The sequence below is a fragment of the Parasteatoda tepidariorum genome, chromosome 6 (genome assembly GCF_982258835.1).
Source record: "Parasteatoda tepidariorum strain Cologne lab strain chromosome 6, Ptep-v5.0, whole genome shotgun sequence".
Lineage (NCBI taxonomy): Eukaryota > Metazoa > Arthropoda > Arachnida > Araneae > Theridiidae > Parasteatoda > Parasteatoda tepidariorum.
Window position 1 is genome coordinate 74,216,262 of NC_141760.1, and position 72,089 is coordinate 74,288,350.

The following is a 72,089-nucleotide window of genomic DNA, read 5'->3' on the forward strand; positions in this document are numbered from 1 at the left end:
ACTTAAAAAAAAAATCCTGAAAAACTTTTCATATCGGATTTTATTGTTCTATTTTAAGTACAACTTTTACAGTTTGTAGGGGATAGTTAACTGTTGGTACTCTTAATTATCAGAGACGTAGCTAAGGGAGTCCAGACCCACCCAAAAAACTTTTCAAGATAGCCCAAATCGAACAGTTTTTATTAAAAAAAGAGTGACTTCTATTTATAAAAACCGCTCTTTTATTTATAAAAGCGGTCTTTATATATTTATAAAAGATCAGCTTTTATTTATAAAAGCTGGCCTTTTTTGGCTTTTTAAATACACACTTTTGATTCTTTTGAATTGGCTAATGATAAGACAGATCATGGGGAATTTATCTTCCATTGCCTGCTCCTATTAATATTATTCAACATTTATTACTTAATGTAAAATGTTGCCTGGAAAAGACAACTCTTTATTTTACAGCACCAGCTCATTATTATTTAACGATATTAAAAATAAAAATAAAACTTTTATCCGAGTAACATCTTGTTTTCATCGCCTAAGATTTATGTATAACATATATTGTCTACAATTGTTAATGTGAAGCATCAACTACTTTTTCCATCCTGAATTGTCAATTATGATTTCTGCCGTAATCAACAAAATTTCTTCTATTTGAATTAGTCAACCACACCAATTATAAAAATATCTTCATATAATGCTTAGAAAAATTCAATACCCTTTTTGCAGTGATCGAACATTTTATAATGTTTTAATACATATAATTAAATATTTTTAGCAATCCCGTTTTACTTCCATTTGCGTTCAAGTATGTAAGTTTAGAAGTTATTGAACATGCCTATGACCATATTTTTCTAAACTTCGAAATATTTATGAGAGTAGCGGCCTTTAAATTTTAACATAGCGACAAAGCTTTTGTAAACGGCGATCTCAGTTCAAATTAGCTTCAATTTTCGTGTTTTGAACGAAGATAAACTTTTTTAGAAATATATTCCTTTTATTACTATAAAACTCCTAAATCAATCATTGGGACAAACTAGCCTTCGTGGAGGACATTTTGATGAAACTAATGCGTTACATGGAGAAAAAATATGGTTAGCTCGACAGCAAGGGGACTCTAACCCATGATCCGTCCACCACTAAGGATATTGGAGTTGAATATTGATTGCCGTAAACGCGCTATCGGTCATGAAAATATAATACTTACAGTATATTTTATAATTTTTGGAATTGGAACCTCATTTGCATCACAGTCTTGAGCGTCTTCGTAACTAACTTCCTTTTTCAAACAATTGCGAGAAAATAGATTTCTTTAAATAACTTATGATTTAATGATTGGAGCTTCACGTTCTAGGACTCAATCTTAATGGTCCGAGAAGGTGACCTCAAATATGCTGATTAATTAGTAAAGATACGAAATACGAGTTGAGAATACGAAATCAGACACTAAAACGAATTGCCTCTGAATAAACATACCCTTCATTAGAAGGAGTCAAATTTTTTATCTCCAGAATAAAAGGTAGCCGCAATCTGTAAAATATGGTACCAATAACGGTCAGGAGATCTGTCCAAAGCTGAAAGCCCGATTATGAATTTTACTTTTTTGGGTATTTCCCCATATCCGGAGAACTTTTTAAGCGAATTGAAACATTTTTGCTCACAATAAAAAAATTCGTTTATCCGAAGATAATTCTAGGCAAAAAATAACTTTTAGTAAATATTTATTATTTTGTATTATTTCATTTAATAGTAGTTGGAAAAAAATTTGAATTATAAGGTACACAATTTTTTTAATCATTTTAAAAAATGTAATTTTCATGGCAAAATGCGAAATTAGTAGAATAGTTCCTCTCACTTGAATTTCAAAAAAGTCGTATTTTTAAAATTCGATTTAGTTCTAATACGTGAAATTCCGATCATTAGATCAAAAATTATTTAAGATAGTCTACTTTTTTAGTGCCCACTGTACAGAATAAACTATGCAATGAAATGTGTATTTTTTCCCATTTTATTCCCCTTTTTTTATTTACGCAAGAGTTTGTTTCGTTTTGCAATTCTTGAGAAATAATAGCATACCTGCTGTAAGAGTCATCAAGATTAAAGACTAATAACAAAGCGCAGCTTAACCAGATAGATCGCAAACGCAGATGACAGTTTTAGAACTTCTTCAGAGTTTTCGTAAAAAAAATTGGATTACCAGTTAGTTACGGGATGAGAAAATAAAGAATCGTAATATTCATCGTTTGAAGAATTTCCGACTATTGTAATTAGTTCCAATATCATCGTCTGAGCTGATGGAATTTTTATAGTCTTGTTTTTAGTTAGAAATTATGAAAGCATCTTAATTGTTTTTTAAATAAATGTCATTTTCTAAGTAATACGTGTCTTCAATTAAACGCTAAATACAATACCAATTTGAACTCTATCAAATAATGATATAATTCTTCTTATCTAATGTCTTACTTCTAATTTTGAAAATCTATTATCCTCCCTTTAAACTTAAAGTTGAGAAGGGGTTCATTAGAGGCATTGCATACTAAGATATTATGAATTAATTAACATTTTCAAATTAAACAAAAAGTTGTTTATCAAATTTTATTTAAATATTTTTTCAGTTAATATAACAACATTTTATATTAGTGTACAAAATAAAATTAAAAAAACTACTGCTTGGGCTTTAAAAGGTCACAATTATTTGTGTGGTAATAAATTTAGTTTAAAATGACATCGATTAAGTGTAAAAAGCTGTGAGAGCTATAAGTAAGTGTGTTATTTATACCAAAAGACTTGAAAAACTTTTCACGACCAGAACATATTTTAGCTTGAATTTGTCAAACAGAAAGGTGAAAAATAGAAACTGTAAGTCAAAAATCTTTTTGTTCTTTATATTTTCAGTTATTGTAAACTTCTTAATTACTGTTGTGTTATTATTTTTTCTCATTCTTTTTTAATTTTGTAATTTGATGAGTATTTTCTAAGTTCAAAATTACAACCAAAAGCAGAAGTACTACCATATCTTGCGATTACAAACAAAAATGACTAAGTCAAATGTTATCAAGTAAAAATCAGGACTTAATCCTAGTAGACGTTACGCAATACATTTGGCGAAATTTAGAAGGGTGATAAAGTTTGCAATCTGCTGTTAATTAATAATAAATCATACTTCTACATCTGTCCCGCAGTGGACTGATCGTTAAGACACGGTTCCCAGCAGATCACCGAAGTCAAGCATCACTGGCTGCGGTCAGTGTGCGGGTGGGTGACCACTTGGATCAGTCTGCGTAGGGACCGAGGGTGTGCGGTATTGGTCCTCGTTAAACTGTGCTACGGTAAAGTGCTCAACTTCTCCTCGCAGGTCGTCGGGCTACTGAAGCGGGGGTGCCATCCCCTCCACAGAGGATCAAAATTGTGATGGCATGTCTTCGGATCATCCTCTTGGATGTTTCCCAGACCGTCGCCAATAGCCCATTGTGCAGCTCTAGTGCGACGTAAATTAACAACAACTTCTACATCTACAAAATTAGACCCAGAAAGCATGTAACCCTTTCGGCAACTTTGTGTCGGAATTTTCTTTTTATTGTTATAAAAATGTTTGTACTAAAAGCTTTTTTCAATCGAGCAAAAATATTGCAGTTTCAAACCTTTCATCCTAAACGGATTAAAAATTATTTTTTAAAGCTTTTTTTAAAAAGTATTGTCACTTAAGTTCATAATGACGTTTTAGCTGATGACACACTAGCGATACGATCAAATTGCATTGTCCATTAAAATTTCATGATAAGGTGGATTTTAGCTGAGAATACAAGACCTTGCGAAAAGAAACCTTATAATTACCTAGATTTAAGATTATTATCACCTTGAGACTAGTTTTATTAAAGGATTTTTTTCACTCTTGAAAACCCCAAGTCAATCTTGATTTAAGGTTTTTATATACAAGCTTGTTTTCCAAGGTTTTGGATTAGGGTAATGTGCGTAGATAAGAGCAGATCGTCACAGATCTCGTTTTAAGGTTAGAAGGTTAACACGTAAGTCGCATAACAAACCTTTTTAGGTTTACATTAAAAGGTTTTTGCTGAGGGAAAGTAAACCATATTTTGCTATCTGATAGAGGTTTGATATAGATTAATTATCTAATTAATGGAGGGTTGACTGCCTGCGTATCCCTCCGCTTGTGTTATATTTACAAGGTGATGTGTGAACAGGTTTAATATTCTAGGAAGTTTATTATTGTGATTTGTGTTTTAATTTGCACCCAATTTTACCATTCATGAGTCTGTAATTTATAAATTCTAACTGGTCATGAGCCTAAAACAATTAATATCACAACAGAAATAAAGTGTAAGGTTTGCCATGTTTTCAGTGTTATTCTTTATTTGGCTATATTTGTGTAAAATATCGCCATTTGGTAGTTCTTGGATATCATCATAGCATGCTTATTAAGTCTTCCAAATTCATTTGTTTGTTCCGTTGAAATTTAAATTGAAAGAACGTGTTACATTGTAAACACTACAAGTACAATAATATTGGATGGCGTGCTTTCTCAAGCTTAATCGTAAATATCAATCGGAAGTAGTAACCTGAAAGTCATACGACGAATTTTATCCCACAACTCCATCTGTTCTTTGCTTTACACAGTCAACCATACATAAGTATGTATGCATTAATTTATAAGTTTTTAAATAAAAAATTTGAAATTGCTGGATTCATGGAACATTGGTTTGGGAACTCCTATATTTCTCCTTTTCTTTTAATTTACAAAAAGTGAAATTTAACCTAATTTTCTTCAGTTTGGCCTGCACGTCATTTTGGCGTTGGCGACATTTTTTAAAATCGCGCCGAGTGTATAACGTTGGTTGTGAAGTATCTATTTTCGTATGCGAGGATTTTACCAAAAATAGAATTTGTTATTTTTTGCTGTAATAAGTCTAGAAAATTTGATCAATTTCGACCCGTGCTAAAAGACTTTAGGATTAGCTATGTAAATTGATTTTGACTTTTCCCAAAAAGATAGCATCCGTTTGTAGGAATTAGGCACTTTATTTCACTTTTTACGATTATCGACTTGACCACTTCTGGCAATATACCCACACTATATTGATTTTCGTGCAAGAAAAGGAAAAAAACAGTCCGTTATAGAATTAAGCTAAAGAAGAAGAAAAAAGTGATATTATTTTAAGGGATTCCTGAGATATTGAAATCAAACCCTTTTGAACGAAAAATTTATATCCCTAATGTTTTGCTTCATTTCTACTAGCTCCTTTTTGAAAAAAAATATGAGAAAGATTTTAATCTTAATAATTAGTATCACAGGAAATGGATAAAATTAAACTATAATCCTTCTTGACTAGAATTCGGATCAAAAATTTCCTGTCTTGCAGAATGCCGGTATAATGTCTGAGATTGTAAATGCATTTCAATCTGGTTCTTTTTATTTAATATACGGAACTAAGACAATGCTTTTGGATAATTTTAATAACATTTTTTTAAATGGATCTTTGGAATTTTGAAAAGTTTTTCACTTCTTTTGTCATTTAAAAAAGTCGCTAATTTCAACTTGTTTTGAACTTTTTGTTATAATTTCTTTTCTATAGACAGTATTAATTTTTAAAAAAAAGATGAACAGCTAAATGATACCGTATTTCTTATTATTCTCACTTTGTAACCAAAGGAATTTTGATTTTTTATCGTGGTTACAGGAAGGCAAGCTATATGGTTCTGTTTGGTAACCAAAAGATTTTACTTTGAATATATGAAGGTAATACACTATTTCGGTACCAATTCGGAAACCAAAAGATTTTAGACTTTATATGAAGGGAGTATTAGTAGTATTATGGTCTGATGCTATGTTGTAACCAAAAGTTTTAAGCTGCGATTAGATTATACTACCAGTATCTTTATGTTCTGATACTATTTGGTTACCAAAATATTTTAAACCCAAATCATTTGAAGACTGTACCTGTATCTTCATGGTATGGTATGGTGCTATTATGTAACTAAAAACTTTTATATTTTGTTTTGGGCGAATGCAAACAGAATTCTAAGACTATAGATAGCAATTAGCAGTAAACCAAGACAAAAGTTTTTGTTCCTTAGAGAATGGAACATACATCACAGTTTATATGAGGTCGCCATCTTCCACACGTAATGGGTTTGATCAAGTGTTTAAAAACTTCTAAGTTAAGATACTTACCAATGAATTATCAGACAGTATTCGTAGATCCACATTAACACGTATTTTGTACTCCCGGAAAATTATCATCCCACCATGAAGCTGTTTTTCGTTTTGCTGTCCGCCAAGATGGGCCTAATAAGATTCTAAACGCTCGATTAGACAAGTTCAGGATTAAATAAATTTTTGCAAACCTGAAATAATGTTTTCTCAGAGCAACATTGTTTTTCACACATGTAAACACAGTAATTCTTAAATCATTCATTCAATATACTACAAGTTTAACTGCATATTATATGAATATAGTTTCCTTTTTGCGCGATTTTTAAATTATTATTGTTTTTAAATAATCTTTAAAGTTCTTTAAGACACGCTTTATACATTTTATCATTACTAAAACTATATGCGCATTTTAAGAAATGCAATATGCGTCTAATATGCACGCTATTGATACTTATACTGTTGAACACGATAATCCTTTAAACTTTCATTGATAATTTCTCCCCTTAATATAAATAATCTTATTGCAGAATACTTGATGGAGTTTGATTTGAAATGGGCTCATGGAAAGTACCAGGGATCTTCAACATTTCTCTCGTCTAAGGACATAGTCATTCCCTGCGATACTTTTCTAAAAATATGTGACAGCACAGGTTCGAATTTTCGAGATCAAGAGCTACCATGCCCGATTCCCGTGGGTGGTCTTGCTGCTCTACCAGAGCTTGGGGTTTTGGCGGTTTGTGATAAAGAAACAAAACCAAATATACACGTCTTCAGTTTTCCTAAATATGAAAAAATAAGTATACTGAAACAAGTAAGCGATCTGGAGTATAAGTTGCTGAAATTTACAGGAATAGACTACTTAATATCATTCGGATTTGGAGTCCTTCACAGCAAAGCTGATATATGGAAATGGTCTTCTGGAGAACTGTTAAAGTCAATATCTATTCTGCCCCCCATCCCGAAATCTGTTCCTTTATTTCTAACGGTCAATCCGTTGTCATGGTATTTATTAACCCTCCAAATAGGGGAAAAGTTGTATCATTTCGAAATAAACTTTACGAACAGCTCTCTCAATGTTAGAGTCGATGAGATATGTTTCGATCGAAACGATATCGGAGGTTTTATTTTGAAAAGAGTGAGTGCGAGTAGTTCGCAGCAAAGTGAAGTCAATAATGATGGTGAGTTTCAGTTAGCTTGCCATTCTTCGATTTCGGATGATTGCATTTGCTTAGGTTCACCTCATGGTGTCTTTAAATCGTCTACACGTCCAGGAGAAAATAATTATTTAGTAAAAGCATATCAGAATGACCAACCCGTAACAAGTATGTGCTTAACCCCATCAGGTCTATTTTTGGGATTTGTAAAAAATATTAAATTAATTGATATTTCCAGTGAAGATTGGATTGTTTTAAACGACATCGAAATAGACTATACTGTGACACAAATAATTTCCTCTCCAGATTTTTCAATGGTAATTGCTGAAACTAAGCGAGGATTGTTTTCTTGGGACCAAACGTGTAAGAAAATGCTTAATTTGTTTAAAGTATTCGAATTAAGTAATATAATCGACGTATGTGTGATCGGTCCTACATCTGAACATTTCGCGGTTGCTATCGGAACAGGTTTACTTCATTTCTTTCAATTTGAAGATGGAAGCATGATAAGCAGTATTTCTATCGAAGAAGAAATAACTTCTTTTGCCGTAAGCCCTTTATGTTCATTGGTTGCAGCTGGTACTAACTCCGGTTACATATACTTAGTTAGCATAGTAGATATACGCATCCCAGTCATCATTCATTGCGTTTTAGGTCACGAAACAACGATTGACGGAGTAAAATTTGATGACTTTGGACGTTATCTATTTACTGTCAACCAAGATAAAGGGATTAACATTTGGAACGCCTCTCCAGAATCTAATTTCGGTTATCTTGGACACATTAAAATTGCTCAGCGAGTGAAGGGTGTAGTGACCTTGACTGACTTTGAAAGTGATCATACAGATATTTTGATTTTGGCAGAAGATTTTACAAGCTCAGAAGAGCGATCAGGTAATGTGTTAATTCGGCTTTCTTTACCGTTCGATTTTAAAGCTAGCGTTGAAAATTATTACATCGACAGCTTTGGCACGCTGAACATCGAATGCTTATTTTACCAGAAATGGCATTTTGACTACCCATGCTCTGATCTTGATGTCCAAAAAAATATGGGAGCTATTCTCTATTCTCCAATCACCAAACAAATTCAGAAGTTTTCTTTGTGGTCCGATTCAGTTTCAAGGCAAACCGATCTCATTGAGATGAATGATCTTTCATGTTTGACCATTTCATTCAATCAGCGATATTTAGCCGCAATAACCAAAAGTGGCACTCTGCAACTTTTTAGCAATAAATCTATGACATTGATCGCATCCGTTTCAGCAAATGTAACTGCGCCATCTAATGATTATGTTTTAGAATTTTCCCGCTATGGTAATAGTTTGCTAGTCGCGAGTGATGCTGGTTACTTGTCGAGGGTTGAATGGGATAGAAAACATAGTAGTTTAGAAATTATTCCGAAAAGTTTAGTTCATTGTCAAATGTATTCCGAAAATGAAAATTTCGAGTTGCTAAAAGTGAATGAAGAGAAAGAAGGTGGCAATGCCATCAAGAGAGAAAATGCAATTAGAAAGGAAAATAAATATTTAACCTTTGATATGTGGGTTGATATTATGTATTTCAGGCTTAAAAATCTTTTGAAAGCAGATATCATAGAAGACAGCAAAAAATTACTTGACGCTCATTTCGTTTTTGACGACATGTTTTTAAATAACTTATCAGATCGCAATTTCATAAGATTTTTGAAATGTTTAGAAAGAGAAGGAGAATATATAGAAATCTCTGACATAGAGCCTCATTCAATGCCTATCAAGGTGATATCATCAACAAATTTAGGATACATAGTTTATAATTACACAACAATTCAGTTTCTACCAGGTAGATTCCTTGAAGAAAACGTTCGCTCTCTCAAATTAAATAAGGCAAATATAGCCAATGTAGCTATGCAAAAACCGGCCTCTTTCAAAATAAGCATGGACCTCAGCAAAGCAAAAGATATTACATTGCTTTTAGAAAATATAAGAAAACAAGTGTGTTATTACAAACTGGATTTTAATAAAACTTTCAATGATCTTTATGAGGAAGCAAACGTGTTTTCTGATAAACTGTCTGAATTGTCTTTCAAAATTAAGACAGAAATTCAAAGTTTACCCTCGAAAGCTGAAAAGGATTTGTGGAATGCCATTGCTATTGCTCGAGAAAAAGATGAATTCACTCCAGAAAATTCTAATGATTTATTAAACTCGGATGTAGTTAGTGACGTAGAAAACGCTTCAAAAACGAAACAATCAATAGAATCTTTAGCTGATGCAGCTCGTTGCTTGCGAGTAGTATTCGATTCGAAAGTGGAACGTTTGTTTTTGAGAAAACTGTTTTGCGACTATATCATACATGCGAATGAGCTAAAAATATTTTGCTCCCTACTCTTGGTGGAAGCTCAATATGTTATGAATTCATGGACTAAACGCATGGAACAACAACTTGATCTATCAAAAATTCTTAATAAAGATATATGTGTTGTAATTAAAAAAGCTACTAAAATAGGAAAAAGCTACCACCAATTGTATAAGAAAATCCAAGAAATTGAACGATCTGCTGCATTACGTTTTGAAACGAAGTGTTCTAAACTTGATTCTAAAGCCGAAATTTCTAAATTTTATAAATACCAACCACGTAAATTGTATGACGCAGCATATTGGTTACCTTCCATTACTTCTGAATACCTTTCTTCAGACGTATTTCAAGTTATGATTCCTCCTCCTGAGAATATTGATATGGCGAAAAAATGGCAAAAAATGTGTTCCCGGAAGTCTCGCCTACTAAAACTCAACGCCATTTTAAGATGCATTCAGCAACAATGCATTAATATTACACGCATCAAAATACACTGTGAAGAAATACAAGAGAAAGAAGATTGTAATCTATTTGAAGAAACAGAGAAAATTTCAAATGTTGATGAAATTTTGTCAAAATTGACAGAAACCGTCCGTCTACTACTATCCAATAATCTTGACGCAGACATGCAAGAATATTTTCGAATTGCGGGGATGAAATTATCAGATATTCCGCTTTCAAACCATTTCATTTGGGAAGGTATAAAAAATAGTACAGAAAGGAACAAAAATTTACAGATAGAACTAGAGAATACAGGAGCTTTAATTGACGACTTTCAAAAATTAGCGTCAGACCAGGACGCAGAACGAACGAAGATGAAGCAGAATTATCAATTAATTCTTAAAGAACTGCAAAGCGAGCTCGATGACCAGAAAAAATTATTAACTAACATCAGCGATATTATCGACCATCTTAATCAAACACAAAAATGGAATGTTTTTAAAAAGTTTGCCTAGAATGTTTGATTTGATATCGTGATGCGAATTCCTGAAATTTTCATTTTTATCATCTTTTTTAATCATTCCATTAGTAAAAATTTCACAGATGATATGTGTTCAAAACATTTTCTCGTACTACTTGATGTGACTGATCGAATTGTACTGCTTAAATGTTTTCATTGTTTGCTTCGCACTTAATATGTCATCTCAATGTTTATTGAGATTCTCCATTATATATTCATCTTCAAACTCATTTAATAAAACATTTCGTCCCAGAACTTTCTGTGTATATATTTACTTTTTCTACTTAAATTTAGTTAGTACTATCTATATTTAATAGGGTCTGTTTTTTTTAAAAAAATATATACAAATTATATATTATTTGGTTTTTACAATTTTAAATTTAAAAAAAAAGCAATAGATATATTTTTACTACAAAAGAAACAACGTGATGTGTAAAATTGAGAAAGCAGGTTTGTATGAAGACTTTTTAGTCATTCTAAAAATGCCTTGTCTCCATTTCTATGAGTGTTGTCGTTGTAGTTCATTTGCGTCGCACTAGAGCTGCACAATGGGCTATTGGCGACGGTCTGGGAAACATCCCTGAGGATAATCCGAATACATGCCATCACAATTTTTATCCTCTGCAGAGAGGATGGCATCCTCGCTTCGGTAGCCCGACGACCTGCCCGCGAAGTCGAGCTTTTTACGGTAGAACAGTTTAACGAGGACCAATACCGCGTACCCTCAATCCCTAATCCAAGACTAATCCTAGTGGTCACCCACCCGCACACTGACCGCAGCCAGTGATGCTTGACTTCGGTGATCTGCTGGGAACCGTGTCTTAATGATCAGTTCACTGTAGAACTTTCTATGAGTGATTTTGTATCTATATACATAAGTTTCTATTACTTCATGTAATTCTATTTTATAAATTATTTGAACTTGAATAAACAAACAACTTTCATCATACATTGGGAGATAGAAAGCAACGGTCTAGCCATGAGATAGAACGCTTTATCGTCATCAATATTGTTTTACCAAACAGTTGTTTCCCGTCTCTAGGCTACTCAAATTTTCCGGAAATTTCTGAGAACATCTGAAAAGAATCGTTTATGAGACACATATCGAATTACCAGAGGACACTCACACGAATTCACTAGGACACTCACACGAATTCACTAGGACGCTCACACGAATTCATTCAGATGCTAGACGTTAGAGCTGCTAGAAATGCCAAGAATCTTACAACGTCTACATAATTCACTCCATCGCCAATGTGTAGCGCTATAATTACACAGTGCCAAAATCTAGAATTTGGAAAATTTTAAAATAGCAGAAGGAAAAAATATGCTTTTAACTTCATCAACAAACACTACTTTAAATACTTGAGAACGCTTGCTATTTTAATCTATTTTGAATGAACTGTAATTCATTTTGGTACAGAAAGATTGAATAGATATTTCTCTTGTCCAGATTTTAATGTATGAAAATTAATTTGGCTTACGATTATTAACGTAACGTAACTTGGGAAAAAATCTATTTAAAAAAATTCTGTTGATGCGGAAACCAAGAGCAGTATTATTTTTTTAGTTGTTATTTAGAAGATCTAAGGATGTATGACGGATATGCTGTTCCAATAACAAAACTTCAATTTTAGTTTTTATTACGGAAAAAAGTAGTGTGGCGCCTTTTTTGAAGGCGCGTCGGAAGTATTTCTGTCTCATTTTGATGTCGAGTCATTTGTCACCTCGATCTCCACCCACGACAAGTTGCGTCAGACTTGGAAACTAAAACTCTCGCTGTTCTTTTTTGTAAAATAGGGATTAGAAGAGATTGACACCATCCCATGGAAATCATAGGCGACAATTCATCGTCCGTTTTGGCGATATAACTCTTAAGGAATATTTTTATCTGCAAGAGAGAGATAAATTGGTTTTTCACTAATGTACTTTATGTAATACATAAAGTATGTAACGCATAATATTCATATGCACAACTATCAGGAAGGCTGTAGTATTTATAAACGCCACATGTTTTTTTATTAAATTATTACAAGCTTTGATATTTTTCTATAATATATGATGATAATTCAATATTTAATACAACATAATTTAATGGAATCATAATATTCCACTTAATTTAAATTTACATTATAGATATTACGAAATTATACTTCGCACAGCAATGTGGGGTTTATTATTAACCCCACTTCAGTTTTCTATCGAATTTTCTTATCAATTTTCTATTCTCAAAATAATAATGATATTTTATTTTTCAATTCAATTCAATTTTAGACTGTCAGAAAAAAATTTCTTTTTAGAGTTGACCTTTTTAATGTATGTTAGCAAGTTTGATTACACAGTAAATAATAAAGTAAAACTAATAGGTAACAAAATGAAAACACTTTTTTTTCACACAAATTGCGAAGTGAACTGAAGCGGAATTGCGATGTTTTGCACCACGAGTGAAAACAAAATTCTAATTTAAAATATTTATTGAAATAATAAAATAAAATAAAAAATACGGTAAAAAAAATCCCAGCAACAGCCCGTTGTGGGCCAGGAGGAGCATGGATGTTAAGGCTCAATAATTTTGTGACCAACAGCATGATTGTGGCAATGTGGTCAACATTGCGCAGAGACGACCTTTACTTCCGATACAAGCTGGTACTCATCGATCTGCAGCTGTGTGGGTGCCAGGCATCCACTGAGGATCGAATCCCAGTTCTTAGCAATGACAGTTCAGTATCTTAAACATTGAGTCATCGCGTCTTAAAAAATACGATTAGGTTACTATCATACATCAGGAACGACAACTATTGAATAAAAAATTGAATTGGAGTTCATAATGTACCCATGCGAAAATTAATCAAATTATTTAAGATTAAATCATAGATGTTGTTTTATTTAACTCATTTTTTATTTTATTTATTTATTTATTCTGCTTTTGAAATCCTTGAACGTCTTACTTGAGTTTGAACTTCCGTTTCAAGTTAAAACATGTTGGGTGTTTCCAAGTAACTTGGTATCTGGTCAAACACACTAGGGTTCTTTAAACTAATCGTATGTATATATCGAATGTTAAAGAATATTTTCCACAAAATAAATGCATTAGATAATTTACTATAATTGTCTTTAGCTAAACGAACTTTTGGGTCAGCTTCTTTCATATAAAACAGTGTTTCCCAAAGTGTGGTACACGTACCCCCAGGGTACGGGAACAGTTTAGCGGGGATACGCGTTCTTATGCGAAATATCTTGCAACAAACGAAAATTTCAAAAAATTTTATTTAAAAACAAAGCTGGCCAAGAAAATTTACGATTACGTATTTTTCTATTGGCTAATTTTTGCAGAGTCAACAGTTAATAATTAGTGGTGTCAACAGCCAGTTGTGATTTTCAACTTTCGTGCAATTTTTTTATCACAGCAAAAGCAATAATATCCTTCTCACTGATGCAAATAAACTTATTAACAAAACTTGTACCAAAAAGAAAAGTAAACATATTTTTAAAAAAATACATTCATTCTTTTTATTAGTGGTACACAGCGTTACGAAAAATTTAGAAAGGGTACACAAAAGTCATAAGTTTTGGAAACACTGATATAAAAGAACTCTTTATAAAATAGTTATTCAGTTTGCAAATGTCTTTAAAAAATTACAGTTTATGTTATTATTAGCTTATGCTATTATTAACTGTATGCTTTGGTTATGCTATTATTATTTTATTCTGTAATTCGGTTATTTGCAAGAATAAATAGATTTAAAGTTATTTTTTTAACGAAAAGGTGAGGTGAAAAAAAGATTTACGCACTTAATGTACAAGTACAATAATCACGAAAGCAGAGCAATAGGTTGGTAGGTATACTTTATTTACGTCGCACTAGAGCAGCACAATGGGCTACCCGTGATGGTCTGGGAAACAACCCGGTGGATGATCCGAAGACATGCCATCACGATTTTGACCTCTGATGGCTCCCCCGCTTTTGGTAGCCCATCAACCTAAGCGTGATGTCGAGCACTTTACGGTAGAACAGTTTAACGAAGACCGATACCGGGAACCGTATCCACTGGGAACCGTGTCCCCAGTGGAACGCTGAAGTCCAGACAGTCCACTTGCTGACGGTACACTAGTGGACTGAAACAGAACAATAAAAAAGCACACGTGATGGGCTTTTTAAATGCACCTAGGAATATTTGCTTTAAAAAAAAAGCCCATTTAAATGATTGAATGTTCATGGTTTAATTTTAAGATTAATTAATCCCCATTAAAAATCTTATCAAAAATTCGAAAATCAAGCATATATGTGTCAACCTTCAAGTTCAAGTTAAATATAGTTACTGAAGTCGATTTGCACACATCTAAACAACGATCATTGATTCTTTCTTAAATTATGTTAAAATGATGATTCAAATACATAAGTTTCTTTTCACAATTATAGTTTTGATGATTATTGTACCGAAACAAAGCTATAAAATATATCCATTTTTTTCCCTCAAAAAAGAGAGAGAGATAAAGACATCATGCAACGTATTATAAATATGAACTTGCACGGTGCAGATCTTACTTCAATCTCTTAAATATTTCGATTTTCCGAATAATACGATTCTCGACTTTTGGCGCCGTTTCCTCCAACACTATGACAACCTTATTGTTTTTCTTCTGCATCTTCCAAAAGCTTGTGATCTTTTAAAGCAAAACCAGGAGTGGAAAATACTCTTCCACGGTGACACATAATCTAAACTAAACCCGTCTTTGAGCCACGCATTTCGAAAAAGATTGATCTCTCTTCCCATGTCAAAATGCACGTGTCATCTGTTTCTAATAGTCCGCTTCAATAAAACGCGTCATTAGAGATGATTTAACTCGGAATTTTCGCTTCCTTCAGAATTTGAACTTGAATAACACGGAAGCAAAATAGAATATCCTGCTAAGTGGCTCTTAAATTGCATAACTAATTTTCTTCCACAATGACGCTGCTTACGTAATTTCATGAAGGTCTATTAAATGGTTATATCAACAGTTTTTATTAGTTAGTTGACAACTTGGCAGTGAAAGTGTTGTCAACTAACATAGTTCATGACGCATAGTTAATGATATTTAACTATTACTAAAACATATATAAACTACGACTAATGACTTACTTGAAATTTATTTAAAAACTTATTTAAAAGATTTACTTAGAAAAGCAATTAACATGTGGTGTTGTTTGAGAAGTGCTTGGGTGATTAGTTTAGTGGTTGCTTTGGTGCCCAGTTATGTGATGAGCAATACGAGACGGAGATCAAATCGGCGAGCAGTTTCTAGGAGTATTAAAGAAGGGTCTCTTAAACTCGTTGGTGGGGCAGCAACCAATGAAGGCAATGTGGAGATCTTCCATATTGGACAGTGGGGATCAATCTGTGACGATGAGTGGGATTTGAGAGAAGCAAACATTGTTTGCAAGACATTGGGATTCCCAAAAGCTCTAACTGCTACACTGAACTCAGAATATGGAAGATCAAGGCGTAAGTAACTGAATTTTTGTGTTTATTGAAAAATTTAAAAAAAAAAAAAAAAAAACTAGATCTCGAATTGTAATAATTCGGTTGGAATTAAACCATGAAATTACTTAGCTTTTGCTAAGTTCGCTTTGCAAATGCTCTAACTATTACAATGAATTAGGAATATTGGAAGATCCAGGCGTAAGTAACTGAATTTTTGGGTTTATTGAGAATTGCAAAAAGACAATTAAACAAATCTCGAATTGAAATAATTCAATTGGAATTAAACCATTAAATCGTTAAGTATATTTCGTAAAAGCTCTGACTATTACAGTGAATTCAGAATATGGAAGATTTAGGAGTAAGTAACTGAATTTTTGTGTTTATTTAGACAATTAAATAGATATTAAATTGTAACAATTCAATTGGAATTGAACCTTTTTAACCAAAGTTTGCTTTGCAAAAGTTCTAACTGCTACAGTGAATTCAGAATATGGAAAATTCATGTTTTATTTAGTATATCTTTGTGTTTATTGAGAATTGTTAGAATATAATTACGTAGATGTTAAATTCTAACAATGCAACAAGAATTAAGTTATTTAAAATGAGGTTTGCTTTGCAAAAGCTCTAAATTCTAAACTAAAGTTGAAAACTATAAATCATAAGAACAAATTGCTATATTTTTATGTTTAATGAGCATTGTTAAAATTTAATAAGATATAAACTCTTTTGTTTATTTCTGAAACTTGCATTGAGTTTTATCAATTTGTTTAACTGAAAAGTGCGAAATATCTGTAAAAAAATTATATTCTATTTTGAAATATTTTAAGATAGATTGATATAGTTTTGTAAAAGATAAGCTAAATCTATTTTTAGGTTTTCTTTAACTAGATAAATTATTTTAAAGTATCTCTACCATATATATCGAAACTTAAAAAAAAAACATTTAAATGTACTTTTTTCATTTTATCCCGGCATATTTGTTAAATAGATGATTACAGAAATTCAAAATATTACCGGAAATTAATTAAATTTTTGAAATCTATATGCCTTTATTGATGCTTATAATTTGTTATAGATTGAGAAAAAAGTATTACATATATTTCTAAAAGTGAATTTAGAAATGACTATGTTTTTTCCAAAACTTTCTGATCAAAATACTTATGAAATTTCCTTGAAAATTCTAGCAACTATTTATCAAATTATGCTAGTAAAAAGTTTAATAAAAAAAATTTATCTCGCCAGGTGTTTAAAAAATTTATAAAACTTACAACATCGCAAGTTTTTGTAAAATGAATTGTTGAAGAAGTACACACCAATCTTATATTTGATCTTCTTAGAATTTTGCTCTTTGAAAAATTCTGGAAGAACTTTCCACTAGCGCAATTTTGAGAAACTAATAATTTTTTCAGGTTCTAGACTCGGATATATTTTCAGGTACATTCTAAAAAAACACGTTATGGTAAGTTGCCTGTAAAAAACTTAGTTTCATGTCATAAGGTGGTTATTAAAGAAAAATTGAATTTTATAAAGTGTATCTTGCTGTAATATATTTGGTACAGCTGATATTTCTTAGTTTATCAAGAAGACGCCATACCACAAGAGAAACTTTTCATTGCAAATTCTCTTTTACTTCCATAACTAATTTAAAACTTAAAGTAGGGGAGAGTGGGGTCAATTGTAACATTTTTTACTTAACTATTTTTGACTAACAAAAAATCCAATATATTATTAGTATTTATTAACAGACGTGTAAAGTAGACTATCCTCTACTAGAAGAAAAATAAATACCTGATTTTAAATATTATTATATTAGTTATTAACAATTTTTGACAGTCGTGCACTTGTTACAATTGTCTCCACTTATGGGGTCAATTGTAACAGTTCATAAATTCAACTAAAACATAGTTAATTATACATAATATCATAGTGATATATTTTTTTGTTGATCAAAATAGTAGTGATATTTTAGGAGTAAAAATAAGAATGAACAGAGACCTAAAGGGTTAAACTTTTAACTTTAAGGGGTTAAAAATTTTAATTTATGCTGTGAAAGGTGACAAATAAAATAATGCACATGCAACATAATATAAATGATATAGGAAACTATTGGACGTTCTTAAAGAGTTAAGTAATAATGGTTTGTAAACATAAGATTATTTATTTTCAACTGTTACAGTCGTCCCTTTACTTATTGTTACAATCGTCCCCAAGACACCATTTCAGCTTCATTTGTTAAAAACAATGCTAATTAATTAGCAAAACTAATCTTTTTTTTCCTGTTACAATTGACCCCACTCTCCCCTATAGAAAAAGAGAATTTAGACAAACCTAGAGTGAACCATAAAGTTTCAAATACTGAAAAATAATTTTCATTGTATCAAAATGCAAACAAATTGTTGGAAGAAAACTTCTTCATTGTATAATCATAATTTATCTTCTCGTAATTTATTTTCACTTTGATATTTTGGAAAATTTATTTTTAATATTTGAAACTTCATCACTTACCCTAGGTTTGCCTGCACTCACTTTTTCTATACTTTTAAATTTAAATTAGTTACGGAGATGAAAGAGCATTTGCGATGAAAAGTTTCTCCCGTAATATGGCGTCTTCTTAAAATGTTACTTAACTACTTTACATTGGTTCTATAATTTTGAATTTTAACTCGCATGAATGAATTAAAAAGATTTATGTATTTTTTAAAAACAATACTTAAACAAGATTAGTGAAAATGATTTTTTAAATAAATTTTGTAGTCTCGTGCTTTTAGCATGCGATTAGATTCAAAACTTGTATTAAGTTCGGGAAAAAACTGGACAGTAATAAGGAGGTGACTAACTCGGGCAAGCTCGAACCTCCAATTTTGAATACGTTCCTCTTGAAAACGAAATTTTTCGATGTAGGTTAGCTGATAGCTTTGAATTCATAAAAAAAAAATATTTTCTGTGAATAAAAGTTCTTGAAATAGTCTCTTTTTTCAGAATACATTGATATTTAAAATGCAGTCAATACCCGTAACTGGGAAAAGTTACCATGTTTTGATACTTCATAACATCAAAACTCTGTAGATATATATCTAAAATATAGTATTGCTCTCTCATTGTTTAATTTATATTTAAATGAGGATACTCTAGGTGTGGTAAGAAAATAACACAAAAATGTTTCATTTTTAGTGAGATACTAGAATAAAATTCTGAAAAAGTCCTTTTATTTTACAGTTAGTGAATTGTAAAAATGTATCTTTCAAAAGCAGTACGAAACAAAATAGTGGGGGCTCTAAAGTTTCTTTTCGATATAGCTGACTTTTTTTCAATGGTTTAGCAAAAGCTGGACTAGCAGTATCTGCAATTTAATTAAAATGAAAAAGAAAACTTAGTTTGTATCTATACAAATAGATTTGATTTTTTTTTTTGTGCCAAACAAAATTGCGTAAAAATAACTTTTTTTTTTTAAATCAAAATTTCAAAAAGAGTTGAAAATTGTTTATAACAGCAACAAAAAAACAGTATTATATATTTTTTTTTACAAAAAACCCTTTGTACTTTTGCATAGAATGCTCTTTTAAGCACACAGCTCAAAATTTTTAGTCAATCGGTGATATTTTGATCGAATTGTAAGACCGGCTGACTCAAAAATTGCAGTTTCGAGAAAAACGCTTTTAAAATTTCCTGCACTAAAATATCAAAAAAGCTGTCAGACCCGTAATTTCAATTTTTAAAAAAAAATATTACTCATATTTTACTCACACGTCATCATTAATCATAATTTACGCGTGCTCCAACAATTACTCAGATCTGACAAACAATTAACAATAGATTGAACACACGTCTCTGGTGATGATTTTTAGATTCACATTATATTATTTACATATCACATGATTCAGAATTTCAGATTCGGATCACGGGTTAGAATCCCTTTCGCCATCAGGCTAACCGCTCGAGGCTTTCTAGTCTCGTTTTCTTCATATAACGCAAATGCAAATTAAGTACAACAAGAAATCCTACACGAATCTCCACTTTTTCCAAGCAGCTAAACATGGAATCGGACTTTGATTCCTTAAAAAAATGTTGTACATCTGAACATTTTAAATTTCCTACTATAGCTCTCTTTTTAATACGAGTCAAAAAAAAAATTTAGTAAGAAACTATCTCTAAATCAGAAATTCTGGGGAATAAATTTAATTTTTCATTTTTTGCGATGGCTCAATAACTAACGGCACTGAGCTGTCATTGTACTAGAGTTCGATCCCCAGTGACAGCTAAAACTCCACCTAATTTTAGATTGATGGACATCAACGTGTCTGGCAAGTAAAGGCAGTTTAGTGCGCAACGTTTAAATTTCCACAATCATGCCGTTGCTAACGGAATTATTGAGCCGTAATCTCCATGACCCCCTGGCAAATATTTTACAACTCAGAAAATATTATTATAACACGCTTAAAACATTTTACGATGGCATCCTTACATTTTAATTTATCTTTTACACAAAAAAAGCTCTGGATAACAGATGCAAGAATGTGTTCTTACAAATATTTTTATAAACTTAAAGCAATTATTAAAAAAAAAGAACTAATGTGAATCAACGAGATAAAATGCGGAAGGTCCCAGATATGGAACATCAAAAAATGTGTTTCTCATTCGGAATTAGGTCATGGTGACCTTGCTCCTTATTCTTCATCTTTCAGCGTTATTGTCTATATGGATAATAAAAAAAATAACAGTATGTTCATCAAGCAATATGGGACTGGAAACACCCAGATTATTCATTTGTGTTTTAAGTCATTTATTGAAGGTCAAGTTCACAGCTGAATATGCTGAATAAAGAAATCATTAAACCCAATTTTTTTTTTATCAGGCTTCACCAATTTTAATGAGTTGTGATACATAAAGGGGTTTCTGGGGTGATACAGTTTAATTCAATTTTTTTGGAAGCTGCATTATTAGTTTTGAACATTTCAAATTGATGGGCATTTCATCGAAGCAAATTTTTTACGTTGATCAAGTCATTTATGTGATATTTTCATACATTTATATATTTTCAAGAAATGATTTAAAACTCGGGAATTTTTAGGAATTAGTGGTGGGAAATTTTGACATTTTTAGAAACTGTGCTTCGAACTTTAAAATTTTAAGGACCTATTTGCGTATACCGACTGAATCTGAAAATTAACTTAAAATTAACTTCAAATTAATCAAGATTAACTTCAAATTAATCAAGATTAACTTCAAATTAATCAAGATTAACTTCAAATTAATCAAGATTAAATTCAAATCAATCCAAATTAACTTCAAATTAATCCAAATTAACTTCAAATTAATTTAATCTCTAGAATCCAAACAAGTATTATTTAAAAATTCAACCACTTTAAAATCGAAGAAGAAATCTGCATGTACATATGATTTAGAAGGTATCCAAAATTTATGATTTCAAGGGGAGAGAGGGGGTAATGTTTTCCTTTGGGTATTCTTTTTTTCACTACTAGGGTCTATATGAGTTATTTTAATAGCATTTAAATATTTGAAAACCAAATAATAATATGCATTAAAATTTCATTTATGAAATACTTAAAAAGTTCCAGAAGAAGACAAGAGGAAGCTCCCCCTCAGGAGGTGGGGATATGGTCCTTCCGTCATATTTTCCGAAGCGTGAAGATAGAGTTAGAAGATTTCATGTACTAAAACTGGAGATACATTTTGAATCTAACAAAAATACAAGAAAATGCCTCCGCCTTATACAATGAGCAAAAAATAAATAGATAAATAAAATAGAAAAATTAAAACGAATCACCTTTTCACGAATTAGGATTCAATTTTAATAGTTCGAAGGGGGGAATCTCAAATATGATAATTATTTAGTGCAGTTAAAATCATTAAATTGCGGTTGAATAGTTTCTGAGAAATTGAATTATAAATATACAACTTCTTTAAAATTCAATTTCTCAGAAACTATTCAACTGATATCGTTCAAATTTTGTATTTTACCCTATAAAATTACATTATTTAAAATGTTGCCAAAAATTGCATACCTTGAAATTCCATTTTTTAGAATATTACTAAACAAATAATAAATAATTATTGAAAATCTTTTTAAGTAATTAATGTCGAATGATCTGGGTAAAGACAAATATTTTTCATAAATTTTATTTTCTTATAACATTATGCAGAAATTTGAGCAGTTTTGTTTCACTTTTTACTTTAGAATAAGATTGAAAAATTAATATCTTGCAATTTTTTTTTTTGACAAACGTTTTATGCAGTTATATCTTCAACATAAATTCAAGTTACTATTGAAAGGTTTGCATTGTATAATATTTAAATCAGTTGCACTTTAAAAAGTTTTATGAATGAAATTTTCCAAATTCACAATTACTTGCAACATTTCAAAGGAAGAGGTAATTGATGGGAACAAGTTCACAGTGCACCAAATATCGTAAGTACACATTTTAATAAAGATTAGTACATATCTTTCGTAAGTACTGTGTTCTAACTTTAACTAAAAAGTATTGTGTCTAACTCGGGGAGAAATTCTATCTGATATTTTTATTAACTTAGGGCTAATTTGGAGAAAGGGCAACTGTGAACGCTTATTCTGGTGCTTGAACTATGAAAATGGACAAATAAAAAGTGCATGTCTGTTCACAAATACTCATCTCAGAAATTAAGTTTTTTCCCCCAACGTAATTCCCATTTACTTCAAAATAGTGGGAAATATGTGAACACTATCTGGGTAATTATGAATGCAAAATTACTCTATGATTAAAGGTTGGAGGAAAGCTTCTAATACATCTTAAAATATGCAGAATTTCAAAGTAATATTCCAGAATTTATTAGCTTTTGTCGTTTAATAGCAAATTGACATGACCAACTAAAGGCCTCAAATGCATTCACAATTATCCGCATCGACCCTATAATAATTGCATTCGGAAATTCTCTGTCCACAACATCGCTCATGGGCTGCAATAGCGGCACAACTCAAAAAATCATGTTTTGAGATAAGTGGGTTTAAAGTTTTCATTGCTAAGGAAAATACATAAGAAATGCTTTAGTTTGCTTAAACGATGATTACCTTCAAGTTGAATTATGAGTTGTGCTAACATTGCTGCTGAAAGAATATGTATTTTCATATTTACATCTGTTCTTAGTTCAAAACGCGTGTCTTTTTGAGTTGTGCCACTATCGCAGCCCATGAGCGACATGGTAATTGAGTTCATACATTGCAACAGCAGTGTTTCTTTAATCTTACAAATTTATCGATTTCGACTATTTTCAGGGAAAATTTGGATGGACAATATATACTGCCAAGGAAATGAAAAGAAACTGGAAAATTGCAGATTTGATGGTTGGGGTACTCATGACTGTTCCTTAGCAGAAGCTGCTGGTGTTGTATGCGACACCAATGGCAAAAACAGCAGTGAAATTCAGAGTTTTACAGCACAAACTGAAGCCACAATAAAGCCAAAATTAAAGGTCAAGTAAACTGCATGGTGTTTTTTTTATTCTTTAAATGCTGTTTGATTACATTTAAAATCTCCCACTCATTTCTAGCTGGAAAATCTTTTATTGACTGCAAAAAAGTTAATACTTAGATGCATAGTTTTTCAATTAGAAAATATCTTCGGTTTTTTGCAAATTGCAGCACGTAAATGCTTTGAGTTTTAGATCACATTGGATAAATGGGCAATGGACTGCTTCAGTATATTTTCAAACACAGCCTCTAAAAATATTTGGATTCTTTGATAAATTTAACAGCTCCTTCAAAACTGTTACCTAAAAAGTTGTGAATCCTTCCTCAAAACAACATTTCTGATTCTCTTCGAATGTATATAAATTTTAATAATGTACATGAACAAATAACAAAAATTTTAAAAAAATTATCGTGTTTTTAAATTTAATAAATCCGTCTTTTTCTTAATGAAGCAAAAAAAGTATTAAATTATCAACATTTATTTCCTGGTTTACAATAGATTTCAATCTTTTGAATATACAAATAAATATACGTAGCTCTGATCTTTCCAAGTAGCAATTCATATTTAAGTTTAACAACACTATTAATCAAGTCAAAAATACAAAAGGATCCAATTTATCAGAAAAGGTAAAATTTAAGGGTCCGCACTTGTTGTGAAAGCAATTGGGGTCAATCAGCCAAGTCATGTAATAATTTTTTTTTCTTCTTAAGTCATCGTTGTTTTGCGGGATGCAATTACTTTTAATTATTACGATTATAAGTAAGAAAGTTTGTCATATTGATGCCATTGGTTTGACTTGTACTGTAATATTTTGGCCATTTTTTAAAGAAAATTAAATATATATCTATGCTAGTGTGGTGGGAGGAGTTATCGGAAATGTCAACATTCATCTATGAAAAGGTACTCCCCCCACATTGGTGACCCGGACGTGATGTGAACACACCTACCTTGACAGAAACTCCCACTTCGATGGATGGTCCGCATTGAACAGTTGACTTGCTACTTGTGATTGCAACATTATCTACCTCCTAGCAATGTTTCGACTCAGTCTCGATCACACACAAGCTCGGCCTGTATATACTCGACTGTTAATGGCGACACACGACAGTGACCACGACCGTGAACTTAATACAACCCTCACGATCAGCAATCAAATATTCAGTGATCTTAATACAGCTCTCCCGGCTTCTCAGAAAACAGCAATGAATCAACTAGTAGCATCCGTTCATCGAATTCTATCACAGAAAAAAGTTTGGTGGGGGAGTACTGTAGTGTGTCTACCACTACAAAAATACAACTCTAATTCACGAATATATAAGACATGTTAACTCGATTCTATGTTGGCGTACCTTATGATAGATAAATATTGACATGGTCAATAACTATTCTCCCCACACTAGAAATATCTTTACACCGAATATGAATGGGTAAAAATAGTTTTGTTCATAGTTTTAAAAAATAAAACCTGTATAAAGTTTTGTTCATAGTTTTAAAAAATAAAACCTGTATAAGAAGTTATAATTTTTTGTAGCCTCTGGCGTGAAATTACCCGTCACTTTATTCGCAAGAGTAATTTTATTGTAATTCTTTTTCTTTTCTCACCAGAAACTTATTCAGTAATTGTAGCAAAAAAAAGTTGTGTTTTTTCTTTTGAAGATTTAATATCAAAGATAAATCTTTACATAAAGATCTGTTATTATAAATTATAACTCAGAGCTTGCCAGGTGCACGAAACAAAAATATACCACGGTTGAAATAAAATACATGAACAAATAACATATCTAAGTTAAGTAATAGACGAGAAGAGAAATAATTATATTTCAATAAATTCGGTGCACGATACGGCGCTGTGTTTAATGTTAATTAGTAACTTCACGTTAATTAACGTTCTAACTTATGAGGAGAAACTTAGCTGAACTTTAACACGCCATTTTGCTTATAAAGTATCAGCTGGCGCTGATATCCTACGCCACATGTGTGGGTATCCGTGATCTTCTTCTTAAAGTGCTAGTACCCAATTAAATGAATTCGGTTTCAAGACGATCGAACTTATGATTAGAAATTTTTATGAAAGAGAAGTACAAATTTGTACTTGTATCTAATTACGCGCCTGATATCGCCACCTAAACAAGTTAGACATTGATTCTGTGTATTTTTTACGCTAACTCAAATGAGTCTATGCACAAGTCGATAGAACAAATAGTTTAAAATTTGATAGATTTTTTTAAGCATGAAAAATATTGTGCTTTTGACACGTAGTTATGTATCCACTTTACATCACTATCCTGGTACAATCTGAACATTCAAGGTATATTTTCGAATGTAATTTTTTACGCTAAAATGAATGAGACCAAGATCGTACTAATAGTTTAGAAGTTATAAGAGTTTTCTTCATAATAAGTGCAATTCGAAAATTGTACTTTTCATACAAAGGAAATCAATTTCATCTTTTGACTTTAAGATTCGCGCTTGATCTCATTCAATTAAATGTGAAATAATATATAGGACACAATACCTCGATTGTCTGTATATCAATGTAAGATGTGCAAATAAGTATAAATTTGTACTATTGTACATAAAACACTTATAACTTCCAAATTCTTAACTATTAGTCCAATAATCTCCAGATTGGTCTCATTACCAAAATAATAATTATTTATTGTAGGACAAAACAATATCATCACCCTGACTTAGAAATTGTTAACCCAGACCTTTAACAACAGTTGCATTTTTAGAAGAATCCACAGTCAGGGCCTGATCTAGAAATGAGGGGATCCTAGACACAAAACTGTCAGGGGGCCCCCTAGTCGTTACTTGAAGCAAAATTTACCACTTGTTTAATTATGAAGCGTTTTTAAATAATTTATGACACAACTAAAGTACGATATATTAGTAAATTTGATCTTATATTTATTTCAATCTACGTTAACTCTTAATTCTAATTGACAATTCTTAAGGAAAACCACAAAAAGAAATTATTTAACATTTAGGGGGGGGGCAGTAATGAAGAACTCCTAGGCCAGGGCCTCTCAAGCCTTGTGATAAATCAGGCTCTGACCACAGTCTCCAACAAAACAAGGATGCCCAGTAAGTAAAGTATTCCTATTTATTAAACATTAGCTGACTGACCAAGCTGCTAGCTTTGTGTAAACAAATGAGGACTGTTGAACTATACCTTTTTGATAAATCAATTGTATTTTCTCTTTTCAGAACCATAATGAAAAAGACTTGGAAGTTCGTATACTCGGTGGTCGATCTACTAATGAAGGGAGAGTGGAAGTTCGATTTGGCAAAAGCAAATGGGGTCTTGTTTGCGGGGACGGTTGGAGTCTGCTAGAAGCTAATGTGATTTGCAAGCAATTGAATTTAGGATTCGGGCAAAATGCAGTGCAGAGTGCATTCTTTGGTGGACATCACGAAAATATTGTTATCAGTGGAATCAAATGCACTGGAAGAGAGTCAAATATATCGGAGTGTTCGTATGAAAATTTTGGTCAAGTTGAATGTCCAAGGAATAATGACAATATTGCTGGAGTTATATGTGCTACTGGTAATTAATTTGTTATTATTAAGCGAACAATTGCAAGTTTATTTCGTTAAGTCTATCTAACGTTCTTAATCTTAAAAATTGGAACATTTAAAGAATTTGTTTCAGCAAAAGAAATTAAATACTTATATAGTTATATTATTAAGTGACTTGAAATTTTTTTATTTTTTATTAAATAACACAATCTATACAAGTAAGCAAGTATAGTATTAGTACAACCTTCTAAGTAAGAATTATAAATGGTCTCTGTAAACAATGCTCGTTACTAACATTCTAACGTTCTTTATCTTCTTTATTACTTTATTCAAAGAATTTGTTGCAATAACGAAAATTAAATACTCAGTTATATTATTTAGTGACAAGAAGAAAAAAAATACAAAAATCTTTATTATACAACAGAATCTATACAAGTATAGTATGAGAACAAACTTCAAAGTAAAAAAAAATTGTCTCTGTAAACAATGATCATTACTAACATTCAAACGTTCCTAATTTCAAAACTTGTCAATTTAAAGAATTTGTTTCAACAAAAGTTGTTTACAATTTGTTTACATTATTTAGTGACATAAAAAAATACAAAAATCTTTATCAAACAACAGAATCTATGAAAGTAAACAAGTATGATATTAGAGTGTGGCGTAACTACCACTATAAATATTAAATACCAATTCACTAGTATATAACACATGTTAACTTGATTTTATCACTTGGTACCTATTGATAGATGAAGGTCGACATAGTCAAGATTAAATCCCTTCAAGAGCAACGTACTAATTAAAGAATAAAAATGGGTCTGTGAAGAATTATCATTGCTAACATCAGCTGTTAAGTTTATTTTTAATCAGAGCTTAAAATGTGGAAAGTTCAAACCTGTGCAAGCAAGAAATACACAAATGCACTATCTACTTTAATTCACTAGGAGGCATTATCGTTCGATGCCTTATAGAAATCGGAGCAACCTTTCTATTTCTGAGTTACGAATCACAAACGTATTTTTCATTTTTGTGATATTTCCTACTGACGCATTTAACACGTCGTTCGTGATTTTGTGTCAAAAGAATCTTGGCGTGTGTGGCACGTCTTTCCAAATCTTTTCGATTGCCAGTAATATGAAATCATCCTACCTTTCTGCTCATCAGGATAATGCTCATTATCATTAGTATTGAGCAGTGGTGGCTCAGGGGATAGAGCGCTCGCCTCCCAATAAGGTGCCCCGGGTCTGAATCCCTGTGACGATTGATAGATACAAATTCGGCACCCGACTCACACCGACCACAGTGCTGAAAATATCCTCAGTGGTAGACTGATCATGGGTTAGAGTCCCCTTGCCATCAGGCTAACTCTGGGAGATTTCCGGTATTTTTCCTCTCCATGTAAAGCAAATGCGGGTTAGTTCAATCAGAAAATCTTCCTCGAAGTTAAAATTTCTCCCAATACTTCATCCAGAAGTTCTCTTTTCTTCTGGATTGGGTTCAAAATGACAAGGCTACGGAATTGAACATTGGAAGTCGTAAACTGAAAACTAAGTTGACTGTTCAACGACGGTTATAAAACATCGTTAGTATTGCGCATAATGAAATTCAAAAGTGGTAATCATCATCTTAGGAAAAAAAATTCCTATTTTTCTGAATTTTTCAAAAATAATTATTTTAAAAGATTGTATTTAAGGGGATAAAGGAAATACATAAAAAGCGAAGGGGTTACTTGAATATCAATTGAAATAACTCATTTTGAAATAGATACTTTTTTTTATAACCGTCGTTGAACAGCCGACCCAATTTTATTTGTTTACGACTACTAATGTTCCCAATTACGTAGCCTTGTAATTTTAAACCCAATCCAGAAGGCAAGGGAGTTGGGGGGGGGCTGGATTGAGTATTAGGAGAAATTTGCCTTCGTGGAGGACTTTTTGAGCGAGTTAACCCGCATTTGCGTTACATAGAGAGGAAGACCACGAGAACCCCCCACGGTTAGCCGGACGGCAAGGGAACTCTAACATATGATCCGTGTACCACTAAGGATATTTCACGTCAGCACTGTGGTCGGTGCAAGCCGGAAGCGGAATTCGTATCGACTGGGATTCGAACCCAGTCGATACGAATTCCGCTTCCGCCTTATTACATGGTTTTGTCTAATCACGTGGTTGTGCATGGCGTGTTAACGTTCTGGCTGTACAGCTTAGCTTTATTATCAAGCTAAATCAAATTTCGGATAGGATTTTATTGCATATCTGCAAGCAACGTTACGCATGTGTACTACAGTCGTAACTGTTTGGCTGACCCACACATGATGCCTCTCGAAAGTATCCAGTTATTAACCTTTTCATGCGCCACTAAACGGCTCCGTTCTTTGCTGATCAACCTTCACGATCTTTCTTTGTTTCTTGACGATGACGATTGTTAATTAAAAGTTAATTAATTAAAGAACGTATGTTTAGTTAGAGAAAGTTCGTTTTTATATGCAGGGCCCGATTAACCTCTGAAAATAGGGGAAGCATAATAGGATTTTGGGGCACCCCTAACTTGAGCAAAAGAAACTTTTGATATTTTTCGCCCATAAACAATACATTTTAAAGAGGGAAGAACCATGTGAAAACTATTAGAACCTTAGAAAGGAATACAGAGATCCTATGCAATCATGTTGGACCCTTCTTTACGTGCTTTATAAAGCACGTAAAGTATCAGTATAGTATAGTACAACATGTATAGTAGCCAACTATATATAGTAACAAAAACATGAGGGAGTAGCTAGCACATATGTTGACAAAATTTAAATATTTCACTAAATTAAATTATAAAATTACTTGTTGTTATACGAAAAGTTCTTTGCAAGATGAGTCTCTTTTTTTTATGCCAATTTTTTTTACTAGCGGCAAAACAACACAAAGCATCCCATTTTTTTTCTTTTCGAGAGTTTTTGTTGGAGTCATTTTTTTTTTCTTATTTCTTTTATTATTAATATTTTTTTGGCTACAAAAAATAAGAAATTGGGCCCTTAATTTCAGTCATTTGGGGGGGCCCCTAGAATTTAAAAGGGGAAGCACTTGCTTCCTGTGCCTTTTCGGTAATCAGGCCCTGTTTATATGATTCCGTAACTTGAAATATCGTAATTTAAATCGTCTGCACTAACTAATTAGGATATTTGAGGTCATCCGCTCGAACCATTAAGTTTGAATCCTAGTTCGTGAAAATCTGACCATTAGGGGATCTAAGATTATTCAAAGTGATTCCATTTTTTTCCCCCACACAGTGCATGGTCAAATGTCCATATTATTCCTTATCTATTAATTTAGTAATTTTATTCTACTAATAATTTTCCTATATTCTAAAGTGTGTTACCACAAAAATATAGAAATTAATCAGTTATTCCATTCATTCTCAGAGCTGCCTGATTTAGTGCCAGATGAGGTTGAAGTCGAACGTTCGGCCTACTTAGAAGATCGGCAGCTTTTATTTTTACAGTGTGCAATGGAAGAAAACTGTTTATCCTCAGAAGCTTATAAGTTAGATAAAAATGACTATGGTGAGTTTTTTTTATTTTAAATCTTTCAGCCGATACTAAATTATTGTACTTTTTATAGTATCTTGTCATATCTTATGTCTGTGTCAATAGAACTATGCAAGTATTCAACACATAGCTGTCCATCATTATTAGCATCATCATTGACCAGCGTCAGCATTTTTTGAGACTCTAATATACTAGAATTTTAATATCGTCAAATGGCAACTGGTGCTCAACTGTGAAAGGACGAATGTTCATCATGCGGAAGGATACTTTTATTACACTATACACTTATAATATAAGTGTAACTGTACAGGGTGTCCTACAAATATTGGTACAAACTCAAAGGGCATATATCATAAGGATTAAAAATTGCATAGGAACTCATGACCGGAAATGTCATCGTACGCCGCTACAGGGACTTCGCAATTATGAACTGTTCCCTCGTGTGCTTCTGAACCGTCACTTTTATCCATATAAATGATCTTAATTTTATGTTTTCTAATAATTGTCGAAAAACGCATTAAAATAGATTCAGTATTAGCTGTTTTATCGTAATTTAATGATTTGGCGACAAACTTGACAAGCTCGCCAAGTCATTATATCACGATAAAACAGCTATTCCTGAGTCTGTTTGAATGCAATTTACGCCAATAGAAAGCAAGAAATTAAGGTAAGTATTGGTTCAAAGGCACACGAACAATGTTTATAAAAGGGAAGCGCCCTAATCGGCGTATGATGACAGTTTAGGTCATCAATTGCTATGCAATTTTCCATACCCTACCTCTTCCTAAAGTTTGAGCCAATATTTATGAGACCCTATGTGTGAGAAGCCCTCCGATTGCTCTCCCTTTTTTTTTTACAAGTTATTGATGCATATTCATACATTCTACAGTAGTTTTGAATTTTGATTAATATTGAATGTCTGCTAATACATCAAACTAGAATTTAATGCCAGCATATGTTTTTGCAGGTTGGCTTTATGAACAACGGAGGCTATTAAGATTTACTGCAAGAATAGGAAATATTGGTACAACAGATTTCCGGCCTTTCCTGCCAAAGCATGCATGGGAATGGCATATGTGCCATCTGTAAGTACAAAACAAATTTTACTTCAGTAGTGTTGCGCCGAAATGACGTTGGCACCTCAAATTCTAAAAATATTTTGTGAATTATAGAATCCTAAAAATAATTTTCCGCATCTGGTCAAAAAATAGTTTCCTTTTGTAAACACATTTTTTTTTTTAACCAACAGTGTTAACAATAAATTTTTAAAATAAAAACTAAATCTTTAGAATTCAATGTTGAAATAAACTATTGCACATTTTAAGGTTACAGGGCAATTTTTTTTTATTTGATTTAATGGTAATAGAGATATAAGGGCTAGAATAAGCATTTCACTAAATGCATTAGAGTAGTGGAACAAATGAACCTCAGGAAAAATTGACGATTAAATATTTTGACAAAGGGTAACACGTGTATATTCTAAATCATTAGTCTGAACGTCTCGTGTTTACTTTCATTCTATTCAGCATATTAAAAAAAAAAAAACTATATCGGGAAAAGAATACCTTCTACATCTAGATAGTAATAGATTATCTCCCCCTGGCCGCCAACATCTAACGCACGAGGTCGAGCAATTTTTTACCACTTACAGCTAGGAGGGTTACAGTTTGCTGCAGGTTTGAGCTTTTTTTTTTTTTTTATGTTCGGGTTTTGTCAATATTTGATCCATCATTTCTGCACTTTTATGAGTATTTATATTTTTAATACATTTTAGAAATAATTTTTCTATGAATTTTTGTTTTTGGAACAACAGGAATTTATGAATCAATTTAAAACGCCTTGAAATTTTGTATTAATTATGCATTATTAGCATTAATTTATGTATTGAAATTGATGAATAGATTTAAATGTCTTGAAATTTTATGATTATGCATTATTAGCTATTTTTCATGCGCCTATAAATCATTAATTTAACAACATTTCTTTAAAAAAAAGTTTCAATTCCAATATTACAAAGCTAATTATTTTCAAATGCTTAAAATTTATTTTAAAAGTAAAGCTTTTAACATGGGGGGGGGAATCTTTTAGTTTTACAAACTTTTGCGGCTTATAAAAACATATCTATCTGGTCCAAAAAAAATTTTCGGAGTCCGCGTACCCGGTGAAAACAGAATCTTTTACCCTGCTGGGTCTTATATTATTTATACAAAAACAATATAAAAATCCTACAACTTTCTGTCGAGTAAATATTTTACATGATATAGTTCTAAAAAAGTATAGTGTGCAACTATTAAACAAAAACTTTTTATTTTTAGATTTTTTACAACTAAATTTAAAAAATATGTTTCTAAAAGAAACTTAGGATGACTGTTCGGATTTAAGTAAAATTTTCTTATGAAGTGAAGACTTCAGCTAACAGTGGACTTCAGAATTAATTTTTCATTTGATTTCCTTAAATTTTCAATAACATTCGTGTAGCTGCTGTTAAAGATTTAATAAAAGAATTACTTTAATTAATTATTAATAATGAATTAATAATATTTTAGTTAATTATTAATAATGAATTATTAATTATTTTAATTAATAAATTGTTTTAATAAAATAATTTCAATAAAAAGATGGCTTAGTAAAAAATTTTATCAGGGTTTAATTTTTAATAATTCGATAAATATAAACGTTATTTACATTCAACGAGATCAACCCTAGCATTTCTCCATAGCCTCTGGAAAAGTTTATCGTATTTTCAATTTCAACAAAAGATTTCTATAGCAATTTTGCTGTCTTAAATGTTATGGTTTCTGAAAAGGTACAATAAATCCTATATCAAGCAACAAACAAGGGGCAAATTAGCTTTCATGAAAAACTTTTTGCGGAAAACTAACCTGTATTTACATTACACGGAGGGAAAAATTATAAAAACCTCACATGTTCAATTTTAATGAGACTGATTGGAAATCGAATTTGTTCAGCTTACGGGTAAGAAACACTTTCTAGTTACCGATGGGTAATTTTATTCATACGACTTGTTTTCAATGTAAATGTCAAAAAAACTTTAAAAAAATTTTTGGTGAGTATTTTGTCGAGCTATGTAGGATTTTTTTAAATCAATTTTTGTAAAAACAACTGTCACGGTTTAAACGTGTGCTTTTATTTACCGGGAAATTTATCTTCAAAGATGTTTAAATTAGTATTTAATATCATCAAAATAAGTAAAATATCATGTGTAAGAAAATAGTCATGTTCTGCTTTCAACTGATATCTGTTATATAAAATGATAAGCCTACAAATCCAAATAATTGCAGTGTAATTATTTGGGTAAAAAAAAATAATTACACTGTAAATCAATATGAAAAATATTGCATTTACTCATTTGCGGAAAGCAAATTTAATATTATAGCTCTACGGATATTTCCTATTTTTCTACACTTATCTCTGACTTTTAATCATTTTGCTTTTCTTAATCTTAAATATTCCCCATTTCTAATTTTGTTTTTATGTAACTATCATATTAATTTGTTCTCACTATTAGATTTCTGAATTTCTCCCAAGCAAAAACAAAAACTTCTCGAAAGATGTCCATTTTACTAAAGTTTCCATGTATTAAAATTCTGCACAACAGTAAAATACATCGTACCTAAACCAGTTCATTTCAAATTATTAAACTGATGGAATACGTAGTTTTCCAAAACTATAATTATTTTTCTAATAGTTTCAAGGCTACTATTAATTCTTTCGTGGGTCTAGGGTTCAAACCCCAGTGGCGGATTGAAGCCCACACGGCTTCCGATCGATGGGTACTTACTAGGCGGGATTGGGCGCACAGCATGCCCTTGGACACGAAATTTCGGAACTTAAACGACCTGCAACAGGCTTCTCCAGGGATTATTTTCTTTTTACTAATTTCTATATAACAAAGCAAATCGTTTTCGATCCATTGAAGTTAATTTTGAGAGCAAAATTTTTATCATGAGAGTGAAATTCGGAGTTAAATAAGACTTAGCAACACGGAAGAAATGTTTTCTCATTCTTTTCTGGCATTTCATTTATGGATCATAATCTGGAAATTGTAGCCATTCCAATTCGAACAAAATATATGAAATAATAACATTTAATACTTAATGTATACCTTTTTAATGAATACACTTTAATCGTAAAACGTCATTTTTAGAAACCAACTAGATACTACTGATAATATATATAAAAACCTTTTTACAAAATTCTCATTGCTTACAAATATTGTTGCTGAATTATTTCTGATATTAAAATCAGGCTTCTGCTAAATATCATAAACTGAATTCAACTTTTTTAGGAGGAAAAAATACTTTATCAATAGCATTTACTCATAAAATCCCTCAAAACACCAAATTTTTTTTAAATGCAAATATTGTAACTAGGATAAAATCTCCATATTGAATATTTTGATTGCATCTTAGTTTTATCCAAATTATCTCATCTTCACTTTGCTTGGTGAAAATGATAGTCTGTCATAAAAACACATCAGGTAATGAAAAAAAAAAATTTATTTTTACATATTTAATTAATTCTTATCAATTTTTTTTTCTTTATGGAAAGAAAAGCTCCCTACAAGTTATTATAGTTAATCAAATATCATTGTTGATTTCAGGCATTACCATAGCATGGAAGTATTTGCACACTTTGATATCATAGATATGAAGGGTGTAAAAGTTGCAGAGGGACACAAGGCTAGTTTCTGTTTAGAGGACAATAACTGCATTTCAGGAGTAGAGAAAAAATATGCTTGTGCTAACTATGGTGACCAAGGCATATCAGTTGGGTGTACAGATACATACCTGCATAACATTGACTGTCAATGGATTGATATAACAGAGTTACCACCAGGAATATATAATTTCAAGGTAATTTTCATTTTATTTAGATATATAAGTGACCCTTATAACTTCTAAACTATTAGTCTACTCTAAATGGTCCGTTTTTGGTCACATTGTATTTTATGTAACAATTACACAGGAAGCATAGATTCTGTTGTCCGCATAGCAATTAAGTCTCCCCCTCAGTAAGTTCATTGACGGTAATTAAATTTAAGTTTGAGGCAAGCAGCAAACTGTGGATTATTTACAACTACCTAGTAAAAATGAAAAATACAATATATTTGAATAATACTGCAAACATAATCTTTATTATTAAAAACATGAAATATTAAAATGTGCAACCAACAATTGCAATACATTCTTGCATAGGCAATGGAGTGAATTATGCAGATATTTGAAGATTCCATTTCCTTAACATCTGCAATGCTAATTTGACAAGCTAGCACCCTGCATAGAAATCGATCCTGGAAAAGTCTTATAGATTATTAGAGCTTTCCATTTGCTGCCATATATCAGCTTTCTCTGCAATTAAACACTGCTGAATATCTGGAGACGATATTTCATCTACTTGAGAAAAGGCGTCCTCTAGCTACTCAACTTTTCAGACCCTCATATTGTGAGAGTTGAGTGCTTTAAGCAAGGTGTCAGTATTAATTTTGCAACAACTAAACATATAAAACACAGTAATTTTGAAATATTTCTTGTTCTGGTATTTAATGTTTTGTCAAAAACTCAAAAATTGGGACTTTCATCTTCATACAGACAGGAAGGTGCATATTAAATGTGTTGCTGCCGTCTGTTTGACATAGATCCATGTTTCTATCACAGCTTCTAATAGTTCTTGAAAAAAAGAGAACTAGATGCTTGTCCATGGGTTATTGTCACATCTGAATGTTAACAGGTTTGAAAGATTTGATTTAATAAATTTTAAATAACTCTTTTTTATTTAGATATTGAAGTAAAGGCTTAATCTGAAAAATGGATGAAACAAACGTAACAAAAAAAAGCGGGGACATGAGTAGAACATAATCAAAAGCTGAGTTGGGTGCTATTACAGTAATGGATTACAATGATTATCTGTGATCATAATTACATTATAATCTCAATAAGAAACCTTGAATATGAGTGATTATTGTATGAACAGTGCTCAATCCTGAATATCATTACTTAATGATTGGATCTTCATGTTTTAGGACTTAATAAATTTTTAATTTTTTATTCGGTTATTTTTTCATTTATTGCAATAGGCAACTTTCTGACACTAAAGCATTCAGAAATGCTTTTTCTTTTTACCCACTCTACTCAACCTTCATAAAAAAGATTAATGTTATAAATATTTCTTTTCCTTTTTTCAAATAAAATTTATGACCATAAAATTTTAAATAAGTGATATTGAGGAGGGAAAATAGGGGTCCTACTTTGCAGGCCATTTTCATAAAAGTCAGATGGAATCATTCAATGCAGTGTAATTCTTTCTATTGAGGTTATAGATAATAACCTGTAATCCATAGATTACAGATAGTTGCAATCGATTACATTTTTTTCCAACTCAGTTCTCAAAACATTTTGGAATATTAGGGTTAATTAACTGTAATCTTCAAAGAAACAAAATTGCCTGATTTTTAAATAAGGGAGGGGGGTGACTTCAAATTAGTAGAAAACTTTGAGATAATTTAACCAAGGCAAAATTTTCATTATAAGATTCTGTTGATGAAAATTGTTACAGGAGATATTTTACTTATAACAGGAAGTCTCCGGGTGTCAACTTGGACACAATGTAGTCCAACAACTACTTTTTCAGAGTGGAGTAGAACTTCATCCATTTTTCAGATAATGTTAATCTTTTTCACCCAATATCTGAAATCTAAAAGAACTATAAATTTCAGCCAAGCAAGAATTATAAGCACTCATATAACATGTGGCTAAAGTAACATTCATTAATGACAATTATTATACCTGCCACATAACTAAAAAATTTCTATATTAAAACAACTTATTAAAATATTTTATTGCGACTTATTATTTAACTCATTGATTTAATTTGAGGTACAGCAATTAATATGAAAATTATTGTATAATGAATGCAATATAATGTATAATGAATGCAATTTTACTATATTTTAAGTATTATAATTCATAAACATTTCATTTCATTCTTTTTAGGTATCTATTAATCCTGAATTCAAAGTGGCTGAACTTAACTATGACAATAATGCAGCAGTCTGCACGTTATATTATACAGCAGTTTCAGCAAGACTGGTTAACTGTACTTTGCAGAGACCGTAAGAGTAACTTATCTTATACATGTACATATAGGACTATTTTAATAAAAATTTCAATAAAACTCATTGATTTCTTTTTTAATAATTGTATGTTAGTTTAAGCTTAATACAAATGGTTTGTGGCAAAATTTTTCTGTACACTTACATACTACTTATAATGAAAGTAGCATCAATATTACTGAAATGAGATGAGAAAAAAAAACTTACCTAAACAATATATCAAATGTGTAAAATCTATATTACATAAATAAATACTGACTAAACATGTGATAAGCTAAAAAATAATAAATGCAAATTAATTAATTTATCATTAAAGAAATAAACTAATTTCCTCACACAGAAAAAAAAAGTCAAACTAGAGTAAAGATAACAAACATGATTATTAGAGTGTATAAATTACTAAATATAGCACAAAACTAAACATCTTATTTTTACAATATTAGAAAAAAAATTTTATTTAGTTATTAAAGAATAAAAGTGATCAATTCATTTAAGAAAAAAAGTTCAATCAGAGCAAAGATAGTAAACTTATAATTAGAAGATGATATGTGTCTACTAAATAACTTCAATAAACTATTTTCTTACACTGCAAATTAAACTCTTAATATATTTATATAAGATAGGGGCAAGTAATAAATTTATTTCAAAACATAGCTATTTCAAGTTAGTTTTTTATGAATAAGTAAAAAATGATAAATGATGAAAATTGAAACAGATGAAAATTGAAAATGCACAATACATACATTTACTCGGTGTACCAACAAAAAAACAATTCTTTGCAAGACTATGACAGGTGTTAAGAAGTGTTATTTTAAGTTATCAACAAATTGATTGTTAAAAAAAAAATTTAAAAAAATAAACAAAAAATCCAAATTGGATTTAATCTACTAAATATGAAACCAATAATTTTTTACTTTAAACCAGGGTTGAATTTTTAGCTTCAAAAGCTGGTTTTAGACATGGAAGGTAAAAACTGTATTTTTACCTGTTATTGTAATAACTTTTGACAAAATTTTCTTCACAATTTACAATTAATTTTATTACTGTGTACATAAAAATATTCAATAATTATTTTAATATACAGTACAGAACCCGTTATCCGGAAATCAGAAAACTGGAACTAAATTCGATAAATTTTCCAACCATTTTTAAAAAAAAAAAATTTTTTTTCCCTCATAAGATTTTAGTATTTTTCTTAATTTTTCGAAAGATGTTTACCTTACCATCATTTTGGAAATAATCATTAGTGTATTACTTCATCATTTTTTCTTCTTTTTAAGATTATTTCCAAAAAAAAAAATTTTTTTTAGTTGGGTTTAACAACAAAAAAACTGCTTTTTGTAGCGATTCAGAAAACCGGAAAAATCAGTTATCCGGAATAGCGATGGTCCCGATCGTTCCGGATAATCGGTTCCCTACTGTACTATCAAATATAATTGTTACTGTATCTTTAAGTCTTAATTTGCGACAAAATTAAAATTTTACATTTATAAGATATTAAAAATATGTAAAAAAAATTATGTGCCTTACAGATTTTGTTATTGATACCCTTTCAGCATCTATATTTTTTCTAATACACCTAGACACCTGCATATGGTCTTCAAATATTTATCAAAAATTTTAAACTTAAGATAAACTAACTGAAGAACCACTGCTATTTTATCTTATTTTAACATTCATACTTAATTGAAAACTCACATTAATATGAACCACAATTAAATACAAAACGGTATTTTTAGTAATAAAGGCAATTTTATGGAAGCATACAATAGCAAGGGATTAGTTTTACGAACTAGCCATAAAAATAATTTTAATATGCTTATTTCTTTTCCATACTGAAAATAAAATTTTAAATACTTCTTCAAATGAATAAGAAAGTTGCATAATTTATGGAAGCTTCAATAGATACTTTATAAAAGCAACTCAAATTGAAGCTAAGTTTTGATTTTGAGATACTTCTAGTACATTTAGTATATTCTTTAAAAACAGATAGATGAAAATAAATGTCCTGGTAATAAAATTAATTGAGTTAAGTTGGCAACTAACTAACTTTAATACCAAAAAACCAAAACAAATATTTTGAAATACATTCAAAAATAAAGAAATTTTTTTTTATAAAATAGCATAATAATTGTTCAATCTTTACAATATTGGCTGTACATTTACTAGACACATAATGAACAGAGCTCTCTTTAACGTTGTACAATTAAGTCAAAACCATATTATCATACATTATTAATGGTCGTTGATGATACGTTTGTGTCCCTCAGAATAATTTTATTCGGTTGCAAAAAAATATTTGATTATGAGAATAAAAAAGCTTGATGTAGAGTAAATTAGCTGCCATGCTTATAAAAATTTTGAAGCATGAAGTATAATATTTAATACAATTTTAACAGACTATTCTGTCCATAGAAAAACCAGAACCTGTTCGATGGATCAGTATTTAGAGGATATTTTCAGAATTGCAACTACAAATATTTTGCTTGCTCAATATTGATTTATTTAAGAATATTAGTATGATTGTATTTTGCATGTTAGAGATGACAAAAATGGGTCAGTTAAATTGATAATTTTATAGCAATTTTTAACAGAATATCAACATGCTAGTAATCTGCTCTAAAATTAACCTATCTATTTATTGTTTATGAATTAAATGAACTATATTAAGGGGGCATCCATAAATGCCTTCCGTAATTGACTATATTAGGATCTATATATGGACTATATATGGGGTCATCCATACTTTTTTTTTCAAGACTTTTGACCTTCTCCAACCTGCAAGAAACTATCAAATTCCCCATACCTTTACCCTCCTTGTCATGCTATATTATATAAACATGTGCTAATAGTTTATTTTAGAAACAAAACATGTTATAGATCATATTTTAGATTTAAAGTTTATTCTTTTAATGGTTTTTAATGGCATTAGTAAACACAACAATAAAACACACAACATAATCATCATTATTTTAAAGGAAAAAATATAAAACTAAAAATATTCAATCTGTTAATTTTAATTTTTTTATTCAAACCAAGTGGTGGGGTGTCTTATTTCTTGTTACCCTAGTCGAAATTTCACAAACTCGATCCCCTACATCAGTGTTTATTAAAAAACAAAAAAATTACGATTTCTATTGGCTATTTTATGCAGAGTTAACCGTTAATAATTAGTGGTGTCAACAGCCAGTTGTGATTTTTAACAGTAAAAAATATATTCCTTTTTTTATTAGTGGTACACAGCGTTACGAAAAATTTAGAAAGGGTACACAAAAGTCATAAGTTTGGGAAACACTGCCCTACATATATAAACAGCCTGTTATATTTATCTAGTAAATGTACGGCCTCTAGAATTTCCATATTTATTCTTGTAGATTTCTGGAACAAAGAGCTAAAAAAAACATAGAAATTAAATAGAAGTTAATTCATAGAAAAACTATTACACCAGAGTTCTGCCATCATCCTTTGATTAAGAAAAGGAAACCTTCTGGGGTAAACAGCATTTTAATTATTTATTTTTTAGGCTTTCTGAGGATGACAAACTAGAAGACATTTAGCTTTGATGCCATACAAAACTCACACATTATCTTTTGCAATCACATCCGTAACTTAACCCTTTGCGATCGTATGTCTACTCTCAGCCACCAACGCTTTTTACTGTTCCATTCGTATGTCTGATCTCAGCAACCACAAAGATGTTAGCCACAGCTTAATAGCAAACTACATATATTGAGACACTGTGAAGATGTAAAGAGTAAGCATTGTTCTGTATGTTCAAACAGAAAAAATTAAAGGCGGAAGAGGCCAAACTAATTATTTTTGTGACACATGTTCTCGAAAACCAGGACTTCATATTGGAGACTGCTTTGAAAGATACCACACAATGGAGAACTATAAAATATAATTTTTACATAAAATTAAAACATATTATTGTGTTACATCAGGGGTGACTGTGAGCTCAACTAAAAAATCCTGAAACTTTCTTGAGTAAAATCATTAGTGACGCATTGCAAAAATTTATGTCTTTATAAATTAAAATCATTGATATTTTCATAACAGGAAACTCTAATGAAATTATATGCAGCATAATTTAAATGAATAATTATTTATAAGTTTATTTTTATCTCTCATCACATTTATTATTCTACCAGAAAAAAATATTTTACAAATGAAAGAGATGCCAAGTATGAATTCTAGTTCTAATATTTTGAAATAAAATATACAAGAATTTCTATACATATATGTGAGCGATGATTTCTTGAAACTTCTGGACCTTGGGTTTCCGGAAACTTCCGGATTGAGGTTAGGGAAAAATACGGGAATTCAGATTTTTTCCAGAGCACAATCATCTCTGGTTACATATAAAAAAAATTAATAAAATTTTTTTTTCCTTCATAATCTTACATATTATGTATTATTGTTCATTCAGCAAAAATTAATTCCAACCAACACAACACCCCATGTATAAATTTAATATGACCGCAAAGGGTTAAACCTATTCACTGTCATCACAGGTAATTAATCTATGCAAATTTTTTTCCAAAATAATAAATAGAAACATATTGATTATTCATTACTTTCAGAAAAACTGGATGAGACATATAAAATTTCACCAGAATTACTTTCAGCTTTCATGTCCAGAAATTCTTGAGTATGATACAACTTCAAATGTCCTATCATGTTTGTAGTGGTTCCCCCTTTGCTCGAAACATGGGCTCCACAATGATGACATATTGTAACATGATTGCTTAGAACATTTCCGTCTTGGTCAGCAGGCTGGCCAAAGTGTTGCCAGATAATACTTTTCCCAGTCTTTTTAGGAATCACTTGATGATATTTTGGAATACTCAGTGCTTTTCGATAATTCACTTTGCAATTTGATATCTTATAGGTTATGTACATTTCTGTGAAAGAAAAGAAGCAGGCATTAAATAAATGAAAATGTTCAAGCAAAAAATGCATTTTCCTATGTAAATAAAGGTTAACTTTGAATATAAATAAAAACAAATTTTGAATTTTAAATAGGGATTAGTTTTATGAGTAAATTAAGATGAATTTTTGTCATAAAAACAAAATTTTATGATTAAATATAATAAATGACTAAAGTGAGTAAATACTTGACATATGAAAAGTTTGAGCTCTAAGAAAATTATTTGAATATTGTAGACTTAACTTTTCAAACTGAAAAATAATTGTTTAAAATAAGTCACAGTTTGTGGTAAGAAAATAAATACTCTTAAATAAATTAATAGTTTTTAACAGTATAATGCATATACTTACATACAAATTTAAACAGAAAATAAAATTTAAATCAGATAATATGAAATAAAAAACACAGATTTAGAACATTTACTTATAATGCAAATTTTGATTATTATTATTTAGTTATATTAGTGCATCAATCTCGTTGGTTACCTTTTTTTTAGTGAAACAGAAAGTTCCTCCAAACAATACTAAATACTTATTGCTATAAAGTAACTTGATAAAGCACTTAGCAAAACTAAAGTGACAAAGTAAACATTAGAATATTAAGATACGAATCTAATTATATAATTTCAATCAAAAAATATAAATCATTACTCTTGAATTTATAACTCCATTGATGATTTTCTGATATAGAGAAGAAAAAAATTCAGTTTCATACTTTAACTATTTCTCTAAATCACATTAAGGTTAAATTTAATTTTCTTACCATTAGTGTCAAATTAAATATTGCTTATAAAACGTTTTAAATTCTTTCAATTATTTATTAACATGACTTATCCAATAAGTTTTATTTAAAATATATCAATTCATATTTTATGTATACTTGTCAAATAAGTAATTAGAGCCCATACATCAAGAGTTAATTAATATTTAAATGAAAAAAAATTATTGGAATCTAATAAATCATCACTGAAGCCAAACAAAATTAACACTCAGAAAAGGTGAAAAGAGATAATTAAAAATGCTTATTAGTTTAAGCCAATAAACATTTTAATTCCTTTTTTGCATGATATTTTACTTTTGATTTAAATGCAGACTCACTAAGTTTTTATATCATTTTTTTCTCTTTTTAATATTAACAATCAACCCCAACTGTTAAAAGTTCTGATGACTTTTTTTTAGACAAAGATTCTAAAAACACACTGTAAAATGAAATACTAAAGTTTTAACAAGAAAATTGAGGCAATCAATTATCATTTAAGAAAGCAATATAAAAACTGGCATTGATTTTAAAAATAAAAAAAACACGGAAATTCACTTTCAAAATATTTATTTTGCATAAATTCTTGATATAAATTTTAAAAGTGTTAAAATTGCTGTGGAAATTAAATACCAAAATATTTTTCAATAATAGATATGCATATAAAACAATTGAAAACGGGCCAATTGGAATTCATTCTACACAATATCCACGATAGTGTAACATAATTTCCACAATGATAATCATCTGCATAAATGTTCATAACAGAAAATAAATTTAAAATAGGTTTTAAGAAGACAACAATGAGGATAAAACTATAAAACTAGCCAAACTTTAAAAATTAAATTTATGGTTGTTCCAGAATAAGAGTAAAATATAAAAATTTTATCGATCATTATCTTTTATCCCTTATAGTTTTAAATATATTTCTGTTTGAATGCAAAAACAAATAGTTTTTAGCATTTTATATTAATACATATATTTTAATTAGACTAAGTTTTTAAATATTATACACAATGTGCTTAATAAATAGGTAGTTGTATAGTTAAATTTAAATTCTCAGCTTTTAAATTTGCCTAATGATTTGAATTTTATCCTTTACTTTATAATTTTAATTTGACACAGTCATAGTTTTAATATACATTATTAATGTGTATCTATAACTGTAAAAGCAATAAGCATGATTAATAAATAGTGAAGAAAAAGGGATATTAAGGAAAAGTGATACAAAATATGCACAATAGAAGTATAACTGTCAATATATAAGGCATTAAATTATGCTGATTAGATAAAGTTTGAAAGTATCAACTCATCTAATTTATAATCCAATTATTAAGGGAAATTACAAGATTTGTGGGAAGGCATTAGAAACTTGCCGAAAGCAATCTTCCTTAACCCTTTTGCGCCGACTGTCACATATCCAGCAAAAAACACACTCACTTCCCGGCCGACACACCGGTGTGCCAGAGCGTTTTCCCATTCACTCCTGGCCGTCAATCATTTGTGCCAGTGTCCTGGAACGTTTCAAAAAATAAAATTTCTGCCAGAAGATGGCATTGTATGTCCATATGGTTTCAGACACATGTAGATCTTCTTTGATCTTCAACTCAAAATGAGAGTATTATGACTCACATAATGTGGTATTTAGGGGGAAGGAATGGAGGAAAAAGAAATGTTTTGTGACGGTTCTTTAAATTTGCACGAGGTATTTATTTACAGTAAGCAGGGGAGGTTGGGTTTTTTTCGCTATAGAGTTGGGTATTTCAATTTGCTGTCCAGTTTTTAGTGCAATGTTAGTGTTTTCAAATTTTTCATACGAAAAAAGAATTTTAAGTCATATATTTAGTTTTCAGATATATAATGTTAAAAGTTATTAAATGGTAAGTACATAATGAAAATAAAATGTGTAACATATATATTTAAACAAGAAATAACTTCACTAAATAAAGTATCTATAGAAATATATATAAAGCATATGTCATTTAAAAACTCTACTGAATATCATTAAACAACACGTTGATATTTCGGTAATTTCATGGATTTAGGCTTAACAGCAAAAAACCCTCCGGCCCAGGACAGACACTCGTGAGAGAGACTGCCGGCCTCAGCGATAAGCTCGCATTTGTGCTTCCTGTCGCGAAAGGGTTAATAGAATAAATAGCAATAAGGAAAGAACATGCAAATTGTATAAATCAGTTTGTCTGAGAGTAATAAATAACAGAACAAGTAAAGAAAATTTAACATTATACACTTAAGATAAATAAATACATATGTAATAATTCTTAACAAACTTTAAAGCACCAAATACAATTGAGCCAAAGTGTTTTAATATGTTTCTTGCTGTGCATTATCGTAAATATCAGATAAAATAAACACATTTTCATTTGAGTTGAATCCATTTCTGAAATCAATAAATTCCCGAGGGTGGTGTAATTTCAAATGACTCATCATATTTGAAGTACAACCCCCTTTAGTTGACACTTGGGCTTTACAATGATAACAAATAGTGATGTCATGGCAAAGCACATTTCCACCTTTATCTGCAGGTTGTCCAAAATATTGCCAAATAAGACTCTTGGCATTCCTTTTGGGGACAAGTTTTTCATAAACTGGGCAAAAAGCTGTAGTTCTTCTTTTCTGGGCTTTAATTCTTCCTTTATAAATCATGCCCCACATTTCTGAAAAACATAACCAAAATATTAATAAAAGAAGAAACATATCAAATAAATCAATTTTTCTTCAAACTTGGCAGCATATTGATATATATAAGATTGTTTAAAAGCTACAACTCAGCAAATGATTAACAATAAATTGTGTCACTTTTGAGTATTTATATATTTCAAAATAAAAATAATTCAGAAATATCATTATACTCTGTACATAAAAAGTAACATCAAAAATTTCAAAATAATGAAAGGAAACAAGAAAAAAGATATTTTTTTAAGATTTCTTTTATGATGAAATATGATATTTATTACTGAGGCTTATTACAACTTTTTTTTAAATAAATAAAATAAAATTTTTTAAAAAACTTCCTACATGCAGCAATTTATTTTTTAGCAAACATTTAAATTTATATCCAAATAAAACAAATAACACAGTACCATTAAAGGTGTAGAATAATTCTAGACAAAAATTTTTTGAATAAAAATAAAATACAATATTCAAAGATTTGAATGAAACTTTGACAAATTTCACTTGATTACAATATTTATTACAAAGCAATAAATCTTTAAATGTGAAACTATTATGACTCAAAAATTGATAACAGTATAAAACACTGAAAAAATCATTAACACATAAAAGAACTTACATATCATATATAATACATATCTTACATATTAAATCATATTATACCTGTTGTAAACCTGTTGTATAATATGATTTAAAATTAAAATTTTAAAAATTGATTAACAAAAAAATTAAAAACTATGAAAATCAAGATGGAGGACAGCTAGCGAACCCACACTGTACTGTAAGATACTCAGTAGCAATACAGTAGCGAAAAGCAGAGCTACACTTAGAGATGTACAATGGCATTTTGAGCCATTGGTTGCTACAATTGACAATCCTTATGATGTGTCCTATATCTCTGAAAGTTTATCATAAAATTTCTTAGACTACCAACCTGTATGAATTTTATTCATAAATAAAATTAATTAAAACACTGTTATTAAACACAATTAAATTTTTTAAATATGATTAAACTCTAATTATTCCACTTTGGGAATGCAAAAAGTGAATGATGTGAAGCTATGAACTGAATTAAATATAATAACGTTTTACAGCACAGGGTCAGAAGCAGCTATTTACTACATCTTAGACACACAATAGCTAAAGATATTAACATACACAAAGTAACAAAATCAAACATTGTTAGAAATCGTGTCTGATACAAGTTTTAAAAAAAATCAGTAAACAAATAAAAATTTAAATCTCTAGGACATCTAAAAGTGTACTGATCTAAAGATGGCAATCCTCTTGAGGAATGAATAGAATATAAAGTTAAAGGCACAGAAAGGAAAGTGAATCTAATATTCCAAATTTTAACCAAATTACACGTTCAAGATAAGGAAATTAATACGGTTAAAACTAAGAACAACATAATATTATGTCACGAAGAAAGAAGCAAACAAATAGAAAGATTTAGATGGACCCCGGAATCATAGGACTGTATTTACCAGATGAAGATAAACCATTTATCAGGTAAATACTTCAAGTGGGTGATGGAATTTCAATGTAAAAAACAGCAACTAAGACTTTAGATTTAATTGATGAGAAACTCTCAGTAAAATATATTGCATTAATGTAAACAATGTTGTTTTTCTTGTCAATGAATAAGCATTTCTGAACTACTTATATTTTTTTCTAAAGAAATTTTTAACAAAATTATCAATTATCTTATTACATAGATATTAGATCATCTAGAAAAGAACTTGTAACAATATTATCATAATATACTCAGATAATTGGAGTCAAATCAGCATAACAATGCTAAACAAAGTTAAAAATAAGTTGCAATTATTAATAAAAATTACATTATATTGTACAGTTAGGTAGATAATTATACAATAACCTTGTACAGGATATACTGTGTAACAAAGAGCAGAAAATTTAAATTTCAAATATTTTCGGATTATTTTTAATTTAATGCCAAAATTTTTATTAAATTATAAAGTAGACAGGTTGCAAATATATATGAAAATCTGCACTTGGTATTCTTAGAAAATAAGATTTTCTGAACACACACAAAAATCAGGAATATCAGGACAATTATGAAATTGCCTGGTGATACTCTATATAATATCTCCCTTTAGAGCTTAAGTAATAGAGGAATGGTTGAACCAAATTGTTGATTTTTAAAAACATTACAAAATGGAACTCAGTGGCATTAAAAAGTATTATGTAAATAAAAAAAATTCTTGTTGTCCAAAGAGAGAGTCAAATGAAAAGGAAATATAAGATAGTCTATCATTGCTACCAGATCAAAATCTGTCCAAAAAGTAACACTTTTACTATTCATAATTGAGACCGGTCTACTCTATGATTAAATACATTGTTTCTCTATGCCACTCAATGCTAAAATTGTGTGTAGAGAGTATAGTGTTATAAAAAAAAAATTGTGGAATGTTTGCATGAAGTTTTGATACAGATTATTTTCTAAAAAATACTAATATAAATAGTTAAAATGCAATACAAATATCTATATCAAAATTTTAATTTTTTTTTTCATGCAACATAGTATGAATATTTATAAGAATAAATATTTACAAGAATGAATATTCACACAATTTTTACAACAATAAAAGGTTCCTTTAGCACTAGATAAAATTACACAAATACAAAACTTAAAAGCTATGAAAATCAAACTGCTATAAATTTTGATTTGAATATAAAATCATGATGAAAATGTATTGCACTTACATTTTAACAAGAGCTCTTAGATATTTTAAATTTTTCATATGTGCAAAAATTGTGGAAAAATAATAGTTTTGTATAAATTGAATTAGAGTGAAAAATCAAGTAAATTAAATAGCTTTAGATTAAATTAATGGACTTTTATAATAAACAATGATTAAATGTTTTATCTCCTAAAACATTTTCATGAAAAAAAAATTAAAATAAAATAAACAAATATAAAACAAACTTTTATAGAAAGGATATGTACAGAAAAAAAAATAATAATAATAAACTTACAATCTAAAACTTGCAACATGTCTTTCTAAGTATATTTGCCTCAATATTTAAAGTAAAGTTATAAATACTTATACTCATTTGTACACTTAATTCCAAGAGGAAAAAAATGTTCTATTTCAAATTAATCGAAAAATTCCAAAATGATTTTAATAAAAAATATAAAATGTACACCGCACAAAAAAAAATTTAACTTTAAACTATTTTTACTCTATTTATTTTGTCTTTAAGGATTTTTAAAAAATTACTTAAATATATTCAAATTCATTCAGTAAATCAAATTACATGAGAAAGAAGTTTTGCTTTTGATTTGAAATTAGAAACAAATTATTAAATTTTTAAAAAAATTACACAAACTTAGATAACTTAAAATAAAATCTTTGGTATTTTATAATACATTGTTTCATTAAATCAAGCTTTCAACACATTGTTTGGTTAGTTGTTTCCGTATCAGATGAAATGAACATATTTCCTGAAGAATTACACCCAGTTTTTAAATCAATGAATTTTTGAGGATGGTGCAATTTCAAATGACTTATCATGTTTGATGTGGATCCTCCTTTGGCTGCAAGATGACCACCACAATGGATACAAATTGTAAAATCATTGCTGACAACATTTCCCTTCATGTCAGCTGGTTGCCCGAAATGTTGCCAGATCAGGCTTTTCCCACTCCTCTTGGGAATGACTAGGTCATATGCTGGAAAAGAGGTACCTTTTCGCTTTTGTATCTTACTATTTTTCACATTGAAAAAAATAGAGCCAAAGCACATATCTAAAACGAAAAAAGAAAGTTAATAACAATATTACAATAAAGAAAAATTGTAAGCATACTTTAGCTATAATCACATTTTTCTCTGTGGTAGTAACATTAATATTTCAATGCTTAAATCTCAATTTGAATCTCGAATCGTTAGCATAAGTAAAAAAAATATAAGTTAGAAAACAATTATACTTTCAAGTGTAATTTAATTTTTTGAAAATTCCTAATACTTTAAGTAATACTAGAATACTGCCACTAAGTAAAATCTTTCCCCAATTGTACACATTGGCAGCTACAATTTAATACAGCATGAAAAAGGCTAATAGTACAATGTTACTTAAATAAATTTTTATTTCTTTGAAACAAAATAATATACAACAATAAAATAACAAATTCTATTTACAGATGAGTCAACAAAGTTGCTAAAGTTTAGTGGAAGAATTGATTTTTTTTTTTTAAAAAGCCTCAATCTTTATGATTTTAGTGCTATAATTAGTTGCACTTTATAAATTATAAACTTATTCTGCTAATGTAACATAATTTCTCATAGTAGGAAAAATACACTTTGTAAATAGTTTACAAGTGTTGTACAAATTTAGAAGCAAAATTTTTTTAATTAACTGAAATGTTACTTGTATTTCCTCATCATGACTGTAAAATACAATATTACATAATACATTATTAAAGATGGTAAATAGTAGCATGTTCTAAGTTTCAGATACAATTAGGAAAATTTCCAGTTAAAAGCATTCTAAGCAAAAGGCATTAAATGGTAATTGGATGTTTTGGATTATAATTCTTCAAACTTATATCATAATGCAAATGCTCATAATAATATTAAACTCAATAAGATATTTTAAATAATATTTTGGAATTAGAATAAATTGATAATTGAAAATGATCTTCCTCAAATTTAACCTATTATTAATCCAATAAATCCAAATAAATAAAATAATCATAGCAGCACCTTGTTTGTGTTAGGTATACTATTTTTGTTGAAACCAAGATTTACATTCCAACAGTAATTCAACTAGTTCAATATGTTTTACACAGAATACATAATAGAATTTAAAATTATACAGGTTGAAACACATGTGAATTAAAAATATTATTCCACAAGGTAAAAGTAACAACTAATTTGAAGAAAAGGAAGAAAACAGCAGTAGAACTCATCAACAGAAATATTTGGGCCTTAGATCATTCCACACCTGAAAAAGCACAGATTTCTATTTAAAGATTTTCCTATTTTAACATTGTTTATTACATAAAAATAAAAGTTTCGAATAAAAACTAACTCTTTCTTATAATCTAAACAGCTGAAGTGTTCTAATAGATATCAAAATAATTAACCAACTAAAATGATATTGTACTTCCAATGATAAATAAAAACTAAACTTATTTAAATTTTGTTAAAAAAAATATTTATGTTGATTCAACCTAAATATCTTGGCATGAAATATTTCCTGTTTATAAATAAAAAATAAAACTTTACATAAATAATCTTTACCAAATACAGGTTAAAAATTAATTAAAAGAGTTAATTTAATGAACAATGTTTTTATTAAAATAGCTTTTAAGGAATTTTTTTAAATAAGACACTGATAAATAAGATAGCTATAAAGCTAAATAACTGTTAGACAATCACCAATACTTAAAGAAAAAAGATGCCCTAAGAATAAAATGAAGCTCTTGTTGACTAATTTTATTTCTTTAAATTACTTTTAGAAAAATACTCTTTTACAAGGAACTAGAATACTATATATTAAAATTGTATTTTTTTAAAAAAAAACATTTACATAGACATTGAGTAATAATATTAAAAAAATAATTAAAATTATGCAGATAACTAACTATAGCGAAACTTGAATGAAAAAAAAAAACAATAGAATAAGTAACTAGATTCTCCACAAACAAATATCTTGGAACACAAATAAATACCCAAAACAAATATACTAGAATTATATTGTAGCACTATTAAAAAATATCATAATTCTGAAATAAAATTCTAGCCAAACATTTCCAATTTTTTGAAATAATTTTCAGAAAAATACTTTAATGAAGAAATAAAGTACAGTTAACTCCCAATTATCTGCGGAATTCAGTGGCTCATGAAGCACGAATTAGTAAATTCGTAGATAATCCCCAAAACGCTTAAAAAACACACATCAATGTTTTTAATATAAATTAGAAATTTTAATGACTATTATTAGCAATTATCTTCACATTTTCTTCGTATACATTTTTCTTTTATTTCTGTATGAAAAAGCCTGTCAATTTTCTTTGTTTCTTGGAGTTGAAGAGGCAAGAGGCTCTCCAACCGGAGTTCATACACTATTGAAAAAAGTGAGCACAAAACAATGTTCATAACACATGAATTAGTTCTTATTAAATTTTTAAAAACAGTAACAAAACTAAAAATAAACAACCGACAATGATTCTGAAATCATGCATAGGGCCCATGAATTAGTTAAAGCACTGCTTCATTTTTTTTTTTTTGTTTCAGTGGTATAACTGTTATGTGGAGACCACTCTCATTTGTTAGTTATCAATTTTATAACTGATAGGAATTCCATGAATGTGTTACATGTTGACTAAATAAATGACTAAGCATAATTCATTCCCATTCATCATATGAAGGCAAGATGGAAAAAATTACATTTCTTTACTTGCTATCAATATCATTGCTTTAAATAGTAACAATACAATTCAGGAGAAGAAACTGCTTTGATGGGTAAGGAATCTATTCAAAGACAGACTTCATTTAACATTTGTTGTTCCACAGCTGTAAATCAAGATTCATGTTGTCTTGCTCTTTATAAATGCTTCACCAATTTCACCCTTTCAATGATGTTTTTTTTTTTTAGTTAGGTATCACACTTGAAGCTGCAATGGTAAAATTTAGGCGGATTATTTGATAATTGTCAACATTTGGGACATGAATATCAATATTTGCAAGTATATTGTTCTAAAAACTCTTAAAATAGTTTCTATTCTATGAATTTATTTATTTTCAATAAATACTATGTTGTTTATCATTGCGAAAGTGTGGATGATCCGCAAAGAATCCTGTGTCCAAAGAAAAGAAAAACCGAAAGAAGGGAATATCCACCCGTGAATAATCGAGGGTTTACTGTATTTTATATTTTAACACATTTATAATAAAATATTTATATATAAACTGAATAATAATGTAAAAAAAATTATGCAACTAACAAAAATAGTGATTGCAGATAAATATGAAACCTAAATATAAAAAAATTAGAAATTGTTAAAAAAAAATTAGATAGTCCACTGTCAAATAGCTTGCTCAAGTAGAAATAACTGGAACTAAATTGAGCTTTAATTTTATTTATAACAACAGTACCTAGACTTCATTAATTCACTATTAGGTGCTTTTATCATACAAAATAAGACTGGCATATAGAAACTTAAGAGTAAAACAAAAGTCATAAAAAAGGAAGAAAAAAAAACAGACTAGATGAACAGAACACAAAATATTTAATGTTTACAATATAAAAAATATTTCGCCTGTGAAGTATAATAACAAATATTTATTAAGCATCAGAAATAAATTAGACCATGTATATAAAATCCTTATAAAATGTAATTTTCTAAGATAGAATAATTAATAATTTTTGAAATTTTTCAGAACTGAAAGGGATAATATTTTTAATCAGAAATTAAGGTAAAAGTTGTGAAAAACGTTTTACACATCTTGATTATTAAAACAAATTTCATTAATGAGAGGTCCAATTGAATACAAATGCCTTTTTGACAGAATAAGAGGTTTTTCCCCAGAATTATTCATTATAATTTTTTACTTAAAGATGCACTTTTTTATATGTAATTAGACTAAACTAGGCCAAAATTCGGTAACCGTACGTAACATTTGCTTTGGTGTACAATAATTTTGGTAAATAAAAATTAAGAAAAATAACCAAACAGTTTAAAATTACATTCTATTCTAATTCATAAAATATTAAATTCATAGATTGAAATTCTCTTATAACCATTTTAAATTTAAATTTAAAAAGGAAATTTTCCGATAACAAACACTAAGATTTCACAAATTAACAAAACATATCAATAACAAACACCATTTTTAAGAAATTGTGGTAAATCAAAAATTTAGAACAGCAAGTCCCATGCAAATAGCAATTCAGTTTAGTCTGACTTAAAAAATTTACATAAATATTAACTTATTAACAGCCAACAATGCTAACAAATTCTTCATGTGAGGCTTATCAGTAAAGGAAAGAAAGAAATACGATATCGATTTACGATATATTGACTGAAAAAATGATAAAAATGGTTTAACCAGCCTTAAAAACTTTCAGCACAAGAGTTCTTTTAATTCAGTCACATTTATATATCCTTATGGCTCCAAAATTTAGAGTAATAAGAACTTTATCAATATTATTATAATAAAAATTAGAAAAAGGCGACGAAAATATTTTTATACATTATCTTTCTCTGAATCATAAATTTGTTTCATGAAATTATTTTCGCTTTGCTCTAACTTTCTAGCAGTTCAAGTTAGCTGTTTTCTGTAAATGCGCCATCTAGTACTGATTTGATAAAACTGTGAAAAAAGTCAATTCTTCAAACTTTTCCTGAAACTGTATAAAAAGTCAATAGCTCAAACAGTTTACTTGTTATTCTTCATAATTGGAAAATTTTATTCAGATCAAGGACTTATTTCGTAAAAATGGTTATTTTTATTTTTTCATTTCAACATTTATTGATTTACTTGAAAAAAGGGGAAACATAAACATATACCACTCATAAACTACCACCCATACCATAATTTTCTTATATTCATATATTTTTTTAAAAAAAGTCTTGCATTATCAAAAAAAATCACTATATTTGACTTTAAAAATTCAACTTAGAAAATATATTTATTTTATTTATACTATATATTACATTATATATTATATTTTTGAAAACCTTTAATATAAAAAAATCTGAAAAATAGAGTTGAATTTTTAACTTATAGTTTTCTGATATCTAACAGTTGAATTGCGGAATAAAAATTCATAGACTGAATAATGTTACTCATTTTATTTATTTTTTAAATGCATATAAAAATTTATGATCATAATAAATATATAAGTTGTTCAATTTCTATGAACTCAAAATGTTTTCCAGAAAATGTCAATAACTCAACCCATTTTTAAATAAGTTTAAAAGTAAGTTTCAAATTATACCGAAGGAAACAATATTAATAATACATTTACTTAACTATACATTTACTTAAACTATAACTGAAAAAAAAAAAACATCTAGAAAAACTTTATCCTTTACTTAGTCTATAATTGAAATATTCATTCAAAAACTATTGCGCATTTGTCCTTTCAACGGATTTGCATTTTATGTTAAATGTTTGCTAACTTCAATCAAATTAACTCCTGAATGGTAACTTGGTGATAAACGCTAATTTATCCTTATCACTTGCAGTTTTCAGGGTACGTCCCCAAATTTTTATTATTTTCAGATAATTTCATTGCGTTTGATTTAAGAAAGGGAAAAATATCATTTTAACCGTTAAATCTATTCTGAATTGCTGCGATTAGAAATAAAATTATTATAAAATAAAAATTTTAAATTCTTTGTTTTATTCGTGTTTTTATTTTATTTATTCAATACACATTGCCACTACAACTTTTTTTCAGAGCATTCTTAAAAAATTAAAAATAGTGTGTGGAATTCCTCCGCGCGGAAGAAGTTAAACTTCGCAACCTGCGACGTTAATTGTAGAAGAATCAGCAGTCGTAGAAGAATCACTAGTTCTATTCAACGACTCTTTTTCCTGCTCCACTCGCTTCCGTGCTCTGTAATCACGGTAATATTGTGCATTTTCCCCTCGCGAACCTCTTGAACCAGTGGAAGTGCTTGTGGTTGCCTCATCGTCTCGCCCTGGAAAATATATTTGTATTAATAATGTATGTGAATGCGTCATAATGTAATTTCAGAAGAGAAACAATCAATTGATATTCACAAGAGACGTAACTTGACATAACCTTAAATCCGTCTCATTGTCCGTGGGATTGTTTTCGCTCATTTTTTACAGTTGTTATCCACTAAGTTTGAAAATAAAAAATACTACCCTATTAAATTATGTGTGTATCAAAAAAAACTAAAAAAATATTTATAGAAAAACAATACTTTTATGACTTTTATTATTTTTTATGCTAGTGAGAACCAAAACAATATGGAAATGAATGAGGGAAAACTGGATCCTACCACGTGATTTCTCGGCCAATAAAAATGTAGCGTTAAGCGTTTAACGCAACCTTGTTGGAAGTCGCATAATAGAAACTAGAATAATCTAGATTAAAAATCAACAAAATTGCAAAAAATTCGATAATTTTTACTGATTTTTCTTACAACGTAAAGGCAAAAATTTCCCCAAAATCACGCTTTTAATTGTAAGGTGGACCGTTCATTGAAGAAATAAGAGGCATTAGAGAGGTCAGGAACTAATGAATAGGAGATATTTGCTTCAATATTTTATTGAGGAAAATTCACTTCCCATAAGTTTGTATTGGCAATTGCATATTACTTATACACATCCGCATTCGTACTGAAATTCCGTAATTTCCCTGTTATTACGATTGAAAAACGTGGAGAAAACGTAGGATTTTTTCATTAAGGAAAACCTGCAACTGAAAGTTCGAGAAAAGCTAGGATTAAATGTTCACTAATGTCATTAATATTCAATGAAAACGATCAATAAAAAACGATCGAAAAAATTAAATTTCTTAGTTGTGAACCTCTATCTTTTCAACAAAAAATAATTGTATTCCAGCAAAAGCTTGTTATAGGCCAGGGGTGACCGTGGAGTTTAAAGCTCTACAATTTCGTGACCAATGGCATGATTGTGACAAAGTGGTCAGCACTTTGCACAGACCGCCTTTACTTACAAGGCAAGCTGGTACCCATCGAACGGGATTCAAGCCACCAATGGGAATAGAACCAGTTCTTCACAATGTCAGTTCAGTGCTTTTACTACTAAGCCATCACGACTCATCTTTTTAAGAATAAAAACAACAAAACTCCTTTACAATTTTCGGAAAATACTATCCTTATATGAATAATCAAGCTTTTTATTTATCTAATTATTTATTTTTTCATTACGACGTGTGATAAGAGTTAATTCCTATTACGTACTTAAACACTTTAAGATTTATACGAGTGCAATTATAGTAATAATAATAAAAATAAATAAAAATTAAAAACATGTTAAGCTTAAGAAGCTAAGATTCATTCAAATAATCTGCATAACTAGTGAAAAATAATTCGGGATCACAACGAACTAGGGGGCGTTGTTGCATAAGACGAATAACTGCGATTTCTACATGAACAGTCATTCTTTGCTCTGGAGGCGTCTTTAATGTAGTGTGTAACCTTCTTTCTTTATTATGGCTTATTAAATTTAAAAAAGAAAATTGTTTGATATTATTTCTTACGCAAGCGAAAACAAAATGGCATCTCTTATTTTTTTTTTTTTTTTTTTTTTTTTTTAGAGAAGGAACATCCAGAACACATCGGAAAAATAATTGTAAATAAATAGAAAAAAAATATGTATCTTCTTAATAGAGTTAAAACCTAATGCCTGCGAAATCGTTTTACTAAATTTAATGATAAAGCATGAAAGGCCTAATAAAACTTTACATTCCATAGTTTTAAGAATCACATTACTTCAAACATTAAACTATGCAAGAAGTATACATAAGTCCATAATTTTACATCAGTTAATTTTGCAAAAAAAAGTTTTTTGACCATAATTTTTATCAAAAAATTTTAAGTTTCAATGAAAATCATTATTCATTAAATAAAAATTAAAATAAAAAACATATATGTTTTTTTTAATTCTTAATCAGAAGTAGAAAATCATTCTATAGAAAATAATCATCAAACAAGAAAAAAAAATTTACAAGTAAAATTTTTTATTATACAAATCATAGCAATTACCTGCTTTATAAATCGCGAGAATTCCAAAATGATATGTTCTTCGTTTGAAAACTTTATTCTCAAATAATACACTGGTGTGCAAAACTTGATCAACAAGTGGTTTTTCGGCCACAGCTCCCCAACAAAGTATAAGATAGCCATGAAATTGCATTATAATATGCACGTAATTCAGTAGAAAGATGATTTGTATGCAAATTTTAGAAATAAAACATCGTAGGTGATGTAAGTGTACGTAAACCTTGTGGGTCGGCGCGCGCTGGTCAAAGCTGTGATAAAAGGATGAAGAGCACCGTAGTTAAAGACATTCGCTGCTAGTGCAAGTGATTTGTTTTGTGAAACATGTCTTCAAGAAATCATTTAGACGACTTTACTCGAGGAAGAATGATTGGGAAGCTTGAGGAAGGGCGTAGTGTGACCAGTGTCGCCGAAGAGTTCGGGATCAACAAAAGTGTTGTTTCTCGTGCTTGGAATGCCTTTAAAACTACTGGTACAGCTGTTCGGAAGGTTGGTGGTGGCCGTCCAAGGAAAACAACACCAAGAGATGACTGTTACACTGTCCTCCAGGCGAAAAGAAACCGTTTTCAGTCAGCTAGCGCCATATCTCAGCAACTGTGCACAGCCACAGGACGACAAGTATCAAGATTTACAGTGGCCAGACGCCTCCACAAAGGTGGCTTATTTGCTAGACGTCCTGAACGCTGCATACCTTTAAAAGTTAGCCATCGGCGGCACCGTTTAGAGTGGTGCAGAGAACACGAAACCTGGACACCTCATCAATGGAGTCGCGTCCTCTTCCCAGATGAGAGTCGTTTTAGTGCTTCAAGCGATTCTCAACGTCAGTTGATCTGGAGAGAGGTTGGAGCTCGATTTCATCCCAATAACATCGAGGAAAGAGATCGTTACGGTGGTCCTGGAGTTGCTGTCTGGGGTGGCATTATGTTGAACGGGTGGACTGAGCTTCAGATCTTCGACCGAGGTTCTGTAACTGGAGACCGCTACTGCAATGTGGTAATCCTACCCCATGTGCGTCTGTTCCGAGGGCCCATTGGACCAGACTTCATTTTTATGGATGGCAATGCACTGCCACACCGTACTGCTAATGTTCAAGAGCTACTGGAAAGTGAAGATATTACACGAATGGATTGGCCAGCTTACTCTCCAGATCTAAATCCCATAGTGCATGTGTGTGATGCATTAGGGAGACGGCTTGCGACACGACAGTATCCTCCTGGTAACACCCATCAGCTGAAAGATGCGTTAAAGGAGAAATGGAGACGTTTACCCCAAGAACTCCTGAATAATCTGGTGATTAGCATGGAGAGACGATGCCAAGTAACAATTACAGTAAGGGGAGGGCATATCCCATACTAGGGAACATCTGCCAGTTGTACTTACGCTTCTTCAGGCAATCATGTGTAACGCCACTATATGTCAAATAAAGCCTTTATTTTGTTCCATACCCTACTTTAAGCTTTATATTCATTTCTGCGCCATTATTCTTTTACCATCGTTTAAGTACAAAATAATGTACATCATATTCAAATTTCATGTCAATCGGATGATTTCTTGTAGAGTTGTGACAAAAAACGCACTTGTTGCTTAAGTTTTGCACGCCAGTGTATATAGACACAGATTATCCCTTCATTACTTTAAGATGACATACCACACAATAAAATTTTATAATTGCGAGATCTCGATATGAATTTCAATATGTAACTTAAAAACAGAATAGCTGAATTCTAGTTTAAATTTACCAATCAAAACTGAAAAATACTTATCAAGAAAGCGATAAAAATTTATTAATAATCAACATAAATGATATTATTTTAAGCAATTCGGATGATTTTTTCTTATTGTTTTCCAAATTGTATAGATTCAGAAATATATAGTATTCTAAAACTATTACAGTTCTGCATGTTCTGAAATTACATTTGTTCATTAGAATGAAGTAAGCAATGTTGACTTCACTTTAATTTGTAATGAATTGAAGAAAAAAAATGCATTTTACCGTAATACACACATCTGTAACAGTAGGGAAGTTAATGGTTGCATGTTTGTTGATAATAGAAATTTAAAAATTATTGAAAAATTTCTTCAAATGTTGGGCGCGTTCTGTTTCTGAAAGATTTACTTATGTACTGGGTCGTTTTTTCAAACTCTTTTTTCTGTAACCATGTACTTTTGCAAATAAAGGTATAAAAACTTTTGACCTTTTCAAAACGTTCGAATTTGTTTCGGAATATTTAAATTACTTTCAGCTTAAACACCAACATATAAGTTTTTTTATATATATAATTCCGAGAGGTTGATAAAAAATAAGAATTATTTTTTGTTCTTTAGTCTGAAAAAAGACCAAATATTTCCTTTTCATTATAAAAAAAAAAAAAAAAAAAAAAAAAAAAAAAAAAAAAACAGATTATTTTTATAATTAATTTAATATTTATGTTAATATCGAGAACTCTTCGTCTGTTCAGCGTGTAGGGGTGAAGCCCCCTGTCAAAATAAATTAAAATAAAATGTAAACAACCTTAAATTTTTAAACCATTGGTTACGAAAAAAGAAAAATAATTAAGATTTGAAGTGGTTATTGTGAAACAATGAAAAAACCCTTATTCACTGTTTTTTATGATCTTTGAAATAAGAAAAAAAAAGATGCGACAAAATGTTTTATTTATTCTTTATAATTAATGCAATAGTGAATTAATGCAATAGTGAATTCAGAAAAATATTCGTAATGCAACGATCGGCATAATATCAGTTCTTAATTCATCACAATTAAAAAATAGCCAAAATGGAAAGCTATTCATTACAAATGATCATTGATTCACCATCTTCATATTATTAAAGATTTTTTTTATTGTGGCTTGTCATTGTTTCACTGTAAGTCTGTAAAAATAAATAACACTTTCCCTTTCAGTTACATTGCCTAAAGCGAGTTATCCTAGAGCTACATTTACCACCAAAGTATAGATCGATTTCAGCGTTTGAAATTGTGTAATGTGTGCTTTTTGTTTTACATTGTCCTTAAGAATATTATCTAAAATCAGCCATAACAGGCATTTAAATCATCATCAAATCGTATGAATCATCTAACTAAGCATTAAAAAACTGGCTGATAACCTTTTTATTTATTTATTTATTTTTTGGAAATATTAATACTCATAAATAAATTAAAACTGAAAACAAATAATAATTTTTCGTTTTTATCTCATTTTGCATGATAAACAATTCTTTAACATCGTGCATGAAAGTTTCATTTGAACAATTTTTAAAACTATTTTGTAGGGAATTTTCGCACTTAGTTCAATTTCTATTTCTAATAATAATATTTCGTTTAAAATAGTCATGATTTTTACTTGAAACAAAAATTGAAAAAAACATTTTTTTTTATTTCAAGTTTTTTTTTTCTTTTCTTTTTAATGAATAAATTTGAGATTTCAAAAGATTAAAGGTTATAGTCTTTCAAAAATTTTTACATTTAAGTTTTTTTTCTTTTTTCAAAAAAGAAATTTATCAATTTTTATTCGATTACTGGTTTAAAATATTAAGCACAGAAATTACGTACCAAATATTAAACTTTGTCTCTTTTAATCATGAATCTTATCCTATCTTACTATCATATAAGGAAAATTAAAAAGTTTCAAGGAAACTTCTTTGCTCAAGAATGTTTAGAATAAATTAACCAAAAGCGCTCCTCTGTCACGAAAGAGGAGAACACTTTTGGGCAACTTGACAAATGAGAAAAACGACGCACGACCATATTTTGATGTTAATTGTACGTTTACGTGCTGAGAATTTTCGGAGCTGTGACGTCAGATCTCTACATGCTTTCATTTTATTGCCAGATTCTTAGGTGTACACAATTACGTGACGTCAATTCATGACACGTGCATGGCCTATTTATCCGCTGACAGCTCTGGCCTATTTTTGGAAAGGACCTTAAAATTTTGATTACTTTTTTTTCTATTGTTACTATTGTTTAGATTCTATTCAGATAAAATGCTCTAGATAATATTCTCTTTATAGTTGCTAAACTTAGATATAATTAGTTCGAAGAATTACTTCATACTGGTTAATAAGCTAACTGAAACTGTTTAAAGAAAACTGCTAACATTCCGGCGTTATCAATGAGCATCATTTTTGCTAAGACTTTGATATTAATGAATGTTGCCTTTTAGGTCATTTTTAAAAGCATGTTTGAAATTTTAGGGCTTATTTTTAATTTTGCACCTTTTCTAACAGCTATCTTTGACTTAACATAAGGCACAAAACTAAATAAAGTAACATTACTTGAAATACTTTCCATTTGCTAAATAAGAAAATGTTTCTCAATAAAGTTCCAAAGCCACTTGGATCTAATCAAATTCTCAAATCATATACACGTACTAAAGTTGATTTTCAGAATCGCTTGTACGACGTTCTCCACTAAATATAGCCAGTTTTTTTTTTTTTTTTTTGACATATGTGGACCTAAGATAAAATTCCAATAGGATCCTGACGTATATTATAAAAGTATAAGTCATATGTCTAACCATATTTTTACAAGGATTAACTCACTTCCTACTCTACCTGGATAGGAAGAAAATAGCGAATAATTGAAAATGAAGGGAAGAAAGAGTTCCTTGGGAATAAAACCACTTCTGATTACAGCCAAAATATCTACCATATTTTTTTTCTGACTCAAAATATGTAATGTTGCATACCATTTATCAATCTCAGACAATAGCATCACTATTATGTTAAGATTCAATGATGACAGTCTCCAATTCTGCTACTGTCTTAAACTGTTTTTTTATTTACTTTTTTTTTATATACAGCTTTATTGAAGATAGCTCTTCACGTTTTCTTGGGGATTGAGATCATGAGAAAGGACAGGTGATTAGTGACATGCATTCTTTTATCCAAAAACCACCACTTTAAAAATTTTGCAGCGTAAATGAAAACATTCTCTTGCTGGAAAATCTAACTTGGGTTAACAATGCTTGCCATATATATATATAGCAGTAGCAGCCCATGTTTAAAACTATTCACAGGCAGAGGAAAGTAAAAAAAATAGAAGAATTTAGATGACACAGACAGTTTTGTGCTCTACGCTGTATCATCATATGTTACAATATTGCATTATAGAGATGTTTTTTTCTTCATTATTCAGCAAGGTGGAAGCTAAATAATTGCGTGGGTTGTTGTTAATTTACGTCGCACTAGAGCTGCACAATGGGCTATTGGCGACGGTCTGGGAAACATCCCGAAGGATAATCCGAAGACATGCCATCACAATTTTGATCCTCTGCGGAGGGGATGGCACCCCCGCTTCGGTAGCCTGACGACCTGCGCGTGAAGTCGAGCACTTTACGGTAGCACAGTTTAACGAGGACCAATACCACACACCTTCGGTTTCGGTCCCTACGCAAACTGATCCAAGTGGTCACCCACCCGCACACTGACCGCAGTCAGTGATGCTCGACTTCGTTGATCTGCTGGGAACCGTGTCTTAACGATCAGTCCGCTGCGGAACAATAATTGCGTGGGAAGGTTTCAAATGTGGTAGTAAACATAAATTAGCAATATGGAGGCTAATGGCTCTGCCTGAGGCAATGTGGAGGCTGCCCACTATCAAATAATTACCACTAATTAATTATAGAAATTCATTTATTGCCCAATCCATGGCAGAGAAAACTATACTCCATGACAGGATTTTCGAGTAAGACTATGCCTTCATTTACGTTACAAAATCTTCACATTGTTAGTTTTTGGATTATAGGGTGAATGTCATGAATGGCTTGCCCATTTACATTACATATATGCTTTATCCCAAAGAAAAAGTTCTCAGTTAACCAAAAAGTAGCACTTTTAGTTAGTGGCAGAATTGAAGGCTGCCATCGTTGAAACCTGGGACGAAATTGCTGCTTATGTTATTCAAGGCATAGTAAATGGTATGCAACATCACATATTTCAAATCTAATATGAACAAGACGGATATATTTGCGCATTTCAGTAATCACTTGTTGACACTTTCGATTAGCGACAATTTCGTTCTAAATCAACGTGGTTTTGTCAACGTCAATCATTTTTTCCAGCAGTTTTTGCTACAAATTTACCTATAATTTTAAAGATCATACTTTTTAACGTTCTTTTTCAAAATAATATTGTTATAATTAGCGAATTTTTGAGAAAATTCTCGATCTTGGAAAAGCTTAGATAAATTAAAGGTTTTATTTAAAATATAATATGAACCTAATTTTAAAGAGAAGGTTTCTCTTAACTATCTTTTATGATGAAAAATTAATAATTATTTAATAAGGTGAAATTATTAGTTAATACTTTATTTCTTATTAATTTTAAGGATTCTATTAATTCAATTTACTAATTTGTACTTTTCTTCTTGGATTATTTATTTTTTGTTTCGTAGAAAAATTAGTTTTTTCATTAATTACAGAACAGAAAAATTGGTTTTATACAGCTCTGTATTCTTTTTCTTTCTTTCCTTTTTTAATTTCTTAATTTTGAAATTTTTTTAACATAAAAACTTGTAGCAAACTCCTTTTTATTTCAAAAATTTCAGTCTTAAGACCCTGGATTACAAGCTGGGGACAAGTAATTCAGCAGCCCAGGGCTATGGAGATTTAATTTAAAAAAGTAAACATTCGAATTAATTTTTAAAACTATATATTTTTATTCCAGTTTAAAAAAAAAAGCTCGAATTCAATAAGAAGAAGAGATCGTGAGTTCGATCTTTGATCTAAAAAAAAAATTCCGTTTTATCTAGGTACAGTGAACAAAATAAGAAAAAGAGAACACCTTAACTCTTGATTTAATGATAGATAGGATTCTCACGTAGTAAGAAGCAATCTTAATTATTCTAGTCACTTATCTTAAATATGCTAATTAAATTTCTACATTTATTTGCTATATTTTAGGTTACGAAACCAGGCACAAAAGCATACTTTTCCGAGATAAATATAACTTTTATACCAGACGGATTTTAACTCTTGACTCTCAAACATAGGTCAGGGGTTGGGAGCAATCTAAAAAAATATGATTCCAATAGTTTAAGCATGAAAGTGATCAAAAGTTTGGGTCCCCATCGTTAGTATCCCTTTTCTTGTATATTACCAAACCTCTTGATGTATTTAACGTCTTCGGGACTTTTGAATCATATATGCATACGCATACAAAATTCATATATGACTCGACAGCCATTAAAGTAGTTAAAAAATCTCATAACACAATTATGAAACTTGTTCATCTAAAAATAGTTCTACAGATAAATTTTTGCTACTATTTGTTGTTTTTTATTATTTGTATTTATTATTATTTGTATTCATTTATTATCTTTGCATTATTTGTATTTATTTGTTTTTTATAATTAATCGTAGCACAAAAAATTTGAATTAAAAAGTATAAAAATTTTAAAGCAAATCTAATTATGTATCTCTAAACTATCAACTGCGTAATATTTTTTAAATATGAAAGTAGTTCTTAGAGAAAGGAAAATTCAGAAATATCGCTATCCTCCCTAAAATTATTGAGACCAGACTGAAAATACTTTTTGAGATCCGATTTCGTGACTTAAAATATCGTCTGCAAGAGCTAAATAGTCTATTTGAAATTAATCCCTTGAATCATTAAGATTCAAGGGGTTAAGATTGCAAGTTTGGGGTTGAAATTGCTCAGAAGTGTTGTACGAAGAGCGAAGTAAAGCATATTGTGGTCAAAGGTACAGAATTAAGTCGTACCTTCAATCGATTTTCCTTACTTTAAAAAAAAATCAGAAATATATGACGAAATTTGTTCAATGATTATGTTAATACCATGGGGGTCACCGGTGATCAGCACTGAGTTTGTTCGTAGAGCCACGGGGGTCACCGGTGACCGGCGAAGCAAAGATTATTAGAAACTCATAATTAGTAATAATAAGTAAATTTTTAATTTTTTTATATTATTACCTTTATTAAAATGGTTTGAAGAAATTAATGAAATATAAAACACACAAAAATAGTTTTATTTATATACACAGAGATGCCAACTTGCTCCGGACAGCGAATAAATATTTTCAAGTGGTAGTTTATTAATTGTGATTCTTGGTTTTATAAATTCAATTTGGTAGATTTTTATCCACCACTATTTCTAAACCATTCGTAGGCTCATATAATTCACCACTTTTGTCAGATATGTCATGCTAAACCTTTCAAAAACTAGCATGACCTGTCGAATATTTGCAACTTTAGTTTGTAGTTATTTACCGTTGTGGCCAGGCAGGCAAGCCATGTAAAATTAGCGTGTCATTCAACGTGTTAATTGACAAATGTATAATGTTTTTCACACAAAATTTTTAAATCATTTGAATTATTACAAAAAATAAATTGGTTCATATGCATGAAAGAATTTTTTTCCCTTTCTTATCATTATATAAACTTTCTCACTGACCATTATTATCGATTCAAGTTTCTTCTTTTTTTTTCTCTCTAGAAAATTATTAAAGCGCTTATCGATAACTGTTATCAAGCTAGCACTAACTAACTGAATACGTTGCTGAATAACTATCTGAAGGAGTCTTATGACGACTTATCAATAGCTAATCAATAAATCGATACTAATTAATTAGCACAACGCAATCATGTACAAGAGCATATAACGTCACAATTAAAAATTTTGAAGCAGTAATACGTTTTTTGATCATTATTTATTACCTTTTCCCGGGGACTTTAAGTCATTAAATTAATCAAACCACGTTTATAGTAAGTTCTACTCATCAGTATTATTCGACTTAGAAAATGCTGCTATTGATCGCTGCTAACTCATAGTAGTCACAATTTAATCAAACAATTTTTCCAATGAATTTGAAATTTAGTATTTAAGTAACTTACTTGTTTTTATTTCAGTTACCGCTTATTTAGCATAATTTAGATTAATAAAAACGTTTCAGAAGCATTAACAAAAAAAAAAAAGGATAGATTTCAGATAACTTTATAAATACAAATTCGGTGACGTCACTATCACACGCCGTCCACGTTCATTTTACTTGCTTACCTGACATACTGAATCAAAAATAAATAATTATAAGAAATAAAAAGTGTTATAAACTCTCGGTTAATCTCGCTGTTTTGTAATAGGGCTATTATGTGACAAACATTACTGATGTTGTCTGATAAATGCTTGAAAAATTCTAATCGTCTGCGAATAAAATTTAAACAACGCCTAAGGTTAAACCTTTTATAAAATTAATTTTTGACACGTCCCTCTCGAAAGCTCAGATTGAAGTTTTTGATTAATTTTTAGGTTCGAGGTTAAAAGTTAATTGCTCTTCGCATCCGGATTTACACATTTGAAGACTAGTTTAACTCACACAAACTCCTACTCCTCCATTTATTATAATGAATTTAAACCAAATCAACATTTCCAACACAGTTCTAGAGTTATAAGAGACACACAGACTCCACCTTTTCTGTTTATTATCATAAATTTAAATCAGTTTCAACAGTGTTCTAGAGTTATGAGAGACACACAAATACCAACTCTTCCATTTATTATAATGAATCTAAAACAAACAAACATTTTCAACACGGTTCTAGAGTTATAAGAGACACACAGACTCCACCTTTTCTGTTTATTATCATAAATTTAAATCAGTTTCAACAGTGTTCTAGAGTTATGAGAGACACACAAATACCAACTCTTCCATTTATTATAATGAATCTAAAACAAACAAACATTTTCAACACGGTTCTAGAGTTATAAGAGACACACAGACTCCACCTTTTCTGTTTATTATCATAAATTTAAATCAGTTTCAACAGTGTTCTAGAGTTATGAGAGACACACAAATACCAACTCTTCCATTTATTATACTGAATCTAAAACAAACAAACATTTTCAACACAGTTCTACAGTAATAAGAGACACACAGACTCCAACTTTTCTGTTTATTATCATAAATTTAAATCAGTTTCAACAGTGTTCTAGAGTTATGAGAGACACACAAATACCAACTCTTCCATTTATTATAATGAATCTAAAACAAACAAACATTTTCAACACAGTTCTAGAGTTATAAGAGTCACACAGACTCCACCTTTTCTGTTTATTATCATAAATTTAAATCAGTTTCAACAGTGTTCTAGAGTTATGAGAGACACACAAATACCAACTCTTCCATTTATTATAATGAATCTAAAACAAACAAACATTTCCAACACAGTTCTAGAGTCATAAGAGACACACAGACTCCACCTTTTCTGTTTATTATCATAAATTTAAATCAGTTTCAACAGTGTTCTAGAGTTATGAGAGACACACAAATACCAACTCTTCCATTTATTATAATGAATCTAAAACAAACAAACATTTTCAACACGGTTCTAGAGTTATAAGAGACACACAGACTCCACCTTTTCTGTTTATTATCATAAATTTAAATCAGTTTCAACAGTGTTCTAGAGTTATGAGAGACACACAAATACCAACTCTTCCATTTATTATACTGAATCTAAAACAAACAAACATTTTCAACACAGTTCTAGAGTTATAAGAGACACACAGACTCCACCTTTTCTGTTTATTATCATAAATTTAAATCAGTTTCAACAGTGTTCTAGAGTTATGAGAGACACACAAATACCAACTCTTCCATTTATTATACTGAATCTAAAACAAACAAACATTTCCAACACGGTTCTAGAGTTATAAGAGACACACAGACTCCACCTTTTCTGTTTATTATCATAAATTTAAATCAGTTTCAACAGTGTTCTAGAGTTATGAGAGACACACAAATACCAACTCTTCCATTTATTATACTGAATCTAAAACAAACAAACATTTTCAACACAGTTCTAGAGTTATAAGAGACACACAGACTCCACCTTTTCTGTTTATTATCATAAATTTAAATCAGTTTCAACAGTGTTCTAGAGTTATGAGAGACACACAAATACCAACTCTTCCATTTATTATACTGAATCTAAAACAAACAAACATTTCCAACACAGTTCTAGAGTCATAAGAGACACACAGACTCCACCTTTTCTGTTTATTATCATAAATTTAAATCAGTTTCAACAGTGTTCTAGAGTTATGAGAGACACACAAATACCAACTCTTCCATTTATTATAATGAATCTAAAACAAACAAACATTTTCAACACGGTTCTAGAGTTATAAGAGACACACAGACTCCACCTTTTCTGTTTATTATCATAAATTTAAATCAGTTTCAACAGTGTTCTAGAGTTATGAGAGACACACAAATACCAACTCTTCCATTTATTATACTGAATCTAAAACAAACAAACATTTCCAACACGGTTCTAGAGTTATAAGAGACACACAGACTCCACCTTTTCTGTTTATTATCATAAATTTAAATCAGTTTCAACAGTGTTCTAGAGTTATGAGAGACACACAAATACCAACTCTTCCATTTATTATAATGAATCTAAAACAAACAAACATTTTCAACACAGTTCTAGAGTTATAAGAGTCACACAGACTCCACCTTTTCTGTTTATTATCATAAATTTAAATCAGTTTCAACAGTGTTCTAGAGTTATGAGAGACACACAAATACCAACTCTTCCATTTATTATAATGAATCTAAAACAAACAAACATTTCCAACACAGTTCTAGAGTCATAAGAGACACACAGACTCCACCTTTTCTGTTTATTATCATAAATTTAAATCAGTTTCAACAGTGTTCTAGAGTTATGAGAGACACACAAATACCAACTCTTCCATTTATTATAATGAATCTAAAACAAACAAACATTTTCAACACGGTTCTAGAGTTATAAGAGACACACAGACTCCACCTTTTCTGTTTATTATCATAAATTTAAATCAGTTTCAACAGTGTTCTAGAGTTATGAGAGACACACAAATACCAACTCTTCCATTTATTATACTGAATCTAAAACAAACAAACATTTTCAACACAGTTCTACAGTAATAAGAGACACACAGACTCCAACTTTTCTGTTTATTATCATAAATTTAAATCAGTTTCAACAGTGTTCTAGAGTTATGAGAGACACACAAATACCAACTCTTCCATTTATTATAATGAATCTAAAACAAACAAACATTTTCAACACAGTTCTAGAGTTATAAGAGTCACACAGACTCCACCTTTTCTGTTTATTATCATAAATTTAAATCAGTTTCAACAGTGTTCTAGAGTTATGAGAGACACACAAATACCAACTCTTCCATTTATTATAATGAATCTAAAACAAACAAACATTTCCAACACAGTTCTAGAGTCATAAGAGACACACAGACTCCACCTTTTCTGTTTATTATCATAAATTTAAATCAGTTTCAACAGTGTTCTAGAGTTATGAGAGACACACAAATACCAACTCTTCCATTTATTATAATGAATCTAAAACAAACAAACATTTTCAACACAGTTCTACAGTAATAAGAGACACACAGACTCCAACTCTTCCGCTTATTATTATGACTTTAAACCAGACAAACATTTTCAACACAGTTCTAGAGTTGTAAGAGACACACAGACTCGCCACCTTTTCCGTTTATAATCATAAATTTAAATCAGTTTTAACAGTGTTCTAGAGTTATAAGAGACACACAAATACCAACTCTTCCATTTATTATAATGAATCTAAAACAAATAAACATTTTCAACACAGTTCTACAGTAATAAGAGACACACAGACTCCAACTCTTCCGTTTATTATTATGACTTTAAACCAGACAAACATTTTCAACACAGTTCTAGAGTTGTAAGAGACACACAGACTCGCCACCTTTTCCGTTTATTATCATAAATTTAAATCAGTTTTAACAGTGTTCTAGAGTTATAAGAGACACACAAATACCAACTTTTCCATTTATTATAATGAATCTGAAACAAACAAACATTTTCAACACAGTTCTGGAGTTGTAAAAGGCACACATACTCCAACTCTTCCGTTTATTATTTTGACTTTAAACCAAACAAACATTTTCAACACAGCTCTAGAGAGTAAGAAACACACAAACTCCAACTCTTCCGTTTATTATTATGACTTTAAACCAAACAAACATTTTCAACACAGTTCTGGAGAATAAGAAACACACAGACTCCAACTCTTCCGTTTATTATTATGACTTTAAGCCAAACAAACATTTTCAACACAGTTCTAGAGTTGTAAGAGACACACAGTCTCGCCACCTTTTTCGCTTATTATCATGAATTTAAATCAGTTTCAACAGTGTTCTAGAGTTATAAGAGACACACAAATACCAACTCTTCCATTTATTATAATGAATCTAAAACAAACAAACATTTTCAACACAGGTCTACAGTAATAAGAGACACACAGACTCCAACTCTTCAATTTATTATTATAACTTTAAACCAAACAAGCATTTTCAACACAGTTCTTGAGTTGTAAAAAGCACACAGACTCCATCTCTTCCATTCATTATTTTGACTTTAAGCCAAACAAACATTTTCAACACAGTTCTAGAGAATAAGATGCACACAGACTCCAACTCTTCTGTTTATTATTATGACTTTAAACCAAACAAACAGTTTCAACACAGTTCTAGAGTTATAAGAAACAAAGACACAAACTCTTCACTTTATTATTATGAATTTAAACCAAACAATCATTACCAACATAGTTTCTTTTCTTCTTTTTAAGTGTGATTAACATTGGTTATGTATCAGCCATTAAACATTTTTTGTTTACTTTATTTTGGATCAATCCCCTCAATTATTTTCAATAAATCAATTTATTTTAGATATAGTATTAATAGTTTATTATAATATTGATTGTCTACAAGAAATACAATGACCTTTTACAAAACAGCCATTTCACGATAACAAGTTTGATGACATACGGGCAATACTTGGGTTTTTTCCTACTCTTCTTTTCCTATTTTATGACTTTTTAAGCAATTCTCTCTAGTTGATCGTCGTGTTGTCTTTACGACCTCAATTTCAATTCGCGAATGTGATCGTAAATCCCTTTTTACGGCATAAGTCGATCCGGTCACATAACAGATATTGGTAGTTTGTATTTTTTTCCATCCTCACTGTTGACAAGGTACATTCGATTCTGGAACTTTGATGGCCTTGACTGTTGAAACATTGTTCTTCGAAACGAAAGAAATAAAAAACTCCATCCGCCTTTGATCCCTGCTAATTTTTATTTATTTATTTTTTCTTAGAGTATAAGAAAAGAAGCTAAGTTCATTAACTTTAAAAAAAGAGAAGTGGTAAATTGAAGATTGTGTTT

At 30.0% G+C, this 72,089-nt stretch overlaps 1 protein-coding gene and 1 long non-coding RNA gene across 4 annotated transcripts; one reads left to right on the forward strand and one right to left on the reverse strand.

Moving 5' to 3' along the window:
• The first annotated feature begins 15,243 nt into the window (after positions 1-15,243).
• Positions 15,244-37,786, forward strand: Loxl2 (Lysyl oxidase-like 2). The gene is made up of 7 exons (XM_016050664.5): positions 15,244-16,092; positions 23,339-23,535; positions 26,745-27,084; positions 30,463-30,603; positions 31,556-31,673; positions 35,213-35,465; positions 37,602-37,786. Exons 1-7 carry the CDS (start codon positions 15,783-15,785, stop codon positions 37,722-37,724), a joined length of 1,482 nt encoding a protein of 493 aa, XP_015906150.2. The 5' UTR covers positions 15,244-15,782; the 3' UTR covers positions 37,725-37,786.
• LOC110282837 (uncharacterized) lies at positions 35,725-54,342 on the reverse strand. 3 transcript variants are annotated; one of them, XR_015434728.1, is made up of 3 exons: positions 54,182-54,342; positions 50,831-52,746; positions 35,725-49,875 (listed from the first exon to the last, which is right to left on the reverse strand). It is a non-coding gene; the product is annotated as an uncharacterized LOC110282837 (long non-coding RNA). The 3 variants fall into 3 exon arrangements; XR_015434729.1 differs by having other exon boundaries at positions 50,981-52,746; positions 53,961-54,342; XR_015434727.1 differs by having other exon boundaries at positions 53,961-54,342.
• Positions 54,343-72,089: the final 17,747 nt, after the last annotated feature.

Excerpts from the sequence above, each read along its gene's own strand:
- Loxl2 (XM_016050664.5), top strand. The coding sequence starts at position 15,783 with ATGTGGTGTTGTTTGAGAAGTGCTTGGGTGATTAGTTTAGTGGTTGCT. Across the intron at positions 16,093-23,338 it reads AGAATATGGAAGATCAAGGC|GGAAAATTTGGATGGACAAT; the intron begins GTAAGTAACTGA and ends GACTATTTTCAG. Across the intron at positions 31,674-35,212 it reads GAATGGCATATGTGCCATCT|GCATTACCATAGCATGGAAG; the intron begins GTAAGTACAAAA and ends TGTTGATTTCAG.